This window comes from Diachasma alloeum, unplaced genomic scaffold, assembly GCF_001412515.2.
Source record: "Diachasma alloeum isolate Michigan unplaced genomic scaffold, Dall2.0 Dall_scaffold_00340, whole genome shotgun sequence".
NCBI lineage: Eukaryota > Metazoa > Arthropoda > Insecta > Hymenoptera > Braconidae > Diachasma > Diachasma alloeum.
In genome coordinates, this window is record NW_021680479.1 from 1 (window position 1) to 56437 (window position 56437).

The window sequence follows — 56437 nt, forward strand, 5'->3', positions numbered from 1 at the left end:
CCCCTTGTATAGTGTGTAGGAGGTGGAAAAACGCAATTCTGAGCCGTCTATCTCTAGTAGGAGATGCTTGACGCTTTTAAGCCTGTGGGTGACAAGAAGACGGACGGGAAGGGGAAGGAAGCAAATCAATAGGAAGGATTTTTTTAATCAACCTTAATTATTTGGGATTCTTCATTTCGGATTTGACTAAAGGAAAATGAGGTGGTGAGGGATTAAAATGAGATCATTAGATTTTTTAAAATGTTAATTAAATCAGGCCCTAGGGAGGCTCAAGCAGAGAATGGGGTGGAGACCTGGTGGCATCTCCCGGATGAGGAGAGAGATTTTTAGGGCGATGAGGGCTGAGGCTGGGGAGATTTTTGATTCTTTTAAGCGTGTGGGATAAAAGAAGACAGATAAGAAGGAAATGAGAGGGAAGAAATAGGGGCAAATAGGAACAATTTTCTGCCATCCACATCTGCTCTTCATGAGTTTTATTGTTTATTTCATGAAAGAAACATTTGGAAATAAAATATTGTTTTTTCAAGGAATAATTTTTTAATTTTGACCTGTGGGAGGAATCCTTTAATTGGAGGTGGATAGATTGATTTATTCTTCATGAGAATGAACATCTGACATTGATTGAGAAAGTCTTGGACAGCTGGGCACAATTAAACGCGGGTAATCATATGTAACTGGAGCACGTGTAATGGTACATGGGATTGTGTTTAATCAATCGCCTCAACCTCATTTCTCAGAGTCAGTCCATTAATTACGGCTCGAAGAACTTTTGATTGAATTAAAAAATGATGATAATGAGATTCGATATTTCTGGAGAGATTCTTATAAATTACAAATAATTGACCATGACAAATGGTAATTAAAGGTTCGTGAAAACTCAAACGCTTTTTTCTCTTTCAATAAAAGAGAGAAAAGCAAAAAAATGTTTTATCATTTTTTTTTAAATTTAAACATTCCCGCAAAAATTTTAATATTGAGATATGTTTTCTACATTATCGACATTCTACAAAACAATAGGATGAATATGTGGAAAAACAAAACACGAATGAAAACAAAAATATCTAGGAGCTGCAAAGATTACGTTTTCAATTTGCAAAACAAAATTAATTGTCAAAAATTCATGAGAAAACGAATAGATTTCTGTATTGCCAATAGAGTTACGATAGCAGAAAAAAAAATGGTGAACTTGAAATGCAAAAACAGAATTTTGATGAAACCCCGAGGAATCTAAGCAATTCAGTTTTACAAGTTGAATGAAAATCTCCACGTGACACCGACCTCCGCCTTCTTATCGCGGGATCATATTTCGTTGAGTGCAGTGGAATTAGGTTCAGTGATGAAGGACGACTGAAAGACTAGCAGTGACGTGGATATTTCCCTCCCAAAGATCTCAGTGAATCGCCTCAAAAACCCCGCAGAAGCATGAGTGGACAGACACAGGAGGAGAGGAACGCTGTTGTGCGTAAGAAGATGCTGGACCTGAAGAATGTCAAGGTGGGACCATTGCCGAAGGACTCACCATGGTTAAGACCGGTGCGCATATCATTCATGCAAGATGGCAAAGCGAAGAATTGGGATGTCTCGAGGATACACGACAGTGTTGCAATTATTATTTACAACACCACGAGGAAGAAGCTAGTGTTTGTGAGACAGTTCAGACCAGCTGTTTACTATGGAATTCTACCAGAGAAACATCAGGATGTTGACACGAAACAGTATCCACCAGAGGCTGGGCTGACCCTTGAACTGTGCGCTGGGATTATTGATAAGAATTTACCACTAGTTGAAATTGCCAGGGATGAGTTGAAGGAGGAAGTTGGGTATGAGGCACCTGCCTCTGCTTTTGAGAAAATTCTCACATACACGTGAGTTTATTAATCTATCTCAACTATTGACGAGGTAAAACCTCATTAACGAGATAAATCGAAAATTCCTCAAAGTGCATATTTGATCGCTTGATCAATGATTTGTTGAATTATCTCAGTAATGAGTGATGTTAAAGGGATTTATCAGAAGACCTTCTTTATTGGAAATTTTATTCTCTAGAGGAGAGGTTTTCTGACATTTTCCTCTAGGATCATTCATTTCTGAGATTATTCAACTCTTTACATTCCCAAATTATTCACCTTGTAGAGAAACGTCTCGTCATCATCTGATCAAGTTTTTTCAAATGATTTCAGGGATATTGCTGCAACCGCTGGTAGACACACACATTTTTATGTTGAAGTTACTGATGACATGCACATACACCCTGGTGAGTATCTTATCTTATCTATCGTCTAATTGAATTCTAGAAAAATGGAAAAGCTTCAGTTAATGCTCCTCTGAAATATTGAACTCCCCAATTCTTCAAATTAAGAATTCACTCTGCAGTAAAAATCTTAACAACAAGAAAATCAAAAATAATGTTTCAATGAAACATTATTTTGCTAATATCTCAGGAACGAGTGGATTTAAAAGAAAATGTCATAAAACATTTTTCATGGAGAATTAAATTTCCCACAAAAATTGTCGTTTCACATTTTTCTCCAAACCCAATATCTTCAGAGATATTCGCAAAATAGTGACCACTAAATTAAAATTCAATTAAATTCTTCAAATTCGTGACGTCAATTCCTCAATTTTTATTCTTAATATTTCTAATATTGCGTTTAGGAGGTGGAGATGAGTCTGAAGGTGAACTAATCGAAGTCGTCGAGATGAGTATACCCGAAGTAATCGAGTACATCTCATCAGGAGACGTCCAGAGTCCCCCAGGTTTTCTCTTCGGGGTCATGTGGTTCCTATCCAAGAAACGTGATCGTTACACATGAAACAAACCTCAAAACGTTAGATCAAATTTATTTATTTACAAAAAGGAGAAAACGAACAAATATGTACAATTTAGCAAGAACATTTCCCCTGTCTCGGAGAGGATCGGACGAGAAACTAGAGTTATTGTTCAGCTTCGTCCTTCGAGAACTGCGAACTGACCCATGCGAGGCCCCACTTCAGATTCGTGAGCAAAAATTTCAGTGCCTTGGTCCACTGCTCTTCAGAGTTGAATTGAATCCTAGAAAAAAATCGATGAGTTTTAGGTAATTAATGAAATAAATTGTTAGAGAACGAGAATAATGATTTTTCCTTTGCGATACATATTGGAATCATTCTGGAATTTTAAATGCTACGAAATTAATCGTTATCTTTGTAGGAAACAGATTTAGGCGTAAAGAGAAAACATGATATGAAATGGAAATATTAGTTAGAGATGGAAATTGTAATTTAATTGGGGAAATAAAAAACTTGTTGAGTCTAGTAAAAAAGGAAAAGTGGATTTATCTCTTTTTTTGATAGTTATGAATTTATTATTGATAAGTGGTTTTATAAGGAAATTTAAGGGGAGACTATTACGAGTTTTAAAAGTGGTGGGTTATTGGAGTGAGATTTTCATATCTTGAAGATCAATTATATGGATTTGAAAATGAATAATTAGTGTAAAAAAAAATTTTTTTTATTGTTTGTTTGCCCGCAAACGCTTAAAATGCTAAAAACAGTCCAGGGCCTCCAATTTTTGAGCTACAAAAGATTTTTTTTTTCCAAAATTTTCGGAAAAATGTGTGGAACAACAATTACGAGCCAGTTTTTTGGAATTCGACTCCTACACTGCTGATTTCGGTTTTTTTCACGTAAAAAAATTCACTATTTGTGTCAAAAAATACAAAAAAAGCAAATTTAGTCATGTAAGAGGCGAATTAAAGAAAAAATAGCTCGTAATTGTTATTCCACATATTTTTCCGAAAATTTTGAAAAGAAATTGGAGGCCCTGGACTGTTTTTGGCATTTTAAGCGTTTTCAGGCAAACGAGCAATAAAAAAAATTTTTTTGTACTAATTATTCGTTTTCAGATCTATATAATCAATCCTCAACGTATGAAAAGTCTCACTCCAATAATCCACGACTTTTAAAGTTCATAGTAGTCTCCCCTTAAAGCCTTTTTCTTTTAGAGAACTCAATTCTCTACACAAAAATATATTTTCCTTTAAAACCTATCAACGAATGAATAATCCAATTAAGGCCCAGATGCATTTCAGATTATCAAAATAAAGAAAAACAAGATCACGTTCACCAGATAATACACCTTAAATAAATTAACGAAGACGTACTTAACAGAATAAGAATTCCCAGTGGCAGAGTCCTCGATCTTCCCCCGATCCATCTTATAAGGTAAGCAAAATCCACTGTCGCCCTTCTCCACCTGCTCCTTGAACTGCTGCAAACAGTCGAGAAAAGCGACCATGGCAGCATCGAACTTGGTATCCCACAGGAACTTGAAGCCTCCACTCCCATACAGAGGCAACTCCTTCTGCTGATCCAGCACCTCCACATAGCTGTGATTGCCAAACGGCACGAGACGAAATCGTTGAAACGTCAGGTTCATCTTCCTGGCTAGTGCTGTGAGTAATAACGTCGTTTGTCCCCAAGCTGCGTTGATCTCACTCCAGTCCACTGGGGCTGTGGGGAGACGTCCCAGTCTGAACGAATTTATCGTGCCAAAGTGGCCTGAGTGCCATATGTGAAATGTTGCGTTGAACACGTTTGTTTTTTTCAGTCTTTCTAGTTGAGACGAGGCATAGGCTAGTTGGCATTCCAAACTGTGGAGAAAATCGTGAAGAATTAATGGATAAAAACATTAATTTGAGGTTCAGAGATGAGTATTCATTAATTTTTTGGGGATTCAATTTTCATTGGACTTGAGTTCGATTTTTATTGGGATTTTTATTCACCTGAAGTAGGTGTTTCAGTATAAATTTATCTCATTATCTGAGAGAAATGGAATTCTTGTGTAGAAGGCAAAAAAAACTAATTTACCATTTCATCTTATCAATTTTTAAATTCATTATTTCATGCAATTAAAATATTTTTATTGGAATTAATGAACATTTTTATTAATTTTCAATAAAGATATTGTTGAAATGAATAGAAAAATTCTCCATTTCTCTGGGTGAATGTTAGAAAATTACACAATAACAAAAAGATCAAAGTAAACTGAATTTTTCGGATGTTGTATCAATGGATATGGAATTATCTCTGTAATGAATGATTTTGGCAATTTCATTTTTATTGAAATTAAAATTTTATTTCCATCTGTGTTAAATTAAAAAATACAGGCTTTATCCCTTAAAGATGAAATCATGGTTTAGAAGACGAAGAGAATGAATTTATCAACATTTAAATTAAATTACCTTAAATGTTCATAAATCAAAGAATCCGTTATCTAGATTAAATCGATCGTTTATTAATGCAAATAGAGAATTTTGTTTCAATTAATGAATCATTTATTTTACGTAATTAAAACATTTCCATTGCAATTGATAAATATGTTCATTAATTTTTAATGGAGTGATTGGTGAAATAAATAGAAAAAATCTCCATTTCTCAAACTAAAAATTGAACAATCAAAGCTTTAACAACAGGATCACACCATCTTGAACCTTTGAAAATATTTAAATTGAAAGTAATTGAGTCAATTTAACGAATCAATTTTGAAAAATGTTTTCGTTGAACTAATAAAAATAATGATTTTGCAATTACCTTCGACATTCATCCTCGGCGAGGATGAGATCCCTCCTGTGCCTGGAGTACTCCCTCCAATACCTCTCCTCCTCGCTCTGCAGCCTCTCCCTCTCCAACTCCTGCTCAGCAATGGCATTTCTGGTGGCAGCCTCCTCCTTCCTCAGAGCCTCCAGCTCCTGGATCATCCTCTCCTCCTCGGCTTTGACGTCAGCCAACTCCTTCGTGAGGTTCTCCATCTCCATCGACTCGTTTCCCTGGTGCTGCTGTTGCTCCACCTCCAGCTTCTTCAGGTATTCGTTGTAGTCAGACCACTCACTCTCAGTCATTCGTAGCTGCTGGTCCATCAGCATCAGAAGACTGTCCGTGCATTCGTCGCACAGGGGGTGGTCTGCTGCACTGCTACTGCTCAGAACGTCGAATAGGGTAGCTCGCACCTGGAATTTTTAGTTTGTTTGATTCAAAGGAGAATCGGAGAATACGAGAAATTTTAATCCAGTTGGCGAGATGGAATTCCTAATGAAGGATTTTTTTATGAATATTGGGGAGAAGATGATTCAAAGAAAAATATTGAATTCGTTCTCTGGGGAAAATTGAATTCTCTGCAAAAAATGGCTGTTGAGTTTTTCGTCTAGATCGATTCATCACCCAGAGAATCTAATAGTTAATAAATGACAAGTGCCAATTTTTGTGATGTGATAAATTTCACAAACATGATTTTGTGAATATCTTTGAAAATAGGGGATTTAGAGAAAATAATCAAGTACATTTTTTGTAGAAAATTCAATTCTTTATAAAAAATGTTCAGGGATATTTTTTGGTGAACCTACTCGTTGCTGAGATAATTTAATAATTGTGGATAGATAATTGAAAAATTTTTGTAAGTTAAATAAGTTTCCAAAGACGATTTCGCAAATATTTCCAAAACCAGTCGATTTAGATTTAAAAAAAATCTTGACAAAGTACAAATAAATTGTTTGAGATGTTCAGTATTTAATAGTTATTCTCTTGAAGATGGTTACAATCAGAATGAAATATTACCCTCAAGTGATGGCTGAGACTCTCAGTCTCCCCCGAATCTCCAACGAGCATAAACCCATTAGTGCCATTTGCTGATTCAGTCAATCTGAATGGCGGAACCAAGTGCTCCAAGCTTCCACTCTGGGGCTCTATCTCACCCACAACATGCTGTTGGATTGGTACTGTTGGTTAAATCAAAAATACCTCATCAAATCGACTGATTCCACAAGAAATACGAATTCTACTACTTTAAAAAAATCCTGTTCGATTTCTAACATCTGCTTAATTATGCAGATATTCAGATAATCCAGAACTTCAGAAGAAAATGTCAAGAGATTTCTACATTTTCCCCTAAAATTACTCGCTCTCAAATTAAATACAAAAACAGAAAAAATTTTGTGTGCCTCCAAAAATTTTACCACTCCATTATTAAGAGCATCTCAAATACTTAATTAATCAATTTTACGGAATACCAATGAGAAAAAAATGAATCTCATAAAATCGTTAAATGAACGTCACTCTCAATTGTATAATTCATTAATCAAATCAATTGTAAGAAACGAAAAAATTAATCATGTGATAGAAACAGCAGCACCAAATGATTTTTCTCACAATTCTTATCCTCGAAAAATTATAAAAACTTTGGAAATATTAAATGTATCCTATTCCAATGATCGTCAATCTCGATAAACCAGATAATCAGAAATTACCTACGTGATAATTCAGCAAGTGTATGTTCCCCGAGATGATCGAAACTGGAGTCGAGTCTGAGTGGCTGGAGGCACCTTTGACAGGAGAAACTGACATTGCTCTTTATATCCACCATTTTAGTTCGAATAATGTCCCAATCGCGACGATTGTAGGCCTCACGACCCGATTTCCCTATGCTCTTTATTTATAAATAATGACTGCGACGCTCCGAAAGTCGTCAGCTGATTTCCAATGTTATTGTGGAGGGTCGGTTCTCAATGAGCGACAAACCGCATATCTAAGGGTGGGTTTTCATTCGCCACTAACTTAGCGACTCCTGTCGCAAATTAGAAATGCAAATTCGTTATATGACGGTCATGTGACCGTCATTTACGGTCATATGACGGTCGTGTGACCGTCTTTTAAGGCCATATGACGGTCATGTGACCATCATTTAAGGTCACATGACAAGGCATTTATGATGGCTGTCGCAATTTTCCAACAATATGACAGTCATTTTTCATCTATACAGATGAAACTCCATTTTTTCTGTAGTAATTTTTATTTGAATTCATCATGTATTAGCCTAATGTGCATTTTGAAACGTGAATCACGCTCATTTTCCATCTCTATAGGTGAAACTATTTTTTTTATTTATGACCGTCACAAATTAGCCATTAGTTATGACCGCCATTACACATCTATATGGATGTTGTGAGAACAAGTTGTTCCCAAATCATTTGCGACCATCATTTTTATTTAAAAAATTTGTGCGTCATATGACCGTCATTTTTGAGACCGCGTCATATGAGCAAAATGGTCATTTAGCATCTCCAATTGCGACACGAGTCGCTAAAATTAGTTCGCAATGAAAACCTACCCTAATCACGTTTTAAATTTTCGCGCCTTTGGAATTTTACATTTCATCATGTGAATATTATATTCCTGACGAAAGAAACATAGTTTTTGCCTCCGAATGGAGGGTTTGTAATCGCTTATATTCAAGTTTACAATTTTTTGTGCTAGGGCAACTAAATATGGTCTAAAAAGCCCGAATATACGATTGTTAGAGGGTGTCTATGTATGCACGTACGTATGCATGACTGCGTCAAGGTTAGAGATGCACAATGACCGTCATTTTTTAGATCGCGTCACATGACCAAAAAATCAGTCATAAATAATTTCTAATTTGTGACGGTCATAAATTTAAAAAAATAGTTTAATCTATAGAAATAAAAAATGAGCGTGATTTTCGTTTCAAAATGCGCATTAGGCTAATACGAAATGAATTCAAATAAAAATTGATAACGAAAAAATGAGTCAAATAAAATTATTGTTTTGTTTTCTATTACTGATCATAGAGGGAGGGGAAGTGTGACAGCTGTCGTAAATTGACGCACTTGCATCTCTAGTCTTGAACCAGGTCTGCAGCAACCCTTTGTGCACAAAGCCGTATAATTATCATTATTCATTCATTCATGGGGCTCATCATTTATCCTATTTTTGATATTTTCACGAATGGATAAACATACAAATACCACTTCGTATTTTTATATGTACCTGAAAAACACGACTCCCTTCAACTACGCATGACAATAAGGACCCCAGATCAAAACCGCCACAAGGCGAAATTTTGAAAATGTGTATTTTTAATGTATTTCAATTACAGATGTGCGATAACAATTCAGAAAGAATAAAATTAACAGAAAGCAATAATGATAATTTTTTTTTTCACATCCATTGTTGATCATTTGACGATCATAAGTAACGAATTAACCAACGCTCATTGGCTACGGTGAACGATCCAGCTACTTCATAGGAATCTGGTTCAGGGCATGATGAGCCATGTTTTCATTGTCAATTCCTACCTGGACATCTACGGCATTCGGCTTAAGAGTCGTGAATAACTCAGCTAGCAGTCGCTTCAATTCCACGACCTTTTCTTGTATCTTATCCATTTCTTCTAGCTTATGCTCGCTGATATCCTCATTAGTTTCAGTCGCCTGAGGCGGCAAATTTAATTCATGATTAATTTAATTTTTAGATTTTCAATTATGATTGTGCTCGCTGTAGCGAGCGTTCGGACTCGTAATGTAAAAATGAATGCCGTAAGAAGGACGGCCGAGCTTAATATGCACCAGAAATTTGAAATTAAGAAATGGCTAGAAGCCGAATAGCTCAATTGGGGGACAGCACACGATTCCCGATACTCTGTTATGATTATTATAATCATCAACTAGCATTTGCATATCATAAAATGTTTTTTTACTACTCTTCTCTTTGGCAATAATTTAATGCCTTTTTTAAAAAAAACATATAGTGCAACTCACTCATTTAAAATTTTGTTCTGGGCATAATAGTTATAAACAAATAGCGATCGCATGTGACAATGCGCATAATTAAAGAAATTTTGTATTAGATATTTCATTAATAAATAAAATAGAGAATTAAATTCTCATAATAAATGAATCACAATTCCTACCTCGAAATCTACGGCATCTCTCCTAGGAGTCGTGAATATTTCAGCCAGACGATCGTTATCGTTCTGCTCACTGATATCCTCGTATGTAATTCCTGATCCCTCGATATGCTCCAAATTCTCACTAGACGTTATTTCCATTGACATATCCCGGGTCAATGGTGGAGGCAAGGCCGTGACCATGCCAGCCACTAGCAATATCAGAGTGAACTTCCACATCTCGAAAGCACAAGAAAAAAATATATTAACCCCTCAAGTACGGCGTCCATACCGCGCCGTGTGTTCTCATCGGCCAGCGGCTTCCCGTTTACTCGAATTCGCTGTTTAATACGCAACAATTTCTACGCTGAGGATCACAAAATTAGCATCTAAAATTTAATGATAATCTTGAGGTTTCATGAATAAGTTGTTCAATTACAGTATTCTTTTGAACAAATTTTTCTGGAATTTTTAAGACCAATCTCTGTTCAATAGTATAAACGGTTGCCGAGATCGGTGATTGTCGGAAATTTGTTAATAACAAATCAGTAATTCAGTAGTGAAGTGGTAAACGGAGATAAGTCGACTTATCTCCCAGTTGAGTTTTTGAGGAATATTTCCAAATCTAAGGGAGATAGCGTAATTTCCGTAATTACATTTGTTGTAGCACTCGATCGACTCCACAAAAAAGATTATAACAAAAATTTTGCTATCTCCTTTAGATTCCGAGATATTGATTGAAAACTGGTCAATTGTCAAAATTGACTTATCTCCTTTTACCACTTCGCTACTGAATTCATTGAATCGAAATTTCGTTCGCGCCATTGGACACAGGAACGCATAGAGTATGTTCGGTAAAAATTTCAGAATTTTTCATGAAGATTTGCCGAGGGGCTATAAAAAATCATATAGAAATTTTCTGAACGGATTGTGTATAGGATTACTATAGAATTTCATGCCACAGTGGCGCCGTGATATCGGAAGTGAGCCCCTCGAGATTTGCTCGATAAACGAGAGGTTTGAATATGCACCTGACATCGAATTCAGTTCGATTACAGTAGTTACTCTCTAACACTTCAGCCTCGGGGGCCAGAATTCAAGGAATTAAATGCTCGGGAAGCGCTTACTCTTCCGTTGGAGGCGGAGCTAGGAAAGAGATAAACAGAGAGAAAGAATCTGGCTATTTCACTCTCACACGCCGAGCGTAATTTTACTGCGCAGTCCTGCGCGCAGAGGGACACACCGATTTACCCAATCGCATTTACGTTGCCGATGGTGGGGGAAGTCAACTTCTCCAACTGGAATGTTAGGGAACCGAAATGATAGGGAGTAACCACTGTAAGTAGTCAATTCGACGAATTGACTGCTTAACAATTTAACGGTAATTATAATTTATGGATATGGCTATCTCCGCTAGTGAATTCGCTGGGTCTTCCTATTAGACTTTTTTATCCGTGTGAAAGGATTCGAAGAATTGAGAATAGTTTGATTGCAGAACAGAACTCACTGTGATTTCGAGTCTGTAAAATAAGATGTGCTTGAACTAGAGATAATCACCTTCTTGTTAGAATGACGACGCGTGATTGCCACCACTTTGACTGATGATGGCTAGCCAACCTCGAGTATTTTATACTGGTCATCCCCACTCCCGCAATAATTTCACAGGGGGTCATAGGAATGATCCACTGAAAAGTTGCTTCGAAAATTCCAGCCTTTGCCGGATTTTGGGGCAAAAGTGATTTCCTGACAACAGATAACATACGTAAGGATCCAAAGGACTGATAAACCGGCAAATACTTTTTGTTACAATACGTGATTCAATGAATAACATAAAATGACGTCATTCCTATTACTCATTACAATATGTAATTAAGTGAATGATGACAATTGATATGTCATTCCCATCACCCCATCAGGGATGCGAGAAAATGACCTGACCGGTCACATGACTGTCAGTTACCGGTCACATGACTGTCAGTCACGGTCATGTGACCGACGGAAAGATGACAATTTTTGGTCATCTGACAAATCTGTGACCATTTTACCATCTGACCGTCACATTCCATCTAGCTAGTGTCCCCCCAGGTGTCACCACTTTGAAATTCAAAAATTCGCAAATCATAACGGCCTTGACTCACGATCAGGAGAATTGGCATGAGTATCGCGATTGTTTCCACTCCACAAAAAATATATGTTATCGTGTTCAAATGCGAAAAAAATAGGAACGCTAAGTTTGCCCTGTCCAATGATGAAGAAGAAGAAGAGGCTGAAAGTTCTGACTAAACTCATCTGCTTTCATCATTTATATTTTACTTTTTTTTTCTTGACATGGATTATATACTTTGTTATTTGATTTGTGCATTTAAATTGCACAAAGTATTCGTTTCTTTACACTAGTATTCCTGAAAGGAGACTGAAGAGAGCCAAATGATTGACGTTATTTTTTCGTTTAGTTTATAAAAGTATAAACTATTGAAGAGAAACAAATATAGAAGACTGGAAATGGCAAATTTAAGATGTGAGAAGTTTCATAACTGAACTAGAACTCGTTTAAAAATGCAATAAAGGCATTCAAATAAAAATGATAAACATGAAATTTTGAATTATCCAAAAAAATGTGACAACTTTTTGTGACAAAATCATTTCTGACGGTCATTTTACATCTAGCTAGTTGGTTGTAGAATGACATCAGGAAGTGTGACCGTCACATGACTGTCATTTTTTTCTGACCTGACCGATTTCAAAACGTGACGTCATCTCGCATCCCTGCACCCCATAGCGAAGTCACAAGAAATACATTTTGCGTCATCAGTCATCAGGAAAATAATCCGGCATGTGACTATATTTACTAGCAATTAATAAGACGTTAAAAAATAGTTTGTACACCATTATAGGATAAGAACGTGGCTATTACACTAGCCATTAATGAGACATTAAAATTGTTTAGATACCATTGTAGATTACAGAACTAATCGAAATTTGATTTTTGTCAATGAATATAATCTCCCTGTCGATCTCTGATGAGACGCATCAAAAAGCCGGAAAAATCTTAAGGATGTTCGACACCCTTTCAGCCCAAAATTGACGTTGTTTTCATTTTTCTGGCAAATTATCGATGGGAGTGACGTGAAAAAATATAACGATTTTGTGGTTTGTCATTCTTTAATGGCTCACGAAGTTGCGTAGTGGTGCGATAATTTTCATGCGTTTTTTCTTAGTTTTGTGATTCTTTTTAAAAGTTTAGAGAAAACGCAGGAAAATGTTCGCACCACCTTAAAATTTCGTCAGTCATTAAATAATGACAAAACGCAAAAACGTTATATTTTTTCACGTCAATTCCATCATAAGTTTGCCAGAAAAATTAAAAAAACGTGAATTTTGGCAGAAAGGGTGTAGAACACCCTTAAGCGCGATCTAATTTTATATTTTAGAATGAAATGTGATTTTCCGATTTCATCTTGATCCCTCACGTACGACGCGCATATAGCGCGGATTGTCCCAACGGCCGGGAGACTTACGGCGCGTCAACTCCGTTATTCAATGAGCGATAACTTGAAATCAGTCGAACGAAAAAAATTGAAATAAAATGCATTGGCTGTATTGAACTTTGAAATAAACTCCTAGAGAATTTCCTAATTTTCGACAGCNATAAACTCCTAGAGAATTTCCTAATTTTTGACACCAATTTCAATGTTTGCCGACAATTGATTGCCGAGATCTTCGAACATGCTAAATTTATTTATAACAAACAAATTATTCAACAAATCTAAATTTAACTTCTGCCATTCAATAGAAGGATCATTGAAGTATTTTTAGTAAAAATTTCAAAAATTTTGGGGGAAATTTTGTCGATAAACGAGAGGATTTAATATGATTCAATCGGCTGGATGTAAAATTTTCATCTACAACTTGTGTTCGTAGAAAAAAATATTATAAATGCATTGAAAAAAATAAAATAGTTCACTGCAGAGACAATCCCATTGACTTTCCCAATATCTTTTCCAAATGTCAATGTGTCTCTTAGAATTCGAGAAAATGATTTTTTCCTGTTGACGGAAAGGGTTGATACCATGCATTGACCCCAGCCGATAGGACCCGATATAAGTCGATGCATGGTATCGTCGCCGTATACTATGAGCTGTTAAAAATGCCTTTTGGATCACACTTTTATGGGGGGAAAACAAATTTTGAGTTTTGAAATTCCAAGAAACTTTCCCAATTTTTTTATTTTTAAGAATATAAATCAGTAGCGAAGTGGTCAAACGGTTTAACTCAATTTAGTCTTTAGTTGAGTTTTCCAGAAATATTTCCGAATTGGAGGGAGATAGTGAAATTTTTACAATAACCTTTTTTGTAGATCAAATTGAGTGCTACTAAAAAGGTTATGAGAAAAATTTTCCTACATCCCTTAGATTCCGAGATATTCATTGACAACCGGCCAATAGCCGAAATCGACTTAAACCGTTTGACCACTTCGGTACTGAAATCAATCGAAAACCGGGTAGAATTTTCAGACGAAGAACAGTGCACATAATTTTATACATACATATTTATTTCGTGTTTACAATGAGTAAATAAGTCAAATAACAAACTGTGTGGAGCGTAAGGAGAAAAGCCACAGCACAACGTACTCCTTCCAGGAAAGAGGCAAGAGCATTGGAAATGTAAATGTTACAAATGCAGAAAAATCTATTGTTTTTTATGAACAATTCATAAACAATAATTAACAGAAGGCAATAGTGATAATAATTTTTCCACATCCATTGTTGATTACTTAACGTCTACAAGTGACCACGTTCCGTATGGCCTTATGCCTGAAAATTGATAAAGAATCTTATTACGCAATTAGAAATGATTTAAACAAATGCCTATAAATGATAATGTAATTTGTGCAAATGAAGCGCGATTGAGCCTTTAAAATTTTGTAATTCGAGGCATAGCTTAGCGCGATATATTTCAATATGTTTCTATGTATTTTAATTACAGGTGTGCGATAACAAATCATAAAAAATAACTAACAGAAAGCAATAATGATGATAATTTTTTTCACATCCATTAATAACTAGCGAGTAGGCGCTTCGCGCCCGTCGCTAGAGTAGTTTATACTATATTACTTCATTATATTTTTTTCGCCACTTCCGTTTTCAAGATTAGATTAAGTTAATTCGATTCATTCGGTTTCTTGATATATGTTTTTGGCAATTGTAAAACTACCGAGGAATATCTCCATCAAACATTTTCGAATAATGACAGAATGAATGTCTCTGGAAAGTTTTAAAATCGCTATAATTTTTCGAATAATGAAATCCTTACAGTGATCGTCCTTACGGTGATCGATCCTTCTTAATCACTGAAATCTGTAAATTGATAAAGACTCTTATGAAGCAATTATAAATCAGTAGCGAAATGATAAAACGGGTCAAGTCGACTTATCTCTTAGTTGAGTTTTTGAAGAATATCTTCGAATCTAAAGGAGATAATTGAATTTTCATAGCGACTTTTTTTCTAGAGCAAATGCAGTGCTACAAAAAAGGTCTTAACAAAAATTTAGCTGTCTCCCTCAGATTCCGAGATATTCACTAAAAACTGGCCAAAAGTAAAAATCGACTTAAACCGTTTTACCACTTCGCTACTGAAATGATTTAAACAAATGCCTATAAATAATAATTTAATTCGCTCAAATGAAGCCCGATTGAGCCTTTAAAATTTCGTAATTCAAGGCTTGAGTCAGCCCTTGACATCAAGCCTTGTTCGACCCTTAGAGATTGAGTCTCAATTCGGGTTATGATTTTGGAGTTGAATGAGGGCTGATTCAAGCTTGAGCACCAGCTCTGATTGATCATTTTCGAGGCTTGATTCAGGGCTTGATGAGCCCTGTTTTCGTCATCATTTTCTACCTGGGTACGATCCCGGCGGGGGGCATATTGCATAAGATTCCTCCATTGGATCGTGATTCTCCACAGTCCAGTCCGCCTTAAATATTATTGTCTCTTCCTCATAGTTGACAGACTTTGTAGACTCAGACATAGGTGCCTCTGTCTGTTCCGGGGATGTCGTATAATCATTGTTCTGATTGGTGACAGCCTCTGTAGTCTCAGACATCGGTGCCTCTGTCTGTTCCGGGGATGTTGTCGTATAGTCATTGTTCTGATTGGTGACAGCCTCTGTAGTCTCAGACATCGGTTCCTCTGTCTGTTCCGGGAGTAATGGTAGGGCCAAGGTCACGGCCGCGCTGGCCACCAGCAACATTAAAGCAAACTTCCACATCTGGGAAAAACAAGAAAAACAAAATATTAATTTCAACATAACTTGAGCCCTATCAGTTTCCACGTCTTTCGTTCTCTTAGATTCGCTTGATTTCGTTTTATTTTTTTCATGTTCTTTTTCCGTTCTCAAACCTCCATTCCGTCATATTGAGCATAATTCGCATAACTAGATGGATTTTACCCTCGATCACTCGCGCTCGGCCGTCAGCGTACGCACGCGCGTTTAGCGCAGCGCCGCCGGGTTAAACCGAGCGCGCTATTGTCACTTTGACGCTTACCGCTATGCGCGCATTTCAAGTGTGACAGTGAATGTAGCAACACTGCCGCTCGAGGGGTCGGCAGGAACTCATTCGCAACGGGCGGCGCGGCGCCACTTTTTTGGCCGTTCGACGTTTCTTTTTTTTTTTCAGCTGAACAAATTTCCCGAGAACAGAACGGACAACGCCAACGCCTAATAAAAGGATTGAACTAGGAACTCTAATTTTTTCAGAATTTTTAAGCGTCGAGCAACACACCAAAGTATAAAAAAATGAAAACGGGCGCTGCGCTCATTGAGCGAGTGATCGAGAGTTAATAATGGTAAAAGGAGAGAATTCGAATTTGAATATAACTGGAATATATAAAAATAGAATTATTAGAGAAGAAAACGTAGAGTAAACTAGGGATCAATATAAATTGAACAAGCAAGAGCTTTTGAAGACGTGTGAACAAAATATAAACTAAAGAATATGGGATTTAATAGTTTCGTTGAGTCGCAGAAGCTGATAAACAAGAACTAAAATGAAGTCTAACACATTTTCAATAAATGTGCTTCCGAACAATTTTATGAGTCGATACTAGCGCAAAACCACGAATGTAAGTAAATATGAGTATAAGTATTATCGTCTTGAAGCGATTGGAAAAATTGAGAATAGTTTGATTGCAGAACAGAACTCACTGTGATTTGTAATCTGTAAAATCGGATGTGCTTGTGCTAGAGATGATCACCTTCCTGTTGAAATAACGACGTTAGCACCACCCTGACTCTATTTTATCTAGTCATCCCTACTCCCGTCATAATTTCATGCTCCTCCCTACTTAGAGTTTTGTGGGACTGTCGACATTATAACAACAATAGAATCCACTTGATTGGATATAGCTATTGATCCTGCTTTTACTGATTTTTCATTTCATAAAATAGTATATTTCGTCATTAGGCCGAAAAAAACTCTTCTGGCGAATATGAGGTTTGCAGCACGAGCCGAAGGCGAGGGCTGCAATCATATTTGTCAGAAAATTATTTTTTGGCCGTATGACGAACAATATTTTTTGTCATGACGGTCGTAGGCAGAGATTCACGGACGCGGAACGGATTTGACATACGGCCTGAAAAACTTTTTTAGCTCATATGATTGCAAATTTTTTTTTAGCCAAATGACGAAACATCATATTTTTTTCCCTGACTTGTATTTTTCATTTTTTATTTTTTCAAATTTTCTATGAAAATTCTATTTTTCAAAAAAAAAATTAATTTGAGGAGGAACCAACAGAAAATGTTCCTTGACACGGGTTTTTTTTATAAACACATTTGTGTTTTTTAGGAAGACTTGAATAATTTTTGCAAAACGATAAAATAATTAGTTTCAGATTCTTCGAGCTTTGATTGTTAGAATCAAATTTTATCTATTGTTCGTTTTTCCTTCCGAAGGGAAGCGTTATAATCGTTAATTGTGACGATCTAATTTTGTCCGCTTATTCTCGAGTCGTTACTTCTTCTTATTTTTGTTTTTCTTGTTAATTCTTGTAGTAACGAAATCATTTAGGTCATTGTTGATTATCAAGGGAATCGGAATGTTATTATCTTCACCAACCATTAGTATGACATTAAAAAATAGTTTGTACACCATTATAGATTACAGGAAGAATGAAAATTTGTTTGTTTCGTTAGCCACTAATGTGGTGGTAATATTATTGATGGAGCCTCATCAAAATTTCTATTCAACTGTTTCATTTCTTACGAATCGACTATTCAGCCAGAGTATTATTTTTGGAGTGTCGTTTTCCTGCCGATCTCTGATAAGACTTAAACAATCAAGGCAGTCCATTAGGCCTTGACATTCAAAATAATCTCCACCAAGACAAATAATTCTTGGAAATATTTGTTATTTGTTATTTGTAGAGCAAAAAAGTAGAGGAAAAAAGCCCTGAATCCGTGATCACGTTCATTTTTTAAGGATTTCTTAACAATTCAAAAATTTTGAATCCAATTGCTCTCTATTCCTAAGGAATTGTACGATCTTTCTAGACCCTAGGGGAGGTCCAGAAGTTGATTCTGATATTTTTCGGATTTTTCTCGGCTCCTATAGGCCTATTGATAAATGTAAATTACGTTTTGATAAATATAAAATACGCTTCGTTTCGGCGTAATTTACGTTTTTGTTTTGACAGTAAAAAACGCTTTTTTTAAGCCTAAATTGCGATTTTCATGACGGAAAAATATCACCAGCCAATAATATTAGATTTTGACAATATTAAGAAGGATTATCTCCTGATATTATTCAAAGTTTAACTATATTCGATTGAAAATATTATAAAATTTAAAAACTAAGTTTTCGGATTTTTTTTTTATATTCCGGCCCTTTCTGCCCTCTGATTGGCTAATCGGCCCTATCCAACCCTATGCATGCGGCTGTGGATCCCACACTGCACCGCATTCGCACTCCCACAGAACATAGGAGTAGCATAGGAAACCACAGGAAACCCATGCCAGTACAGGCGGTCACTATATTAGCGACCTCCCGCTCGCCGGAGTCTCCGGTTGAAAAACTCGGTTCCACGGGGAATCAAACTCACAACCTTTCGCACACTAGGCTCGCACCTAGCCGCTTCGGCCACCGACGTCGGTGATTTTTTGGATTGATGGTGAATAAAATATTTGATAATATTGTAATGTAATATTGCAATATAATTTTTAGTTAATAGGCTAATTCTAAATTTAGGTACTTGATTTTCGATTATCCAAATAATCGTCAGTCTTCCTACCTAAATTATTGGTTAATAGATTATTTCAAAAAAAGAATGTAGAAGTTGATGGTGAATTTAATATTTAAAATTTTAAGATTTATGTTAAAAATTGAAAACTTCACAATTTAACGGTAATTATGATTGATGAATATGACTATCACTGTCGGTCGCGCGGTCAGCGCAGAGCCGCTGATTTGAACCGATCGCGCTGTTGCCACCTTGGCGTTTACCGCTATGCGCGCATTTCAAGTGTGGCAATGAATGTCGCAACACTGGCGCTCAAGGTGTCGACAGGGACTCACTCGCACCGGGCAGCGATTCCGTTCGACGTTTCTTTTCTTTTTTTAGCTAAACAAATTCCCCGAGAATAGAACGGACAACGCCAATGCTTAATAAAAGGATTGAACTAGGAACTCTAATTTTTTCAGAATTTTTAAGCGTCGAGGAACACGCTAAAATATAAAAAAACGAAAACAGGCGGTGCCGCGCTCTTCGCGCGAGCGATCGGAGGTTAAGCGTAAATTACTTTTATCAAAACGTAATTTACGTTTAGGTTTTCCTATGTTGTTTCGCATAAAACAAAGATTTCTCGGAGGCAGAATGCGTTTGGCTAGCCCTGAGATTCCTTACTGTCACAGCAAATAACATTTTCGAATAACTAAATCTATTCTAACGCCACAAGTTTCTCATCTCAGGACCCTTCGAATGTTCGGAATGAGAATTCTAAAATTCTCATTCGAATTTTAAATTGTCCTTTTAAAATTTTTACTCCTCGTAATTTTCAATTCATAATTTCTTTTGTTTACAACACTGGTTTCCTCTCAGTGCACACCCGAATTAATCCGAAATGACGATCACCCCTGCCTACTTTCATACTCCAGCAATAACTCACTCCATGCTCACCCAAAACTACTACAAATTTCATCTCCAATAGCAAAAAATCAAAATGTGCAACAGAGAGATCTGTCTAAACTCAACACTCGACTCTGCAAATTCCTCCGAAGACATTTACGACTCCAATCACGACTTTCTATCGCATCTGGGCCATTGCAAATGCAAAGTCGTCGGACTGGTGCGTCAGCAGATGCAGAGGGTCTCGCAAGAACGTAAAGTACTTTTAAAAAATTACAAATCCTAAAGAAAACCCCTTTCAATGCGTTGATCTTTTCAAATTGAATGTCTAGTCAAATGTAAAGTACAAGTATCCTGACCACGAGTCCGAGACGCATTATCCACCCCCTGAAGACATAAAAAATGCCTCAACAGAAAAAGGTGTTCAAACTCACAGAGCAATGAAGCATAAAGCGAGGGACAATGAGACTTCAACTTCTCCGACATTAAATACGTCGATTTTCCCGAATTTTTTACGCCAGAGACCTAAACTTCCTCAATTGGACCATTTTTACGAGTATAAAAACGTCATAGTGGCCTCTCTGGTGATGCTAGGGGTCGTCTGGATGGCTCTGGTCCTCGGGGCTCTTCTTGGGGCCTCGGTCTGCGGAGATAAACGCACGTGTCTCCCGGTTTTTCAACTGGGATCGACAATTCGGTCCAAACATTCTTTATTTTAGTCTCGTTCAGGGATTAATTTATAACTTAATTACCAAATTCAACTATTGAGAGACCTCGGAGGTAAAAAAAAAACAGGAATGCGAGAAAAACTTTGGGGAATGAATTCTCAGCCAAAAGAGGACGAAAAAATCTGAAAGATGGTTTAAAAAATTTGTTCCTTTTGTAGGAACTGGAGGAAACGAGTTAAAGGTGATATGAAGGGGATAAATCATTTTTAGAGGTGATTGAAAATTCGAGGTGGTTGCGCCGCCATCTTCAAAGTCCGTTGTGGAGTATCCAAGCAAAATGGCGGCACCCACAGCTGGCAACCACTTCGTATTTTTGAACATTCCTTAGAATTATGTATAACCTTCAAATCACTTTCGACTCGTTCCATCCAGTTCCTAGGAAATGAACAAAAAAAATGAAAATTTTTCAAACTATTCATCAGGATTTTTCGTTCTGCTTTGACGAAGAATTCATGACGTCAAATTTTTCCCTCATGTCAATTGTTTTTTCTCAACTCTTATGACTCTTTAATCAACAAGATAATTGCATAATTATCTTTGTAATGAATAGCAAAATTGAGAGAATCGTCTCGTGACATTTCTAAAATCGAGAATTGAAGCATAATTACCAAAAATAAATTTCAAATGAAACCATTCGTGATTTATTAATTCATCCCTTCGGCCAATATTTCTATTGTTCAATTGAATTATGGAAAAATAATGGGAGTGCATTTAAATAATCGAAGGGACTGTCTTCGCTTAATAGTATTAAATGATGATAATGATAATGAAGGATTATTGTATGGATTTTTATAAAATATGTATCAACAAAGATCTTCGTTTTCATCTCTTTATTGAAAAAAAGGGCATTCACTCATTGGTCACCAAAAACACCAATTTCGCCCTCAGCCCATGACAATTTAATTCCTCACGTAATCGTGTCGTTTTTCCAGTTAAAAAACAATGTAGACAGTCCACGTATGAATGAGTGATAATCTCCGTGTCGATTATGTCAGCTATACTGATATGTCTCGTTTATGCGTTGATGCGATTTCGATGGTTCATTTATTTATCAAATAATCTTTTTTATTAGAATACAAATACTTTATACGCAGCTCTCTGGACCGGGTATTGAATTGGCGATTATTATTTCTTTCATCAAGTTGCGATCTGCCTTGAAGCTTATGGGTTCCCATGATTTCGTAGAAAATGGATTCAACTGGAAGAACAATTGAGGGGAATTAATTGGGTGAAATTCATTTGTGGAAAATATTCAGACCCCCTAACCCTTATTTTGATCCCCATGACCCTTGTGACCCTTATTTTGACCCTTGTGACCCTTAAACTGACCCTCATTATAACCCTCGTGGCCCTTATTCTGACCGTCCTTAAAACCCTCGTGACCCTTATTTTGACCCTTAGTTTCTGACCCTTAATTTTGGAGTCTTAATTTCGAGTACTAAATTTTCATCACCAGAAATTGATTTGGGTTTTTATAAGATACCTTCATTTCTGACCTTTATTTTGACCCTTGTGACCCTTAACCTGACCCTTGTGACCCTTGACCTGACCTTTGTGACCCTTAATCTGACCCTCATTATAATCCTCGTGACCCTTATTCTGTTCCCCATTATAACCCTCGTAACCTTTATTTAACCCTTGTGACCCTTAGTTTCGGATCCTTCATATCTAACCCTTAATATTGGAGTCTTAATTTCGAGTACCACATTTTCATCACCAGAAGTCGATTTAGATTTTTATAGTATAGAGATGAAAAAATGATGCCTATAAAGAACTTGAACATTTCCTATAGGATTTTTCACAGGATTTTCTATACCCCCTTAAGGTAAGAGGGTTAAGGGTCAGGTTATAGGGTCTTCATTGTGCAAAATGAATTTTTATAATTTATATTTGTCAAAACAGTCGAGTTGTGCAAGAATATATAAAATACTATTTTATTTCAAACTAAGGCCCGAGTTGATAAACTAGCGCGCTTCGTCTGCTCCATTTGTCCCATTCCCCAATTCCCAAAGTATAAAATATTGAAGCATCACCACTTCACTCAAATAAAAAAATTTACTTACACTACACTTGTTTGTCTGAAGGCCTTGTTTATGTAGGTCGTATGGAGCAAATAACGTATCAGGCCTCACTGGTAAGAACAGTTGGGGTTCACGTTTCACCTTCTCTTGATCTAGAGAAAGAAAAAACACCGGAAGAACAATTTTAGTAGAATTCGATAGCTCAAATTTTCCAAGTTTTTTTGTCTGATTTTTTCAAGAGTTTTTCCTGTATTTTCGTCCATTTTTTTACTCCCAAGATTTGATAGAAAAAACTAACGAATTTTATAGCCAATAAATAAAACAAAAAATTGGTTTATTACAAATTGATTGAATTTCAATGGAATTTGATAGCTCAGAATTTCCAAGTTTTTCTGTTTGATTTTTTCCCAAGTTTTCCCCGCATTTCAGTCGTTTTTTTTTACTCCTAAGGTCCCACGTTCGAGAGATTTCGTAGAATGAATTGGCTATAAAATTCTATGAGAATTCTATGAGACTTTTTATTAGTTCATTAGAAATTCATTGAATTTCAATAGAATTCAATAGCTCAAATTTTCCAAGTTTTTTGTCTGATTTTTTAAATGAAAATGGAACAGAATTAGAACGGAAAAAACTTCGAATTAATGTCCAGAAATTCCTACAGAAAATGTCTCAATAAAAAAAGTTGTACAGAAAGATCAAATTTAAATGATTTTTTTCTATAACAAAATTATTACTGTCCATTCTCCATAAAAATCGCGCAGTAAAGCTACGCAATGTCTCGATAGAATCTTCCAAAAACTACTAGAATTTTCAAAATAAATCTAATAAAATTGTCTATTGAATTCGCTAGGTTTTGCAAAGAAATTAATCAGTCCATTAATTTTGTTTTTCAGTAGTAATACCACTAGTGCTTTAAAATTATCGGATATTTTCCGATAGCTTCGTTGCCTAGGAACGATTGTGTCAAATTTTGCAGAAAAATCCCTCGTGCTTCGCACTTTTAACCCTAGTCTAATTTTTTAGAAATTTCCGAAATAAAACTGTTTGACAGCCTCAAGTACTGCGCTCTGATTGGCTGAAATCCGAGTGAGAAAAATAATCAATGAAAATAAATTACCTTGAGGTGATTGAATGATATCCGGCTGATTGAGCCCATAATCCCCCACCTGTTTCAACGTATACTCCACGAAATACGTGTGATCCCCATGCGTTACATCTAGCATGGAATTGTTTCTCGAGTCAGGTGGACTGATTATCGGCTGCTTCATGTAAGGCTCGACATGAACAGGAGACGTCGTACCCCGTCTCCTGTACATCATCAGCATGACAGACAGAACTGTTATCCCCAGCGCCATGAGTGATCCGATTAGCAGAAGCACCAGGGGAACGAAGCTCACTCCACTCTCTACAAGTTTACAAATTATAATTGACAGGATAATAATCATAGTCAATTGAGATGAATTTTTTGAACCGTTGTCTCAAGAATTATTGCATCAAATGACCAGAAAAATTCCCCCTGGAAAAGCCGGATAACCTTTCTGGAGATCCTTTCATCGTTTCAACTCCAGATACGTCATTAAAAAACAATTTCAACCCCTGAATTCGGTCGTCTGAAGTATTGATCGAAAGTGGATTCACACGGGGTTTCAGTCGGAAATTTCACTGGCTGCGGAATAGCATTAACATTTTTCCTTAAACCTAGTAGCTTTCGAGGTATTTACAGATGGCAAAAAAAATCTTAGCTTTTCATAAAAAAATTTGATAACCATTGGGGAGAGAGGGGTGAAATGAAACAGTCGAGAAACGAAGAATTTCCAACGTTCATATTCCAATCATCCCCAAGAGATATACCTGAACATGATTAATTACCCAAAAATAATTATCTCCCCACACGAGAAGAGATACATCATCCCCAACAATAATACCAAAACTCATCCAAAGCCCACTGAACACCTCCGAAACAAGTAGATTAATCGGAAAATGTCATAAAACCATTTTTGTGGAGAATTTTCTCTCTCACAAAAAATATCTTTTGCCATTTTTCCCGAAACCTATTAGTTTTATGGAAATTCCCAAAATAAACAAAATCAATGTCTCTTTAAAAAGAAGGTGAATAGAAAATTCAAATGCAAATTACTTCAGGAATATTTACGAGTAAAATAACTACACATTTGCAAATAAAATCAACTCCCTTGTCCTCCCACAGTAAATCGTGATGATCGTAATTATAATTATAATAATACATATAATAATTCCTCAGCTATCAAAAAAATTTCCGTCCTTCGTATCTCAACGACCCCTAAGAAATACCTGAAGATGATTAATTAACACATCAAAATATTTTATATCTCCAAAGCAAGTAGATTCATCAGAAAATGTCATAAAACCATTTTTTGGAGAATTTTGTCTCCCACAAAAAATATCTTTTACCATTTTTACCTAAACCTATTAGTTTTATAGAAATTCTGAAAATGAACGAAATCAATGTCTTCTTGAAGATGAATACAAGATTCAACTGCAAGATTTCCCTCGAAATAAAAATAAAATAGATCCAGGACGAAACCCAACTTGTATGATAACTCAAAATACATGTTTTGATCACAAGAGTTAGTAAAAAAAGATGAGAAAAATAGAAGACGACATAATTTTGAAAATTCAAGTTTTTCAATTCTTTTTTATTTATTTAATTTGGTATTATGAGCACCTAGGGATTGAGAAAAAAAATCAGCGAAAATCTTCTCATAGATGGTAGAAAATGGAAAATTTTGAGCCACCGCAAATTGAAATCGACTGAATAGACCCCGAGTTATTGAAAAAAGAACGAAAAAACACAGAAAAAATCATAAAAAATTGATGATAAAAAATCTGAAAAAAATTGAGAGCTAGTTTTTCTAGCCCCCCAACCGTAGAAAAAATCGAGATCAATTCCCAAAAGGTTGAGGGTCCGCCGTTGACTAATTCGGCATGGAATACCTCATACAATAATTCCTCGGTTATCAAAAAAATTTTCATCCTTCATATCTCAACGACCCCCAGGAAATCTACCTGAAGATGATTAATTACCGAAGAATAATTATCTCCCGGCACGAGGGGAGACACATCATCTCCGAAAATGATGCCACCAGTCATGAAAAACTCGTCCAACTTTCACAAACAATGATCCACCAGAGAAGCAAAGAGCCCCAAAAAATGAGGGATGGAGTGAGCCAAATGAGGAAGAGAAATGAGTATAATTTTTTGATTAATTACCAGTCTGTTTGCCCGAGTCCCTCAGCATAATATCCTCCAGCAATGATACCTCGCTTCTTCCCTTGGCATTAACAGCATAAGCGATCAGATAAAAGTGAGTTGCTGGTAGGAGATCAGCAATGGGTATGCGGAATAGGGGTGACTCGGGGAAAATACTCGTTGTATTAACACGAAGTATCCTGGTGCCTGCCTCCCAAGCCTCGAGGCGAAACTCCTGCTTAAGACCACCATCGTAACCAGGTACACACTCAATCTCGAGGATCTCGGAGCTCTGATTCAATGAGGCTTTTATCGTGCAGTTGTTCAGGGGACTTGGTTTAACTTTGAAAGATAATAAAATTGAAGTGTGAGAAGAATTATGAGGTCAATATTTATAGGCATTTTGGAGGAGAGATTTTATTATCATTTTTTAATTTTTTTTTTCATTTGAGATTGATGAAATTATTGGTGTTTTAATGAAAACAATTGTTTTATTTTTTTCGTTTAATTTTTAGGGGATTTCTATTGAAATGTTCATATTTTTTTTTATTTTAATTGAAATAGAAAAAATATTTTTTTAAAATTAAAAAAAAAAAAAAACCAATAATCAAAATTATTATTATTATTATTATTATTATTATTATTATTATTATTATTATAGTCAATAATTAAATATTTTTTAGAAAAAGTCAATAGAAATGGATTTTTTATAAAATTCATTGTATTGAGATATTTTCTATAGAATTTCCTTGGCTCGAGTTTTTTTCATTCTATTTTTCTTTTCTTCTCATAAAGAAATTCGAACAAAAAAACTTAGAAAATTCAAGCCGAGAAAATTCTGTAGAAAAATCCCATTCTATCGGCTTTTTCTATAGAATATTTTCTATTGAACATTTCAGAAATCCAATAGAATTTACTAGTGTCGAAGATATTTGATAAACACTCTAGACTGTATTTTATAATCATCTGTTTTGATCTAAAAAATCAGGGAAATTGATTTATTTTGCAAATATCTCTGAAATTATGAACCTCTTGAACTATAATCGTTCAATTCTAAAAGACAATAAAATTGAAGTATAAGAAGAATTATGAGGTCGATATTTATAGTCATTTTGGGAGAGAGTTTTTATTATTAGTTTTTTAAATATCTTTTTAATGGGACAGAAACGATGAAATTATTCTTGTATTGATGAATATAATTGTGTAAATTGTTTCATATAGTTTAGTTTATTAAAGTTCACTAGAGAAGTCAGAAAACATAACACTAGAAGCAAATGTGATCCATTTTGTGTGAAAATATCAATCTTTTTTATTTTTTTAAATATTTTTTTAAATAATAAAAATTGTCTTAAATTAGTTTGAATGTTTGAGATTGATGAAATATGGTTGTTTCGATGATAAAAATTATTTTTATTTCACTTGATGAATGATCTATTAATTATTTATTTATTTATGGAGAAAAAAATTATTTTTAATTGTTTTTGACGTTTAAAATCATTGAACAAAGGATTTATCAATTAAAAAGAGATCAATACCTGCGGGAATGACTTGATAAACACACGGAATCTTTTGTTTGCCAATGGTATTCCTGCCTGAACACGTGAGTGCCCCATAATCTCTCTCTGACATGGGGGTATAAATGAATTCACTCATAGTTCCATTATTTCCATCGAACTTGGCTGGCCCAAGCTCGAAGTTCTCACCGCTGTTGTTAAATTCCCAGACAAAGTCAACTTCGCTTGGATCAGCCTCCACTTCACACCTTATCTTCACTGATTCGTCTAACGACGCTCCAATTATCGTCACTTCTTTAGTTTTACAGACTGGGGCAACTGAAATTACAAGATTTCCTGTCAGACTCGATGTTCCTTTGTTCAATTAATTGTTATAATCATGCTCGTTGCAAAAAAACATACGACCGAGGAGAATGATATGACCCAATTTATCAGCTGTTAAATTTTCGTATTAGAATAGATGATTTGCTCATGTTTTAATTCCTTTGCTCGCTGAATATGATTTTAATCATAATTACAATTCAATTCCTATGGCATATCCTATAGCGTATCCTATAGGATTTTTTATGGGAAATCCTATGGAGCATTCAAACATTTTCGATAGGATTTCCTGTAGCTTATATGGAATTTCCTCAAGGAAATCTTATGGACAATTCAAACGTTTCGTATAGGATTCTCCAGATAGGATTTTCTATAGCATATCCTATAGGATTTCCTATAAGATTTTCTAGACAGGATTCCCTATATCCTAAGGGATTTTCTCAAAAAAATCCTATGAAGAATTCAAAATGTAATTGAATAAACTCATCTGAAAATTACTAATATTAGCAACGTTCCTAACGTCACTTCTTGATTGAATTTAATTATGATTTATTGAATTATGGGTCATCGGATATATATGTATATACCAAACTGGCAGCCCAGATGAGACGTTCGTCTCTCGATGTATGTCTCTTTTAATTATGCATTGACCCCGAGTGATTTTATAAAGGAGAACTTTTTAAGCATTTTTAATTTTATTTCTAATGACAACTCGTCTCGTCATATCCCTCTGGCGAGACTCAACTTCAGTAATTAAATATCCAACGACCCATGCCATTACCGAACACTCAATTGTGAATTTGTATAATTCTATCCATTTGAATTACTCGAATTTTTCAAATGGGGTGACAAGTGACTATATCATGTCGAAAGAAATGAATCCAATTTTGGAGTATCGAATTTCTTCAGATTTTATCGCCAACGAAAGTGCATTAATTAGTAATTACTGAATTAGTGACAACTGCTCGGCTTTTCCAATGGAAAAATTATTTTCCAACAATAAAAAAAATTAATAATTCAAGTTATTAATTTTTTTATTGTGATTAATTTGTAGAACAATACTAATAAATTAATTAATTTGTCATGCCATGGCATTAGCAGCCACTAAATATTGAAGTTTTAAAATAATTCTATCCTCTTAAACTGCTCGACTTTTCCAATGGAAAAAAAATTTTATCGACAAAAAACCTCTCAATATGTTACTCTCAAGCGAATCATTCTCAAGATAATTCAATCTCCAATGAGATATGACATGATCACTCCCTGATTAATTGATTTGTAGAATAGTGCAATCAATTTGCCTAGTCACTATCAACCACTAAATATTAAAGTTTTTAAATAATTCAATCTATTTAAATTGCGCGAATAATCTTTCAAATTGAGTGACAGGTGACTACATCATCTCGAACGAACTGAATTCCATTTTGACGTATCAATTTTCTTCGTATTTTATCGCAACTGCGAGCGAATTAATTAGTAACTCTTGAATTTTACTGTCAAGCGAATCATTCTCGAGATAATTCAATCTCCAATGAGATATGATATGATCGCTCCCCGAATAATTAATTTGTCGAGCAATAGACTCAATTTCAATTATTCAAGTTACAGCCAGCGAGAAAAATGAATTGAATTAAATGAAAATATTTATTTGAAATTTTTCTGTCCATTTCCATTATTCAAGTTGTTTTTAAAATAAACGCCCGCTCAAGTGGCTAAATCGCATCAACAGAAATAAAAGAAAATTAGTTGCAGTCAGAGTTTATTAATTACCAACCCCTGAATTACCAACCCCTGAACCGCTTTATTTCGGCTTTGAATATCGAATCCTATATCGGATTTCTCCAACCATAAATTCAATATCTAAAAAAAACTGTTTCTAATATTCACCTGTAAAGCCAGTTATCTCCAATATAATTTAATATTGACCGAGATACGGCACGCGCACTCCCTGAGTAATTAATTTACCGAGCAGTACAATTAATTTCAATTATTCAAGTAATTGTAAAAATTAAATACCCACTCGAATGACTAAATCGACTCAATAGAAATGAAATAAAATTAGTTGCATTCTATTTCAAAATATTTAACTGCAAACTAAGGGGCTCCGCTCGCCAACCCCTATATAACCCTCATAGGATCCACGTGTGACCCGAATGATCCTTATTCTGACCCTTGTGGCCCTTAATCTGACCCTCGTAACCCTCATTATACCACTTGTGATCCTTAATCTGATCTTTATTTGGACCCTTACTCTGACCCTTATGACCTTCAATCTGACCCTGATTTGGACCCTTATTCTGACCCTTGTGACCTTTAGTCTGACCCTTATTTGAACCCTGATTCTGACCCTTGGGACATTTAGTCTGATCCTTATTTGGACCTTTAATCTGACCCTTATTCTGGCCCTTGTGACCTCTAATCTGACCTTTATCTGACCCTTGTGATTTTTAGTCTGGCCCTTAATCTGACGCTGTGATCGTTACTCAGTTTTGTGACCCTTAATCTGACCCTCGTTACCCTCATTCGGGCCCTCATTATACCTCTCACGAGAAGGGTCACGAAAGGTCGTGACCCTTAATCTGTCCCATATGACCCTTAATCTGACCCTTGTGACCCTTATTTTCACCCTTATTCTTACCCTTATTCTAACCCTCATGAACCTTAATCTGACCCCTGCAACCCTTATTTTGACCCTTATGGCCCTTATTATGACCCTCGTGACCCTTATTTTAACCCTTGTGGCCCTTAATTATGGAGTCTTAATTTCAAGTGCCAAATTTGTATCACCAGAAGTCGATTTGGATTTTTATAATACAGAGACATAGCAGTTCATTAATTACTTCATCAATTAGACTATTAATTAGTGACCCTCGAATTCATAATAACTTGGAATATTAAATTCTGTGTTGAATCTCTCAGATAAAAAAATTGAACGTCTAGTAAAGGAAGTCTCTCCTTTATATCTTCCGCTGAAGCCACTGATTCCCAATGTTATTTAATATTCAACGAGATATTACATGCTCACTCCATAAATAATTAATTTGTCGATGTAAATTAATTACAAATTAATTATTTAGCGAGTGATATTACATGATCACTCCCTGAATAATTAATTTGTCGAACAACGCAACTTATTTCACCTATTCAATTAACTCTCGAAATCAAATTACCAGAGATGAAATAAAATTTCTAAATATTCTATTGCAAGCAGAAGTTCATTAATTAATGACCCCCGAATTGATAATTACTTACACTTTACTCGAAGTGGAACAACGGCAGAGCTCGTCTCACCCCTGTCATTACTAGCGAGACACGTATAATTGCCCCCATTATCACGATTTATTTTCTGCAGTACGAGATTTTGTGAGCTCATGACTATTCCTGCTTTTTGTATAAGAACATGACCCTGTTTTATAACAGAAATCGAGGTAATTCGGATTATCATTTAATCGAGGCGAGGATGTGGTAATAATTGAAAGACTTGGGTAATTGTCAGGTGACTGATGGTCCATGTGGGACACTAATAATCTCCGTTTTTTTCACTTACGTTGTGTCGCCATGTTATCCTGTGATGCTCGGGATTCGCACGTACTTTGCACTCGAAATAAACGTCGTCCTCTTCTTTGATATTTTGAGCATTCAGAGTGTTTCCTATTTCCAGTTCAACCTTTGGGGGGACTGAATAAACATCAATTTGATTATTTCTTTGAGGAAGATCGAGGCATTTTTTTTCATTTGGCGAATAGCGAGGTTGCGAGTAGGTTTAGAGGAAAATGTCAGAAAATACTTTTTGTAGAGAATTTTGTATGCTACAAAATAGGTCTTATGATTTTTTTTATAAACCTCTTATTTTCGGAGATATTTATGAAATAGGAGGGAATGATAATAGGCAAACTAGTAGGTTCAGGGCATATGTCGTCAGACACTTCTCAGAAAAAATTGAATGGCCTAAAAAACAAGGTTTACCGAGCGTACGAGTATCGAAGATATTTTCGGACTTCTAGTAGGTTCAAAGAAATGCCAGGAGAGTCTTGTTATAGAGAATTTTGTGGGGCACAAAATAGGTCTTTTAATTTTCTTCATAAACCTATTATTTTTGGCGATTTTAACGGAGTAGCAGGTATTAATAGGATGAAAAATGATAGCACGGAGGAACTTCGGAATATCTGAAGAACTAATAGGTTCAGGCCGTTAGAATAGTAAGAGATTTAGTAGGTTCAAAACATGTCGTCGGACACTTCTCAAAAAAAATTTAATGGACGAGAAAACAAGGTTTTCACGAGCCTACGAGTATCGAAAATATTTTGGGGCTTCTAGTAGGTTCAGAGAACTGTCAGGAGAATTTTTTTGTAAAAAATTTTGTCGGCTACAAAATAGGCTTTTTGATTCTTCTTCAAGAACCTATTATTTTCAGAGATTTTTACGAAATAGAAGATAACGGTATTAACAGAATGGCAAATCATTGCACTTAATAGTATTTCGCAAATAGTAGGAATACTAGTAGGTTCACCAGAAAAAGTTGTTGAATATGTTTTGCAAACAATGGAATGAGCTAAAATAAGATCCTCAGACTTTTCCAATGAGCCTACTGTAGATATTCACCAAAAAGAAGACGTATGGAAACATGTAAGAAACTAGTAGGTTCAGAAAGCCTCGGGACATTTTCAATAAAGAGATTTTATGGGCTAGAAAAAAAGGCGAATCAATTACTAAAGCAAAAGTTAATTCTGTCGTCTTAATCTGATCGCCAGATTAATTAATCAATGAAAATGGTAAAGTGCCAATTCTATCTCCAAAACGTCGCCTCTGAGTCAATAATATATTAGAAACTTCGCTGAACCGGCGTAGCTTTGAAAAATCGACGAAATCTCATAGTAATTTGATGGAACATAATGAAGAGTAATTGATTGATGGATTTCAACGGAAACCGTTATTTAATTCTGTTATCGGAGAATTTCCTTAATGGAGCAGAAATGTGTCGCATGAACGATAAAGCATCATATCAGATAATTAATGAATAAATAACATTTGTTATTATATTATTAATTTGTTATAATATTTGTTAATTACTCAGTGAACATATCCGAAGGGAAGAGGTCTCCGGAAATGACAAATAAAATTGATAATTTACTCACAGACAACATTCAAATGAAAAGTGTCCTCCATGTATGCATCAGTCAGAACTGGATTCTCTCCCCTGCACTTCACCTGTTTGCTATGATCCTCGGGCATTGGTGAAAATTTTAGTGTACTATAAACGACCGTAGCATTGCCACTCTCCTTAATACGTCCATTCGTGAATTCCGATTTGCCCTCGAACCATATTACTTTTGGACGTGGATGCGAGCCAGCAACTTCGCAAGTTAAATTGTATGTCTTCTCAGACTCCAGGATCGTTGGTTTGGAGAGTATCGTCACGCTCAGGGGTTTGACTATTAAATTGTCCAATAGTTGTGTAATTGATATAGTTATAAATAGGTAATAGTTATTGTTGTAGTGGTGTTGTTACTACTACTGCCTGCTAGTATTGGCCTATTAGCAGGTAATAGTTTTACTACTAATAGTAGTCAATAATAGTGTAATAATTACAAATAGATAATAATTATAGTTGTAATGGTATCGTTACAATTATCGCCTCCTAGTATAGATATTATTTCAGTAGGTAAATTATATCAATACGAGAGGGTGGAACTACTATTACTAGGTAATAGCAAAACTACTATTAGTAGATAATAGTAGAACCTGCCATTAGTAGGCAATAGTTTTATTACTACTAGTTGGCAATAATAGTTGAAATAGGTAATAGTTATAGTGATTATTGTATTCTTACAACTGCCTACTAGTATTGTTCTATTAGTAGGCAAATTCTATCAGTAGGTGAAGGCGGAACAACTATTACGAGGTAATAGTGAAATTATTGTCAGTAAATAATAGTTCAACTATCATTAGTAGGTCATTACAAATAGGTAATAGTTATTGTTGTAGTGGTGTTGTTACTACTACCGCCTGCTAGTATTGGCCCATTAGCAGGTAATAGTTTTACTACTACTAGTAGTCAATAATAGTGTAATAGTTACAAATAGATAATAATTATAGTTGTAATGGTATCGTTACAATTATCGCCTCCTAGTATAGATATTATTTCAGTAGGTAAATTATATCAATACGAGAGGGTAGAACTACTATTACTAGGTAATAGCAAAACTACTATTAGTAGATCATAGTAGAATCTAACATTAGTAGGCAATAATTATATTACTACTAGTTGGCAATAATAGTTGAAATAGGTAATAGTTATAGTGATGATTGTATTCTTACAACTACCTACTAGTATTGTTCTATTAGTAGGCAAATTCTATCAGTAGGTGAAGGTGGAACTACTGTTACGAGGTAATAGTGAAATTATTATCAGTAAATAATAGTTCAACTATCATTAGTAGGTCACAGTTTTATTACTAGTAGTAGGCACTACTAGTGTAATAGTTATAAATAGGTAATAGTTATAATTGTAATGGTACTGTTACAACTATAGCCTACTAGTATAAATATTATTTCAATAGGTAAATTATATCAGTACGTGAGGTCGAAACTACTATCACTAGGTAATAGTTTTATTGCAGCTAGTGGACCCTAATAATGTAACTACTAATGAGCTACCATGATTCCACTATTATCCACTAATAATAGTAACTACTATACTAACTGCTGTCCCTAAAATAAATAGTAATGTGACTAGGAGTACTATTTGCCTATTAATAATAGGAATCCCATCACTACTGTTTCCTACTACTAGTATGAATAGTAATAGTAGTAAGGGGACTCATAGTAGTACCCACTGGATTACCCACTAGATTTTAAACTAAACTTATAAGTGAAAAGGTTAATAATTAGTCGGACGTATTGACAAGGACAAGTTGACGACTGTTAAAATTCATAAAATAATTGATAAAAAAACATTAACTAAGCATTGTTCAAGTGACTCACGATAAACATTCAAGAGAACAGTTTTCTCCAGTGGCTCGACAAGCTCCGTATTGGTGGCTAGACACTTGTAAGTCGTGTTCAAGTGTTCCCTCCTTAATTGCTGCACCCTGTACTTGCTAACGATGTAGAACTGTTCATTCTTCTCGACTCTTCCCTCCACTTGTTTCCCATTTACGAACCACGTTATGAGTGGGGGTGGCTTGCCTGTGATGAAAAAAAAAACGGAAAAAAGGGGATAAAGAGGATAACGAGGAAAAAAGTTGAGAGTTATCTCAGCAGTTTTTGGGTGATGAGTGATAACAGAACTCACCTCCACGGACTTCACAAGATACTACGAACTCCTCGCCAACTTGATAAGGACCCACCACGCTGTCAATCTGCTGACCGGAGTTGTCGTACATTCGCAGTTGGCGGGGGGGATCTGGAACAATTGCGAGAGATTCAGGGGTTTGGTTATCTGTGGATTAACGGTTAGGGCCGATGGGAGAGGCGATTTGAATGGATTTTTTTCTCATGAGCCTTCCAAACTTCGCGACCCTCATGACCCACTTGACCCTCGTGACCCTTTAGAATCCTATGATCCCGAGCCGTCAGGCCCTTATCAAAGTTCTTTTTTCGTTTTGATAATTTTTCTACTAAAGGACCTCCCTTTGTTGAATAAGCTTATGACCCTCATGGCCCTTGCGATTCTGACCCTTGTGACCCTTACCAAACTTCTAACCTCCATTTGGTACAAATTTCTTCCCTTTAATTTCCTCCCTCCTCTTTTTTTCATATAAAAATCAGCGCCAAAATCCGTTGGTTAGAACCAAAACGACAGAAACGATTTCGCAAATATCTCCAAAACTCATGAGTTTAGAGAAAACTATCAAAAATCCTTTTGTCTAGGAAAGAAAATTCTCCACAAAAAATGTCTTATAACATTTTCTCTCAAAATCAATGCTTTTCGAGATGAATGAACAATTATAGAAACGGCAAATTCAACTCGTCACGTTTCTCCTTCCTTTAAAAAAAAAACGAATGAAATCGACATGAATAAAAAAACTCACGTATGACAGTCAAATTGACTTGAAAATTTCTCGTCGGTGATTTTTTAAAGTCCACTCGACATCTGTAGATCCCCTCGTCCTCCAGCTGTATTCCATCCAGAACAAGGGCCGCAGGCTTTTGAGTTGTTACAAAACGCGCCCGCGGTTTTACCACTTTGTCTGACCAATTTCGAGCTTCGTGGAAGGATCTCCCTCTGACGTCGATACTGAAACGAATGAATGTCATTCAGACCTTCAATCCCTCTGATCATGAAATTAAATTTAATTAAATTTAATCAATCAAATTGTTTGTGTGTAATTACTCTGAGGGAGGAACACAAATTTATTCAAATTGGGGAGGAAATTTTTAATGAAAAACGATTGAACGAAATTATTATTCCCCCTCGATATTAAAAAAAGCGATTTTTTTGCCCACTTGAAACTTCGTGGTCCATACATTAGGGAGGAAAATTTAGCTGCACCAGCTTATGGATCCGGAAATTTTCCTGGCTTGCTGATGAATCCACTTCCATTACCCATTTCCTAATTACTCCTCACCCTCCTGACATAATTTCCTTTCTTTCGAGCCTCGAATTATCTTGGAGTGAATAAGAGAAACAGATGGCAAGTAATTGACGGAGAGAGTGGGTTATTTATCTAGTTGATTACAGGTTCCCAAATAACATGTCTCGATACAATTTTTGTAAATTTCATCAGCTTGAACAAATGTTTATGGCCCAGTGCACCAAGTCTAGTTAAGAAAGTCCTCAGTTAAGGATATCCAACTGTCTTTTACAATTTCGTGCAGACCCCACTGCACATTCAACCATTTCAGTCATCAAATTTATTAATTAAAATCAATGAAAAAAATTTCTAAAAAGTTATGCCCAGGGCCCGGAACTTCATGTGATTACCATTGTTATCAACAATCATTCAATTGTTATTGACAATCGTAATCACAAGTTCCGGGCCCTAGTTATGACATTATGAGATTTTTTAGAAGCATTTCGTCACTGGAATAATGGATAACGAAAAAATCGAAAGCTTCGATTGTTCCGTTAAATATGGATTTAAAAACAAATGAAAGGATATTCTTAAAGATTGTAACATTTACAAAAATGAATGAACGTGTTTTTCATAGAAAATGGAAAGCATTTCTCGTTAAATATTGATTTTGCGTAAAAAACTAAAGACGCTCTCGTTAGAAATTTTACGAGCTACAAAAAAAAATCTCTGACAGTCGCCCCCATAGGCCTTCGTCCCTGCTAAAACTGGATATTTCACAAAGCTTCGATTACTTCGCTAAGTGCTGATTCTCCAAGAAAATATTTAAATAAATTTTGTTGAAAAATTCAGGGCAATTTCCAGCCAAAGTCCCTCGTACCCAATACAATCCCCCCAGAACGTGAAATTGGACTTATAAAATTTCACTGCTCTCCAGAATCCAATCAGCCCGAATCAACCGTAAAATTACCTGTAAATGGGTTTGACGGAATTATTACGAAACCACAGCACCATGTAGACCCCGTCGCCCCTCTTCTCGGGCTCGATATTGCACGGAAGTTGTGCCGATCCACCAAGAACAGCGTTGACCTCCGATGTGGGTACTAAAACACAAAAAAAAGTCGTGAAATACTGAGGGGAGAAACTCCGGCGAAAATTACTTCTCAACTTCAGTCGCAGTAATATGAAGCCTAAAACCGCGTGATATTCCCCAGTGACCTTGAGAAAAATCCCCTCACATTAGTGTCGCACCAACAGATTTAAAATTTAAATTACATCGCCGAATCCTCTCCCGAATGTTCCACGTAATTAATGAATAAAAGTCAAGAATAAGCGTGGGCTGAGTCATTACGGATAAACCATCAGATTGAGCGATCTTTTAATATTTAATTTAAGTCGACTTCATCGCTAGGAAAGAAATAAAATTCAAGTGGAGAACGCCTGTGGTGGTCAGACACGCATTTATTGTTTGAGTGGAACAGCTCATGATTGATCAGACAATGCCAATTTTATTTTTCGAGATATTTTTCATTTTTTATGAAAGAAATTGAAAAAAAAAACAGTCGGGGCCAGACGTATAGGTAGAGTAGGCCATAGTTACAGTCCTACTATTAGCAGCCCATAGTAGTACTACTATGAATGGGTAATAGTGGTCCCACTATCAGGAGGTAATAGTAGTCCCACTATCAGTAAGTAATAGTAGCCTCACTATCAGTAGGTAATAGTAATCCTACTATTAATAGACAATAGTATTGCTACTATTAGTTGGTAATAATAGCCCCACTATTAGTTGATAATAATAGCCCTACATTAGCATGCAATAGTGGGTTAACTATTAATAGGCAACAATAAGTCTAATTTTAGTAGGTAATAGTAGGACCACAATTGGTAGGCAATAGTGGGACTACAATTCGTCGACGATAGTAGGGCTACTAGTAGTCAGCGATAGCAGCCGTACTAGTAGTAGTCAATAGTAATACTACTGTTAGTAGGCAATAGTAATACCACTGTTGGGTTGCAATAGTATTAAAACTATTGGCCGAAAATAGTAATCCTACTATTAATAGGCAATAGTAATACTACTATCGCCAAGTGATCGTAGTTTTACTATCAGTAGGCGATAATCGCCCTATTATTAGTAGGCTATAGTAGTTCTACTATGGCTACTATTGTTGTTACTCCCTCCGGAAATAAATAGTAGCCACAGTGAAAAAATCAATCATGTTCAGGCGGCAAAGTACCAAAAATCATGGTAGGCTTTCCCGAAAATTCAATACAAAAATCAATAATGATTTTGAGTCAATTCCCCGAGTGGAAGCGATAATTCTTGATCAGACCGTCATCTTCAAGTAGAGAAAGCAGCAGTAGAAAGTGCCAATCAGGGTCAGACGGTCAATTGCAAATATGGTACAGCTAATTAGGATTTTTTTCAATAACTGGGGAATATTATAAACATTATCTGTTAACAACATGGGAACAATGATAATAATAAACTTTTTCCTAAGGATAAACCTTAAATCGTAAATAGTTGATGGAAATAATCGCGAAATGTTGAATTATCTCAGTAGAACAACTCGAATCATGATCAGAAAAACGATTGGAATTTTCTCGTTCCAAAAATTTTCTGTTTATCGAACAGTTTTTTTATTATAATAGTCGGCAGCAGGTACAGCCACTTTCGATCAGAAATCGCTTGTTCTGCTAATAATGAGCAGTGGATAATCCCCTTAGTGATCGGCCTCGTTAGCCTCAACCGAAAAAACACGATGAATCACATTCAATTTGTTTTAAAAAAAATGACAACATAAATAAACAATGAACAAAGAGTTGAATATCGCAGAAACTATACTATAACATTTTACAAAAAATTCACCGGATTCGGAATTTATCAATCGACTACGGATTTATTTTTAAGAACATCGTAAGAACTGTTTTCTCATAAAATGGAAAAATCGAGTTCAGGGGACCCATAACCCCAGTTTAGCCTATGCCTCGCGTGCTGGAAGCCCTCACTTCATTATTCATTATCTCCTAAACTGTATAGGACAACTAGTTAGGATTTTTTTCAATAGCTGGGGAATATTATAAACATTATCTGTTAACAACATGGGAACAATGATAATAATAAACTTTTTCCTAAGGATAAACCTTAAATCGTAAATAATTGATGGAAATCATCGCGAAATGTTGAATTATCTCAGTAGAACAACTTGAATCATGATCAGGCAAGCGATTGGAATTTTCTCGTTTCAAAAATTTTCTGTTCAACGAACGGTTTTTTTATTATAATAGTCGGCAGCAGGTACAGCCACTTTTGATCAACATCAAATTCTAAATAATTAATGCAAATAATCCCGAAATGTTGAATTATCGCAGTAGAGTAACGCGAATCAAGATCAGAAAAATGATCGGAATTCTTTCAGTTTCAAAAATTTTCTGTTCAATGAACCTTTTTTTTATTATAATAGTCATCATTTATGTACACTGTTAAAAAATTTTGTCTAATATCTTCGGTGCACTGTTAGGAAATTACTCTTTAAACTTCAAGTAAAAAATCTTTAATTTTTAACAACGAATAATTTATGTGAAATTTCCATTGATCTTGTTATTCGTAAATCAATCAATTTGCTTGAATATTCAATGAAATTTGATTTCTCAGGTTCATACGACAATGAAAATTACTGAAGATCGTGAAAATTCAAGAAAATTTTCTTCTGAATTTTCAAGCTGTTGAAAATTCAATTGAATGTGTTGCTTAACCCTAGACGGGTCACCATGCGAGGGAATTGCCGCAACACGTCGTTTTATTCACCTTGCCATCGACTAGTTGAGCGGAAAAATTTGAAAAAAATTGAATCCGTCAATTGAAGTATCTGGAAAATTCTAGTATTTTTTTTTCAATATTGTATCCTTAACTNGGGAATTGCCGCAACACGTCGTTTTATTCACCTTGCCATCGACTAGTTGAGCGGAAAAATTTGAAAAAAATTGAATCCGTCAATTGAAGTATCTGGAAAATTCTAGTATTTTTTTTTTCAATATTGTATCCTTAACTCTGGGAGAAAAAAATTATTTCCAACAGGTGAACAATTTTTTCCCGTGTTAAATGAAATTGCCTGTTGCGCGACGTTGCTGGGAACTCGCTAAACGCGCCCGGGAAGTGTAGAGTGGATTCGGCAACGCTGGAGCCTAAATAACACGGGGGCATTCTCCCGCGAAGGTGACTAAAGTCGCATTTTCCCGTCAGGTGACCAGACCAGGGTTAATTGTCACGATAGGTTTGAAATCCAAATTGTCCTTGAAAATTCAGTGATCATTCATCATGAAAGACTTAATTGTATTGAATTTCCAAGATGAATCAGGAGTTCCATGAGCAACTTAGTTTGAAATTGGATTCAAATTCAGAATATTGGAAATTCAACTGCATCTGTTAGTTAAATTTCAAAAAATTTCTAACAGTGTATACTTTATGAAAATTTTTATCGAATTGAATTATAATTAACACTGAAATTTCGACGAATTTCGTAATTGAAAGATCAGAATTTCGTGAAGAAACTAAAGAGAACTGTGAATTTCAGTTCCATTTTTTCCTGAAAATAAATAGAAAACCAAAAAATTCTGGTAAATATAATCTGAAATTTTCAGGACAGTGACACTGACTGCGATTTAGGGGGAAAAAATTATGAAATTTCAGATTTCACTGAAAATTCTATGCAATTTGACATTGAATATTCACATTAAATTGGAAATTCAAAGAAAAAACGATTAAAAACCGATGGTTTTTTTCAAATTATTTTTTGACAAAATTATTTGAAAAAAAAAGATTGAAAACCGATCGTTTTTTTCTTCAAATTATTATTTGCAAAATTATGTTTTAAAATACGATTAAAAACCGATTGTTTTTTAAGCAGTATAAAGACGAGAATTCCTCAATTGATTTGAAACAAAAAGATTAAAAACCAATCGTTTTTTTCTTCGAATTTTTATTTGAAAAATTATTCGAAAAAAAAAGATTAAAAACCGATCGTTTTCTTCTTCAAATTATTATTTGCAAAATTATGTTTTAAAAAACGATTAAAAACCGATTGTTTTTTTTTCTAATGAATAGAGGAATTCTCGTCTTTATTTGAAAAAAAAACAATGCTTCCCTTCGGAAGCAAAAACGATCGGTTTTTAATCGTTTTTTTTTCAAATAAAATCAGGAATTGTCGTCTTTATGCCGCTTAAAATTCTGGAACTTTACTAAATTTTCAGCCAACCCTGAAATTTCATGATTTTTTCCCCCTAAATCACATCAGTATCACTGTTCTGAAAATTATTACTCAACTGTCCGTGAAATTTCATTTTTTCCACCAGTGTACAGTCACTTTCGATCAGCGGATAATCCCCCTAATGATCAGCCTCGTTAACCTCAACCAAAAAAGCACGATAAACAACATTCAATCTGTTAAAAAAAAACATAAACAAACAATACTCACTAGGATCCTCATCCTTGTCCCAATTATCATCAGCATGGACGCACAGCAATATAACAAGGACATAAAGTCCCCATAATATTATTCTCACTGCTCCGAGTGCAAATGTCCTATCATCAACTGCCATTCCAGTATCAAAGTAAGATGATAATTGCAGTTGAGTCACCGAAGAGACGAAAAAAGTCGGGAAAATAATGTGGGGAAAAAAAAATATCGAAGAAATAACTTCCCAGTCCTTATCCTTTATTAAATCATCAAAGCGTCTCCATCGGGGGAGTTCACCTCCTTTATTGTCATTCCAAGGGCCTCGGGGTCATCGTCCCGAGATGAAAAAAAAGTGTCAGAGACGAAATGGCGGTTTTTTCCTGTCCCTCGCACCCACCCTCCACCCGCTGATAAGCAAAAACTCGCTTTTTTTGTTATCTCTCCTCGGAATTTATTGTATCGTTGATGTGGACCACATCCTGCCGAGGCGACGGCTATTCAGATGGCATCTCAATGGTGGATCCATTCCCCTCCTTCACGCAACCCACTCGAACCGCAATTTATTTATTTTCATTCACCCGCAGGCCTCTTGTTTATTCCTAAATTATTCAAAGGGCCAGTTACTCGGTGTCTATACCCCTTCTTTTGGGGCCACTGTTCACATTCCTCACGTTCGTGACCCCAATCATAATACACATGTCAAGTGAGTCAAGTTTTTCCCGACCGAGCTGAACATCAACCTTCAACATCAATTAATTTCACAATAAAAAACAAGTCGCGGCAATTTTCTCCTCAAAACCTCAAACTTTTCACTTGCAAAAAAAACGACTATAAGAAGCCTGCCCCAAATTCAACCCTCAATTTATTTTCCTACCACAAAACTCACGTGAAATTCATTTTAAAAAATCTATTCACAGACTCTCGGCCCTGACGAGACGATGAATTTCTTATTTCACACTGAAACCCGTTCACTCACCCCCCATTGACACTCTCCCGCTCACTGTCCCTCAATAAACCCTCAAATCCCCGAAAAAATGCACATTCTCCGATGCCTATGTCCACTGAAACCGCAATCCAACCCTTTTTTACCCAATTCCCGTCCACTAAATATCCCGTTTTTTTTTTCTCTCTTCAACGTTCCTTTGCACTCTGCGACAGGCGCACTGGCACACGCTCATACGTGTGACTGTAGTCTACGGCTCAACCCCCTGAAACCGGCTCAACCGATCCTCTCCCCTTCCCCTCCACCGCCCCTCCCGCCGGCGTGTAAGCATTCACCCTCCCGCCCCCTTCCCCTCTCCCTCGTCGACCCCCACCCCTCGTCTGAATGTTCCACTGTGTCGTTTCGGGCGTTTCCGTGAGTCTGCGTGGAGTCGATCGTTAGACGAACCAACCCCCCATAGCGCATACTCCTATCTCACCCCCTCCCGCCCCTTTAGATCCCCCTCCCCCCTCCCCACCCTCTATTGAAGGGTGAAATGGGGAAAGGGGTGAGAGAGTTTTCCCTCTTTCTCTTTTGATACTCACCCCTTTTATATGAAACGTGTGAGGGGCAGGGGGAGGGGGGGGTTGTTTCACTGCAGGAATCCCCCCCCCCTCCTCTTGGGGAGCCACCCCTTTTGCTCTGTCTGTTTGTCAACGCAAAAGAGCTTTATACTCCTCTCTCCGGCTTGGCTTTGTCTGCCAGAGGCATTGTCAATGGAAAGATATTTTTTAATAATTTTTTTGGGGGTTCTCGGAGGGCGGAGGGGGAGGGGCAGGGGGGATGGGGGTAATGAGCTTAAGATGGCTAATTGAGGTTTGGGGAAGGGGGTGTTAAAGCTCCTTGGGTTCGGGATGGCGGGATAGAGAGAGGTTTGGGGGGAGGAGATGAAGGAGTTGTAAGGGGGAGGGGGATTTTTGGGGTGTTGACGGGGAGGGTTGGTGAGGTAGTTTTTGATTGATTTTTTGGGGGATGAAAAAGGTTCTTCTATAGGTTTTTGGGAAGTAGGGAGGAATAGGGAATTGGGTTTTTTTTTATTGCGAGGGTTCATTAAAGAGGTTGTAGTTGGTGGAGTTGAAAAAATATTCCTGAAGATTTTTGGTAATGGGGGGGAGGGTGATTAGGGGGTTTAGAATTAAAGGGCTGATTAGAACAGTTTTGGGGGATGGATTATTTTTATTTGGTTTTTTATGCAACGTGCGAGAGACAGGGGGGAGGGGGATTCCTGCAGGGAAACAACCCCCGCCCCCTTCTCTTCGGGAGCCCCCTCTTTGGCTCTATCTATTTTTCAACGCAAAAGAGCTTTATACTCCTCTCTCCGGCCTGGCTTTGTCTGCCAGAGGCATTGTCAATGGAAAGATATTTTTTATTAATTTTTTTGGGGGTTTTCGGAGGGCGGAGGGGGAGGGGCAGGGGGGATGGGGGTAATGAGCTTAAGATGGCTAATTGAGGTTTGGGGAAGGGGGTGTTAAAGCTCCTTGGGTTCGGGATGGCGGGATAGAGAGAGGTTTGGGGGGAGGAGATGAAGGAGTTGTAAGGGGGAGGGGGATTTTTGGGGTGTTGACGGGGAGGGTTGGTGAGGTAGTTTTTGATTGATTTTTTGGGGAATGAAAAAGGTTCTTCTAAAGGTTTTTGGGAAGTAGGGAGGAATGGGGAATTGGTTTTTTTTATTGCGGAGGGTTCATTAAAGAGGTTGTAGTTGGTGGGGTTGAAAAAATATTCCTGAAGATTTTTGGTAATGGGGGGGAGGGTGATTAGGGGGTTTAGAACTAAAGGGCTGATTAGAACAGTTTTGGGGGATGGATTATTTTTATTTGGTTTTTTATGCAACGTGCGAGAGACAGGGGGGAGGGGATTCCTGCAGGGAAACAACCCCCGCCCCCTTCTCTTCGGGAGCCCCCTCTTTGGCTCTATCTGTTTTTCAACACAAAAGAGCTTTATACTCCTCTCTCCGGCCTGGTTTTGTCTGCCAGACGCATTGTCAATGGAAAGATATTTTTTAATAATTTTTTTGGGGGGTTTCGGAGGGCGGAGGGGAAGGGGGAATGGACTAATGAGCGTAAGGTGGTTAATTGGGGGATGAAAAAGGTTCTTCTGAAGGTTTTTGGGAAGTAGGGAGGAGCGGGGAATTGTTTTTTTTTGTTGCGGGGGTTTATTGAAGAGGTTGGAGTTGCAGGGGTTGAAAAAATATTTCTGAAGATTTTCGGGAATGGGGGGGGGGGTTAAAGGGTTCAGGATTAAAGGGCTGATTAGAAAGGTTTTGGGAGATCAATTTTTTAAAATTTGGTCTTTTATGCAACGTGTAAGAGGCAAGGGGGAGGGAGCGGCGGTTGTTTCACTGCAGGAATCACCCTCCTCCCTCCTCCTCAGGAGTCCCCCTTTTACTGTCTGTTTGTCAACACAAAAGAGCTTTATGCTCCTCTTTCCGGCCTGGCTTTGTCTGTGAAAGGTATTGTCAATGGATCTTTCCATTGACATTGGATTTTTTAATAATTTGTTAGGGCGGTTTTGAAGGGGGTAGGAGGGGAGGGTTTAAGGAGGTAATTAGCTCAAGATGGTTATTGGGGTTTGGAGAGGGGGGTTTAAGGGGGTAGAAAAGCTCCTTGGGTTGGGGATGGAGGAATGGAGAGAGGTTTGGGAGGGTTTTTTTTTGGTTAGGGAGGGGGGAGATTTTTAGGGAGTTGGAGGGGTTGAAAAAATATTCCTGAAGATTTTTGGAAGTGGGGGAGGAAAGAGGGTGATTAGGGGATTCAAACGGTCTCTTCAGGAAAACATAATTTTTTGGCGAAACTAATTTTTTCTCTCATTGTACGCTAGAGCTTTTTATAAATTCAAGGTGTTTTGCATTATAAGGGACAATATAGTGTAGACCTCGTCGAAAATTTCCATTATAGCAATCGAGATTAATTATTGATAACAATAAAAAAATTGAATTACAAAATGTCCTTCTCCCTCTAAATTTCCCGTTTTCAACGTCTTCAACTAAAAAAAAATTGAGCCCGCAGCTGCAGTCATCACGAACCGATAAAAGGAAAAAAATTCATGAATAATAATTGAAGTAATATTTCTGAAATACGTAATCTCATCATTCACTTCTCTAACAAATTCCAATTCTTCTCAAAGCTCTCATCTCCCCCGCAAAAATAGAAACGAGAATCCATCAATATCAATTTTTCAGAGTCCCTGACACCCCATTTTTCCTCTCCCTCTCGCACTCTGAAAGATAATATTAATCTCCTCCAGATTTGGAAAGACTCGCATTTGCCAATTTGGGTGGCCCATAAATCCAAAAATAATATCGTTTTTACTCATTCGAATACACTTTTACGTTGAATCCTCCCCAATCCCCCTGTCTTCTCCTTCATTTTCTTCTGAGTTTTAAATGTTTCATGCTTATGCCGCCATTTCGAATTTCACATTTACATTTTTATTTCTTGACGCGTTGAAATTGGATTCCAAGACGAAAGAGGGTTAAAGGATGAAAGGGAATGGAATGGAGGCGCGGGAAGGGGAAGAGGGCGTTTAATGTCGAGTGAATGCGTCTTATCTTGGAGATGATAATGGGCTTTAGACTTGTGGGATTCTTATAATGGGTTACGGCCTTTTTCAGCGGACGAGAGCGGGTGGAGATCCCTCCTGGGGTGTTACGTTTGAGAGAGTGGGATTTAATTTACTGGTCCAGAATTGATTTGACTCTGTGGTTTTTGCGGTGAGGATAATTCCCACGAGATTTCGCACTTTGTTCTCAGAGTTTAATTCAAATTAGATTCAATAGTAACAATTGATTGACTGGAGAATTTAAAGATTCATTTCATAAAAATTTTCTAGCAATTTTTTTGTTTTATTTTCACGTTATTAGTTCATTTTAATTTTTTCATTTATTTATTTATGCATTGGATTGGTCGATATCAAGGATATCCCGGGATCTTTTATAGTTTGGTACAGACCACACTGTAGATTCAACCATTTTCAATCATCAAATGCGTCAATTCGTCATTCAAATTACATTTTGCACAGAATTATGATTTTTTTAACATTCGTTGTTTATAAATAAATGACTGAAATTGTTTAAATATTCGGAAAACTTTTTTTAGGCATGAAAACGAGTTCTGAAGAAATTCTGACTATAAATAATTTTTTTACAATTTCGAACCAATGATTTTTACGAGGAAAAATTGATTGTTTATAAATTATTGATAGAAAATGCTCGTTGTTTTCCAAAATTGAAATTTGCAAATTATTTCATCAATCTTCCTCCAAAAGTAAACTCTCTACATTATAAAAATCCCAATCGACTTCTGGTGATAAAAATTTGGTATTCGAAATTAATAGTCTATAATAAAGGGTCACAAGGGTCAAAATGAGGGTCATGAGGGTCAAAATAATGGTCATGAGGTTCAGAAGAAAGGTCATAAGGGTCAGATGAAGGTCACTAGAGTTAAAATAAGGGTCATGAGGTTCGGAATAAGGGTGACAAAGGTCATTAGGGTAAAAATGATGGTCATGAAGTTCAGAAGAAAGGTCATAAGGGTCAAAATAAGGGTTATGAGGGTCAAAATCAGGGCCATGAAGTTCGGAATAAGACTCACGAGGGTCAAAATTGTGGTCACGAGGTTCAAAATAAGAATCATAAGGGTCAAAATAAGGGTCATGAGGGTCAGAATCAGGACCATGAGGTTCAGAATAAGGGTCACAAGGGTCAAAATGATGGTCATGAGGTTCAAAAGAAGAGTCATAAGGGTCAAAATAAGGGTTAATGAAAAAAAATTGTAAAAATTACAAGTTGATAATTATCAATGTAAAATCATGATTGGTTTTAGGAATTATTAAGGGATGCACTTTCTTGATATATTTAGAATTCAAGACGATCAAAACGTTTCTGAAACACTGATTTAATTTTTCTCATGCGCGGATATGCTGAATCATTCATAATTCGCCTGAATTTTCCTCTAATCTCATTTCATCTGAATTATTAAAAAATTCATCGACGCAGATTATAACTCTCATCATTATTGTTTCACGTTTCCATCAGACGTCTATTTCAAAATTTTTTTAGGCCAATTAATAATTCAAAATGCAATTTTAAAGTATTCATAGGGATAATTGATTGATGACCATATCTTTTTTTGAAAGCTTTCATGGCACTCGAATAGAATAAATTTCATTCAAAACCCAAACAAATTCAGCCACAAATTAATAAAGGAGGGAATTCTTCTCTCTCTCTTTAACTGTGAATAACTCGAGAACAGCAGAGTAAAATTTCGACGCGTTTTTTTAGTTTTCAAAGTATTTTTCTGAACTTCAAAATGAGATGTTATCCATTTAAATCGCATCATTTGGCGAGGAAAAATCCACTGCTCCTTTTTGAAGAATGAAAAAGAAAAATATTCCGTGTCCAAAAATTATTTAAAACATTATCATGTCGCATTTAATTGCTCTCGGATTGAATGCGAATTAACATCTGTCATCATCATTAATTCACGATTCCATCAGACGTCTATTTCAAAACCTTTTTAGTCCGATTTATAATTCACAATACAATTGGAAATTTGTCGTTGGAAATAATTAATTTATTATCACTTCATTTTTTTTACCATTCATGGCACTTGAAAGGAATCAATTTTATTCATAACCCAGAAAAATTTACCCATATGGAGAGACAAATTCAATAAAAATTACCAGAAAAAAAAGGAAAAATTGCGTTTCGGAACGGAACGTAGAAATAACTCACCAACTTCATAAAAATTGTTGAACGTTCAGGAATTTTTGATTTTGGAGGCACAATAAGTCGGCAAGTTTCTGTAAGATTTTACTTCTTCGGGAAAAATTACGTGGCAATTTCGTACTTTGCTCGGTGATGAACCTGAGAATTCACTGAAAGTTTCAGATTTCTTCTCATCCATTTCTATAAAAATCACCGGAAAACGATTCCCCATTGCGGATTCCGTGAACTGTTCGGTAATTTTTACTGAATATTTCTCTCCGTGCACACAGACGTTACCCTGAAAACATCATTTCTTCACGTTTCATAACATTCTAGACAATTTGCAATCAAAATTAGAAAATCGAAAAATCGGTCGAATGCAACACTGTTAGAAAATTACACTCGAAATTTCAAGTGAAAAAACTTGAAATTCTTAACAACAATAAAGTTACGTGAAATTTCTGTAGAATTTTTCATTGACAAATCAGTTAATTTAAACCCACCAATATGCCCAACATGTCAAGAGAGGTTGACAGTAAAGCACGCCCTGATAAACTGCCCAACATACTCCAACGAAAGAAGAAACTTGAACACCCAGAAAGAAATCGAAGTACTCCTAAACGATAAAGAAATTATCAAAAAAGTGTTTTCAAATAATGAAACTTATGAACATATACCATCTAATATAATTTATGTAATCATGAAAGAGTTGTACAAAATTCAAGTAAATCTAAATATACCAAATTTCAAAAGTCGCTAAAAACCTGTTGATGCGACTTTACACGGAGAGAAATATTGAAGAAAAATTACGGAACATTTCACGTAATCCGCAAGCGTGAATCGTTTTCAGTGAATTTCTATAGGAATATAAGAGAATAAATCTGAAACGTTCAGTAAATTTTCGGGTCTGTCACCGAAAAAATACGAAAAAGTCACGTAATTTTTCTGGAAGTTGTAAAATCTAACAGAAACTTCAAGACTTATTATGCCTCAGAACATGAAAATTCTTGAATGTTTAAGAATTTTTACGAAAAGTTCCGGAAACATGACGGAACGTGTTGTTAAAATCTCCCCCTCACGGTGACTCATGGCTAGCCGTGAGGCGTCGGACGGATGAGTAATTTTTACGGAACAGATCGTAGAATTTACGTGACGATTGACACTTTTTATTGAATTTTACTTCGCTCCCAGATTACGTTTCGAAACGTAATTTTTACGTCTTTTTTCTGGTAATTTTTATTGAATATTTCTCTCCGTGTAAATTAAAATGAAAAAAAAAATCAGTTAATTTCTTGAATATTCAAGTAATTCTCGATTTTCAGATCCATACGGTACTGAAAACCCTCGATAATGTTGAAAAATCAGGCACTAATTTCTCTGAATTTTCAATCTATTGAAAATTGAATTACGTTTGATGTTGAATTTCCACGATGAATTTGAAAATTCAAGCTTTCATTGAAAAATCAATGCTTTTTTAATATAAAAAATCAAGATTTCTTGAATTTTCAAGGTGAATGAGAAATTTAGTGAACGTTTTCAATTGAAATTGAATTCAAACTCACAACATTAGAAATTCAGATGCCAATGTGACTGAAATTTCAAGAAATTATTAAACAGTGAAGGCTTTCATTCGGACGCAAAAACCCTCGGGATTCTAAAAAAATTCTCNAAAAAATTTCCCCCCCCCCCCCCCCCCCCCATATGTGTCAGAAGTAAATTTGTCGCATTGTCATAACTCACGGTATAACGTGATGACCAAAGTTTTCATGCAGAACAAAATAAATACGTGTATATCCGTGATGTCATGTATCGCGTGCATCGGAGTGTTTGGTATATGATAGAGGAATGATATAAAGCATTCACCCAGTCTCTTTGCACCGATAATACATGGAAGAGTCGAGACACTCCCTCGAAACTTTGCAGATGCAACGGAGAGATAATTTTATTGGAGTCACGATCGAGTTTCGTCGAGTCGAGGAGGGTTCTCTCGGTGTTATAACATCGTGTATGGGAAACGATATTGGGATTGTGTCGCCCATTGGACATGTGTGCCTTCAAGTTGGTTGAGCTATTTGTGGCATCGTGTACCCCCGGCCGACACCGGCCCGTGGATCACAGTGCATTAGCTGATGGGCACGTACTGTCCAAGGTTTTTGGATTAAATGGCAAGTGAGATCGATGAGTCGAGATTTAATGAGAATGAAGGGGATTTTGAGGGGCGGCGGGGGTTAATGACGGGATGACATTAATTGGTAGTTTAGAATTCATGCGACGGGGAGGGGGAGGGGTTGATGAGTTTACCTCGCACGAAAGAATTTAATAAAACAGTTTAATATAGAGTATAGTTATTTTTGCTAGTAAATTAGCAATATGCTCCCGAATGGTTATTTTGCACATGATTTCCTTGTATCATGTAGGGGAGGGTGGGGCAAAACGGCCCCCCTTCAATTGTCAATAACTTGTGAATGACATTGTGAAAATTCCCAGTTTCAACTTCATTTTGAAGATAATTTTTCATTCTTCAAAACGAGCTCTAACTCATCCCAATCGGATTATTGAATCGAAAAATATTGACGATTGAAGGGGGGCCGTTTTGCCTCATCCTCCCCTATAATTCATTGTTTATTTAACTTTATTAAGTTGAATAAAATTTCTTTTCAACTAATTTTGTCAGATTTTCAACTTAGTTGAATGTTATCATCATTATTATTCTTATTATTTCTTTCTTCTGTACAACAGATTGTCTTTTTTACAGTTCAGTAGCGAAGCGGTAAACCGGGTTAAGTCGATTTTTACTATTGGCCAGTTTTTGACGAATATCTGGGAATCTAAAAGCGATAGAAAAATTTTTGTCATGACCTTTTTTGTAGAGTCAACTGAGGGTTATAAAAAAGGTAATGAGCAAAATTTTGCTATCTCTCTTAGATTCCGAGATATTCGTCAAAAATGGCCAAAAGTCAAAATCGACTTAACCCGGTTTACCGCTTCGCTACTGAGTTCTATCTCTCCCCTCAGCCCTTCGATAAAATGTTGATGGAAAAATTTTATTCACACATACTTGAATGAATTTGAAACATCACGTTTGAAGAAACCATCAGAAGGCTCACTTTCAGGGAAATTAATGAAAAATTGAAAGTTTTCAACAACACGGTTAAAGAAAATTTTACTGAATTTTCCAGAAAATGACACTGAATTCAATTTAACGAAAAAAAGTCTATGAAATTCCAAGTTTCCCTGAAAATTCAAGGAAATTCCTGATTTTTCAGTGGAAGAACCAGGAAGATTCCCAAATTTCCATAAATTTTCAATGTAAACAATGTGATATTCGGAAGCGAAAATTGATGATTACACTTTTTTGAATATATTTTCAGAATAAACGGATGTTTGAAAAATTTATTTGTCTGTAGAATGCACTTGCCCTCATGCACATTCTACTAATGGGCTTCGCCAAAACGAATCAATATTCAATATTTAACGTAATTTTCCGCCCATTATTTCTAATTAATTTCCGTCTGTTCACGTTTCAGCGCACACAATGGATGATTAGGAAGAGAATGGGGGAGTCTCATGTGGTAGCTCAACGTATCGATAAATTAGGGTGACTTATGGTGCTGAAGATCTTCGATTTTTTCCTCTGCTCCCTGTGTTTGTCGTTTTTTTTTTCCCTCCAGTTTTTTGTGCGGCGAGAATAAGAAGGAAACGAGGTGGCACTTCATGTGACTTACTGCTGGTCTCGACAGTTCGCTTTACCTTCCTCTGTCAGCTCACTGTCTCTCTTCTCTTTCATTCTCGTATTTTTTTTGCCCAGGGGTCGACCGCTTTGTCCCTTTTTACTCTTTCGGGGGCTTGAGTAAACTTGATGAGGATTGCTGGTGAGCTGACGGTTGTATTCGCACACTCATTCTTGAGTAATTATGTTTCGTGTAATTGTAGTGGGGAATTAAATTACTTGCGGTTATGATTTAATTTCAGGTGCTTTTGGAATTTCCTTTGGCGGTTTTATTTCGTTTAAGGGGTTTATGTCTATTGAAAATTTTGTACAAAAAATGAGTTGTAAAGCTGCGGAATTCTCCAATAGAATCGGCCAAAATCTAACTGCATTTTCAAAGAAGTTTAATAGAGTTGTCTACTGGACGATAAAGTTTTTCTTTAATTGTTCGCTAATTACTGGATAGAATTGAATCTTTTCTTTTTTCAAATGTAGGTATTGTTGAGCCCTATCAACCATCATTAATTAAAATTGAACTCATCGATTAGTTTTTCAATTTTCGAATTTTTTCGAAAACCGGTGGTCCGCGATAATTAAAAAAATGTTCTGAACTGATTGAATGAGGGCTTAAAAAATTTGTTTGGATGTCCCTTTGAACGAGTCCGAAGATGAAGGCGATAGCAATAATCGTTATTTTGATTTATTTGAAAATTTTCAAAAATTTTGTATTTTTTGAAAATCAGAATTCCGGGGATATCTTTGAATATCATGCTTCAAATGAATTCAATCATAGCTTAAAATGTTTGTTTTAATGTCATTAAGTCGAAGTTAAAAGATTATTACAATAGCTATATTGGTTGATTTGATTTTTATGATGATTGTTGAAAATTTCGAATTTTTCATGAATTTCCCTGAAAGGAAGCTTTCTGATGATTTCTTCAAATGTGATGTTTCAAATTCATTCAATTATGTGTAAATAAAATTTTTCTATTAACATTTTATCGAAGGGCTGAGGGGAGAGATAGAACTGTAAAAAAGACAATCGGTTGTATAGAAGAAAGGGATAATAAGAATAATGATGATGATAACATTCAACTAAGTTGAAAATTTGACAAAATTAATTGAAAAGAAATCTTATTTAATTGAATAAAATGAAATAAACAATTAATTACACATGATGGAAGGAAATGATGTGCAAAATAACCATTCGGAAGTATATAGCTAATTTATTAACAAAAATAACTATGAGATGCACAATACAAGAGCAATTTCCCACTTGTTTTACTCCAGAGGTCTTTGAAACAGCATAAAATCAAATTTTCTTACCACTCTCACGAACTATCCAAATCCCGTCAGGAACCCCTTCAAAACCCATCAAATTTTTTCGTCTGTAAGCATTAATCCCCCGAAAAAAAATATCTCAAACCTCCGAAAGAGTTCAATCAAGTGGTGACATCGATTTATGCCACAATAAAAATTTGACAAACCCTCCCCCCGGCCCCCAACAAAATTGAAATGGCCTCAGTGACCTTGAATGCCCGATAAATTGAATTTTTATCAATCCACGGTTCAACGGTCTCTCTAGCGAGCAGTGCAAATATTATCGATGGCAAAAAAAGAGGACTGAGATAAAAAGTGCGCTCTATGCCAGTGCAACGGCGAAAAATTCAGTTACGGGGGAAAATAAAATTCGAGCACTCACGGGGGAATTTCACCTCCCGCCCGTGCGTTCTATTTGTTCGAATGCTCTAAGTGGGCCTTCATTGCTTTATTGACACAATCATTTTTTTGTGGGTAAATAAAACGGTGATGAGGCAGTTTTGTGTGCCGAATGAATAATCGAATGGGTAATTTTCATATTCTGGGTGTATGAGGCAATTCGTTACTTTGAGTTTACGGAAAATATTCTTTCATTCAGTTCCATTTTAATTACGTCACTTCATTTTATTTGCATTTTGTGGATATTTTGGGAAGGGAGAAAAATATTTTTCAACATTTTTCTCCATTCCCTTGTTGAAAAAACATTGTCAACTTCCTTCTGTGATGAGCCGTGTGATATATACGTTAAACCCTTCTGTGATAAAGATGATTCATAGATTCTTCAAAGAATGTGAATTGAATATTTAGTCGAAAAAATATATATTCAAACTATACAGTGTTGAAACTAGCTATGTAATGCAATTACGTATTAAGGCCCGGGTGTACTATCTTTCGAATGTTATCTGGATTTTTTTTATCTTTCGTAATCCAAAATTGTCAATTGAGTGGTACATCATGTAGAAATTCCCAAAAATTATGATAGAATGATAAAAAAATAGAAAAAATGATGAAGTTTTTCAAGGAGCGTTTTTAATTGAGGTTCAGAATGAGTTGAAAAAGGTGGAAATTACAAATATCTTATTCGCTGTGGCTAATTATTCATTAGCTGTCATTTTCCATGGTGGATAACAAAACACTAACTCCTCGTGGGAAGTGACAGCTAGGTATCTCAATTTTCAAAACAGTGGTATGTAGTCATCTGCCATTTTTATGTGATAAAAGTGTGATTTAAAAATTCTCCAAAATATTACAACTTTTTTCAAAGAGCCTTTTCCGTAATAAATGTCTCTGTGCAGTGTGGGAAAAGATTTACGAAATCAGTCTTCCCCCTGCATGATATTGGGTGACAGGCCGCCATTTGTCACCGTAAATCAGATACATTTTTCAATTTCTTGTTATTCAACTTATTCTGAATATAAATCAAAAATGCTCTTTGAAAAAATTAAGAATTTTTTCTACTTTTTTTGATTATTCATCAATAATTTTCCAAAACTTCTGCATGATGCAGGACTTAATTGACAATTTCAGGTGACGAAAAATGAAAAAAAAAAACATCGAGATAACTTTCGAAAGATAGTACACCCGGGTCTTGAATAGTTAATAAACCTTCTATGTAGGTTTCTAATTGCTTAATAAAAAAAATCCTTCATTACACTGAGAGAAAAACAAACACCTTGTCAAAGAAGTCTCGTTTGGGCCAACAAAATCGCGTTCAAAATTGCCAAAAAAGAGTTTGTTTGGTTCGAATTTGAAAGTCTCAAACATGAACAATTGCTCTGCTTTCGACAGCAACGAAATATTTGGCTCAAGAGGCGGATAATTCACACCAGACGGTGCCTTTTCCCGATGAAAATATCTCATACAGAGGAAAATTTATCAACAAATATTTTATCCCTAAGTTACAAGATTGCTACCATATCATTATTATTGTTTCATTTAAGGGTTCATTTCTTATCTGTGATTATTAGACAGTCGAAACGAAAAACTACTATCCCTTGATTCGCACAAAACAAAGATTTTTCGGGAGCAAAATACGTATGGGAGGATCGAATAACGAAGGAGTAGTGCTAAAACTGACATTTCTTGCGTGTCCAGAGAATGCAATTATTTTTTAACTACTAAATCTATTTTTGCGCCAAAAATTTTTCACTCCGGCGCCCTCTCTGCATGTCTGGCACAAAAAAATCCCTTTCTGATAATTTTCAAAAAACTATTTTCTTGGCGCAAGTAAGACTTGTTTGAGAACAGTGTCGTTTTTCTCTCAGTGTACTATCGAGATAAAAATTAAGGAATTTCTACAGAAAAATCTCAATAGAATTTTCCAAGTTACTAGCGAATTCACCAGGTCTTTCCCTCTGGGATTCACTCGAGATTTTCCCTGTGAAAACCAAATTTCTCTATTTCAAAGTCCTCGAAATAGTAGAAGCGTAAATAAAACACTGGAAGAAATGCCAGGATGAGAAATAAACCGAATCAACTTACAAGTTTTAATGATATATTTGTTTTCTTCTATTAATGTATTATAATAATGCGTTATCTATGTACCTTATACATACTATATATAACTATATGTATATTTATACGTAGTGTTTCACATGTGTGAGTATATATAACCACTTCTTACACAATTATCATTAATTTCACGTGAATAGGGTCCTGTAGAAATGAACAAATCGATTATTTACAAAATACAATTAATCACCAATTGAAATTCATACAAATATCTCCGCTCTGTTCCTCCTCTCGTCATCATTTCTCGTCACAAAAGAAAATAACTAAAAATCGTGCTCAGCATGTGTTACTCCATGTATGTGATGTTTTATTTACTTATCAATCGATAACATCCTCGTCTACTGGAGTCAGTGAAAACAAAAATGAAGAGGGAAAATTCGGGACAAAAATGAATAAAAATCGGAGACTATGGCAACAATACGGTAAATGGCAAGTACAGCTAGACTATGATGGAGATGTACATTTTATCCTCTCTTTCATTTCACCGGCGGATGATTGAGTACGAGGGGACGACGTATGACGCGAACAAAAAGCAATTTCGAGGGTTTCTCTCTCTCTCTCTCTCTCTCTCTCTCTCTCTCTCTC

At 36.0% G+C, this 56437-nt stretch overlaps 3 protein-coding genes and 1 pseudogene across 4 annotated transcripts; 2 read left to right on the forward strand and 2 right to left on the reverse strand.

Annotated features, from left to right (window-relative positions):
• The first annotated feature begins 1138 nt into the window (after positions 1-1138).
• Positions 1139-3108, forward strand: LOC107040692 (uridine diphosphate glucose pyrophosphatase). Its single transcript, XM_015260888.1, has 3 exons — positions 1139-1865; positions 2181-2254; positions 2656-3108. Exons 1-3 carry the CDS (start codon positions 1423-1425, stop codon positions 2811-2813), a joined length of 675 nt encoding a protein of 224 aa, XP_015116374.1. The 5' UTR covers positions 1139-1422; the 3' UTR covers positions 2814-3108.
• Positions 2826-7499, reverse strand: LOC107040690 (beclin-1-like protein). 2 transcript variants are annotated; one of them, XM_015260886.2, is made up of 5 exons: positions 7285-7499; positions 6592-6752; positions 5572-5987; positions 4143-4631; positions 2826-3052 (listed from the first exon to the last, which is right to left on the reverse strand). In XM_015260886.2, the coding sequence occupies exons 1-5, from the start codon at positions 7394-7396 to the stop codon at positions 2935-2937; spliced, it is 1296 nt and encodes a 431-aa protein (XP_015116372.1). In that variant the 5' UTR covers positions 7397-7499; the 3' UTR covers positions 2826-2934. The 2 variants fall into 2 exon arrangements, with proteins under 2 accessions (XP_015116372.1, XP_015116373.1); XM_015260887.2 differs by having other exon boundaries at positions 7281-7499.
• Positions 7500-19933: 12434 nt separating this feature from the next.
• On the forward strand, positions 19934-20558 carry LOC107040715 (annotated as a pseudogene).
• Positions 20559-21382: 824 nt separating this feature from the next.
• On the reverse strand, positions 21383-42792 carry LOC107040693 (nephrin). Its single transcript, XM_015260889.1, has 13 exons — positions 41645-42792; positions 37138-37270; positions 35685-35890; positions 34946-35056; positions 34636-34839; positions 32787-33083; positions 31199-31329; positions 30904-31057; positions 27352-27648; positions 25838-26158; positions 23706-23993; positions 22631-22740; positions 21383-21765 (listed from the first exon to the last, which is right to left on the reverse strand). Exons 1-13 carry the CDS (start codon positions 41766-41768, stop codon positions 21652-21654), a joined length of 2490 nt encoding a protein of 829 aa, XP_015116375.1. The 5' UTR covers positions 41769-42792; the 3' UTR covers positions 21383-21651.
• Positions 42793-56437: the final 13645 nt, after the last annotated feature.

Coding starts and splice junctions, on each gene's coding strand:
- LOC107040690 (XM_015260886.2), bottom strand. CDS start 7,396: ATGGTGGATATAAAGAGCAATGTCAGTTTCTCCTGTCAAAGGTGCCTC. Junction 4,632..5,571: donor GCCGAGGATGAATGTCGAAG/GTAATTGCAAAA, acceptor TTTTCTCCACAG/TTTGGAATGCCAACTAGCCT. Junction 3,053..4,142: donor GGGAATTCTTATTCTGTTAA/GTACGTCTTCGT, acceptor ATTTTTTTCTAG/GATTCAATTCAACTCTGAAG.
- LOC107040693 (XM_015260889.1), bottom strand. CDS start 41,768: ATGGCAGTTGATGATAGGACATTTGCACTCGGAGCAGTGAGAATAATA. Junction 27,649..30,903: donor TGTTCCACTTCGAGTAAAGT/GTAAGTAATTAT, acceptor TTGTAATTTCAG/TTGCCCCAGTCTGTAAAACT. Junction 26,159..27,351: donor TTATCAAGTCATTCCCGCAG/GTATTGATCTCT, acceptor TATCTTTCAAAG/TTAAACCAAGTCCCCTGAAC.
- LOC107040692 (XM_015260888.1), top strand. CDS start 1,423: ATGAGTGGACAGACACAGGAGGAGAGGAACGCTGTTGTGCGTAAGAAG. Junction 1,866..2,180: donor GAGAAAATTCTCACATACAC/GTGAGTTTATTA, acceptor AAATGATTTCAG/GGATATTGCTGCAACCGCTG. Junction 2,255..2,655: donor TGACATGCACATACACCCTG/GTGAGTATCTTA, acceptor TATTGCGTTTAG/GAGGTGGAGATGAGTCTGAA.